General features: G+C 52.3%; 1 protein-coding gene and 1 long non-coding RNA gene across 2 annotated transcripts; both read left to right on the forward strand.

The window, feature by feature from the left end:
* Positions 1–31,984: 31,984 nt before the first annotated feature.
* Positions 31,985–32,362, forward strand: KCNE2 (potassium voltage-gated channel subfamily E regulatory subunit 2; the record flags this gene model as incomplete). The annotated part of the gene is made up of 1 exon (XM_082278798.1): positions 31,985–32,362. The coding sequence occupies one exon, from the start codon at positions 31,985–31,987 to the stop codon at positions 32,360–32,362; it is 378 nt and encodes a 125-aa protein (XP_082134924.1).
* Positions 32,363–34,049: 1,687 nt separating this feature from the next.
* On the forward strand, positions 34,050–38,675 carry LOC309570941. The gene is made up of 3 exons (XR_014226274.1): positions 34,050–34,115; positions 35,228–35,289; positions 38,598–38,675. It is a non-coding gene; the product is annotated as an uncharacterized lncRNA (long non-coding RNA).
* Positions 38,676–70,620: the final 31,945 nt, after the last annotated feature.

A 70,620-nucleotide genomic window follows, 5' to 3' on the forward strand; every position in this document is an offset into this window, starting at 1 on the left:
TATATGGGAAGAGCAGGAAGCTCTTGTTGAGGCACCTCTGCCATGACTCAGAGCTCTGAGGTTCCTCTGCCAGGAAAGGTCCTGGGCAATGTGAGATCTCAGTCAGGGACAGTTTTATGGAAGTATTGATACAGTGGGAACAGCTGGGATGGACAAAAGCGTGGCCAGGTCTCCCTGTACCTACTACAAATCCAGAAATCCTAACAGACGTAGAAAGTCCTGAAAATATCCTAAAAATACCCTGAACCCAGGCAGAATTTTGAGGCAGAAGAGCTTTGTTTCCAGAAAATCCAAGCACATGGGAACAGTCACCTTTCCTATAGAGACATGGCTGTTCCATGGAAGTCTGAGCTTATGGATCCTCCTTTCTCATGGATTTGTATCTGGAGGCTGACTTTGGTACACAGTGCCAGGAGCCAGGGAATGGCTTCCCAGTGCCAGAGGGCAGGGCTGGATGAGATCTTGGGCAGGAATTGTTCCCTGGGAGGGTGGGCAGGCCCTGGCACAGGGTGCCCAGAGCAGCTGGGGCTGCCCCTGGATCCCTGGCAGTGCCCAAGGCCAGGCTGGACATTGGGGCTGGGAGCAGCCTGGGACAGTGGCAGTGGGACGGGGTGGGATTGGGTGGGCTTTAAGGTCCATCCCAACCCAAACCAGTCTGGGATTATTTGTTTTCAGACTCCCCTTTCCTTGTTCTCTCCCACAGCAGCTGTGAGCTCTGCCTGCTGCCAGCTCTGCTCTGCAGGATTTTCTCCTGAAGTCCTGAAATCCTGAAACCCTGCCATCCCTGTTTTGCATCCGTTTATTGCCTCCCATCACTGTCCATAAAATCTCTGGAGCAGAGCTGAGTTTTTTGCTGTTCCCACCATGAGATGGAGTTTCTCAGGCAACAGGGTTTGACAGGAAGTAATGACATCCCATGGGTGACAGTGAGAACAAATCCAGGCATCTCCCAGCGGGGAACGATGCAGCAGGATGGGATTCTAATTATCCTGCAAGGTCAAGAGAACCAGGAGATCAAGGAATCACAGAAGGAATTGGGGAAGGGACCTTAAAGCCCATCCAGTGCCACCCCTGTCATGGGCAGGGACACCTTCCACTGTCCCAGGCTGCTCCAAGCGGGCCTGGGACACTGCCAGGGATGGAACAACCTGGGATAGTGGAAGGTGTCCCAGCCCATGGCAGGGGGTGGAATGGGATGATCTTTAATCCAAACCCATACCAGTCTGGGCTTCCATGATCCACTCTCCCTCAGTTTGTTGTTCCTTTGGCTCATTCTGCGGGTGATGGACACTGAGGAACAGACTCATTCCAAGGCTGTGGCCATCCTTTCCAGGCTGGAACAGCTCCTGGAAGAGCTGCACTGCAGAGCCTGCTTGTCCTGCTTGAAAACCAGACTGAACCTGAATATCTGCAGCACTGCTTCAATTCCTGCCCTGTCAGAGCCCTGACAAATGTCCCTCTGCAGTGACAAATTCCAGGAGAGGCTGGAGCGGGATCGATGCTGATTTATCACACTCCACGCTGTCCTTGCCAGCAGTGATGACTCTCTGCAGATGGAGAGGGAAGAAAAGACTGGGATGGTTCCTGAGCTGTATCCAAGGAGGAAAAGGAGCCATTGTTTGAGTGCAGCTGCGTCACTGGGCTCCTGTCAGGAGTGGGCAGTGGCCTCTGGCAAGGCCCTGAGTGGCTTGGCTGCTCCATGAACTGTGGAAAACAGGGAGAGAAGCTTTGGGATTGAGGGAAATGTAAGGGATGAGTGGCTGTTATCCACAGCTCCTACTCCTCAGAGTCTGCAGTGAAAAAACCAAGGGTAATAAAGCTGTGGAGCTGGCAGGGGGTGCTTTAGATGGGGTTCGGCTCAAACATTTCTTCCTTTCAAGCTGTTTTCTTGTTTAAAACTGGTTCTAATGTGTGGTTTTAGCAGGTATTTGTGACAAGCAGAGAACTCTGCACAGGCACCACTTGGGAATCTCAAGATCACCTCAGAAGGGTGTGTGGATTTTCCCTGGAAACACACGGAGGTTCTTTTGCAGGAACTCTGTTTATTCAAACAGAAAACGTGTCTAAGAATCACGGAATGGTTTGGATTGGAAGGGATCTTAAAGCTCATCCCATTCCCACCCCTGCCATGGGCAGGGACACCTTCCACTGTCCCAGGCTGCTCCCAGCCCCAATGTCCAGCCTGGCCTTGGGCACTGCCAGGGATCCAGGGACAGCCCCAGCTGCTCTGGGCAGAGCAATTTTTGGCTGCCACTGAAGTTACCCAGGATTTTCAGATCATTCAGACACTGGACAGCCCTAAATCACCTGGAAAACTGTGACCTGTGTACAGTTATTCACTAAAATGGCCTGGAGCATGCCTGGACTTAGGAAGTCCATAACCAGGCCTCAGTGGTCTATACTGGCTCTACTGGAGCAGCTCAGGTTCACACTGGGTAGAGATGTGGCTGTGAAGATCCCATGATTTTTAATTTTTTCCCCATTTAGGGACAAGATTCCAAGGAGCTGGTGCTCATCCCCTGCTCTCAGCTCATGACTAAAGCCTGGGTCTGCTGCAGCCTCAACGATTTTCCTTCTTTTCTGATCTTTTTCTCTGGAACCCAGAGGGGAAAATCCAGCACACACGAAGCAGGAGCTCCCTGCTGTAACCCCATGAATGTTTCATGGCGATGAGCTAGCTTTGTTCCCTGTGGATGCAGAGCATTCCTGGAGGGACAATGAACATTTCACCTGGAAGAGCAGCTGGTTTGAGCCTTCCAGGGCCAGAAGTGAAGTGTGGCATCCATAAAATCCTTCATTCACGGCAGCAAAGAGCTGAATTCCCAGGGCCCAAATACTTGCCTGCTCCAAAGGTAAATCCTGCCACCAGAAGAGGGAATGAATGCAGGAGTGAAGGTTTGGTAGGAAAACAATGGGAGGAACTGAACACTCAAAAAACAATGAGTGGGCTTTAAGGAAGGGGTATTGGAGGGTGAAAATTCCTGCTAATGAGCAGCTCTCCTTGGGAGGATCCAACACCCAGCAGAAATATGCAGGGATAAGTGGGAACAAGACTGCTCATGTAGGGAAAACAAAATTATCCTGTCCCAGGCTGTAACGAAATCCCAAGTACCTTGGAGCTGATGCAAAAACTTCCACTGATTCCGGATGAGGCTTGGATGGGACCCACAGCAAGGGAACATTACAGGGAATCCAGATCCGAGCAGTGGGATCATCACTGTGTTCAATGAAGTGGTTGGGAAAGGGTTTCACCTTGGGAAGGCTCTTCATGGAAAAGATTTCATCCTTATTGGACTCGTGGGAACCATCATTCCTACAGACAGAACCCCAAACACAATTCCCTGCTTCCCCTGAGACGGGAAAACCACGGGATCTCCAAGGTGGGAAGAGACCCTCAAGATCATCCAGTGACCTGGATTAAAAGTGGGATGGGATGAGGGGAAGTGAGGAAGGTGAGGGAGACCTAGAGGTGTGAAAGGGGATAGAGGGAAGAGTGGTGAGCCAAGGAGCTGGAGATCCCAGGGAAAAACACCAGAGGATTGAGGAGGGGCACTTGGAAATGATTTTGAAGGGGGAGAGAAGCTAAAACATTGGAGAATGTTGGGAATCTGGGAGAGCTTCCTATGATTATCCTCTAAAAAGGGCAGGGTACTGGTGGCTTTCTGTGCTTGATTTTTAGAGGGAAATCTGAATTTATTTCTCAGCATTCTCCTCTGTCCCCTCGGGCCAGAATCCCTCTGTAAAGCACCCCCAAAACATTGCCTGAAAGGAAAACAAAACCTGAGGGATTTTTGTTGACTTATGCTGGGCTACCTTTTCTTCCAGGAAGAGCCTGAAGCTGTTCCCAGTGAAGCCAGTGGAAAAATTCCCACTGCCATTAACTGAGGGACTGGAACTTCTCCACAGGTGAAGGCAGAGGCGTTGCTCCTTCTGGGATTCCTGGAACCCAGGAGATCAAGTGCTGCCTCTTAATCAGTGACCTCCCATCTCCAGCATCCTACAGAATCCAGAATTTTCCCCTGTGCCAGCTGTGGCAGCCATTCCATGGATTTCCTTCTGGTGTTGCCCGCCCCTTTCTCTGGCATGAGGATCCCCTGCTGTTTGACCAGAATTCACTCATTTGGGATCACCCCACAAATTTTCCCCTTGTTGAGGCTCTACCTGCTCCCTACCCTGGGATTCCTTTCCCTGAAGCCTGTGGGATATGGATGAGGTCCTTAAAGGAGGAACAAAGATGTCCCTGCGTTGTTGGGAGGGGGATGTTTGGGTTTGCTGCTGGTTTTGCATTTCCCCTTGAAGGCTTCAGGTTTGTGCCTGCCTTGGGGGAGAGGCTTGCGATGAAACCTCATCCAAAACGTGCCTTTTCCAGTTCTATTAAAGAAAAAAAAATAACATGGGGGAATTTTCTAGATTCCACCCAACCCATAATAACTTTTGAAAAGTTAATTTGCTGCAGCTGCTTTAGAACCCCTCCTAAGGCCACAACTCCACATGATTACACAACCACAGCAGCTTTTATGGCTGAGTGCAAACACTACCCTGGTTTTGTTGTTCTACAAAAGCCAATGTTTGGTTTAAAGATTCCCTTGGATTTTTAATCCACTTTGCTTGGGAATCTCACTCACCACCAGGATTTTTAGAGCCTTCACTTGCTTTTGGGCCTCCTGTTTGCCACATCTCTGAGGGGTTTGCTGCACACTGGGGCCAAATTATCAGTCCAGCAGGAGCAGGGCAGGGATTGTCCCTCTGTGCTGGGCACTGAGAGGCCCCTCGAGGGCTGTGCCCAGTTCTGGCTCCTGCAGGAGAGCCCTGGAGGGGCTGGAGCGTGTCCAGGGCAGGGAAGGGAGCTGGGAAGGGGCTGGAGCCCCAGGAGCGGCTGAGGGAGCTGGAAAGGGGCTCAGGCTGGAGCAAAGGAGGCTCAGGGGGGACCTTGTGGCTCTGCACAAGTCCCTGACAGGAGGGGGCAGCCGGGGGGGTCGGGCTCTGCTGGCAGGGAACAGGGACAGGAGGAGAGGGAACGGCCTCAGGCTGGGCCAGGGCAGGCTCAGGGTGGACAGCAGCAGGAATTTCCCCATGGAAAGGGAGCTCAGGCCTTGTAAAGAGCTGCCCAGGGAGGTTTGGAGTGCCCATGCCTGGAGGTGTCCCAGGAAGGGCTGGAGGTGGCACTCAGTGCTCTGGGCTGGGGACAAGGTGGGCATCGGGCACAGCTGGGCCTCCATGGGCTGGGAGGGCTTTTCCAGCCTCAGGGATTCCATGATATTGGATAAAACCCCATCATCTGCCTGCTGGGGTGTGGAACACCTCACTGGTGTCTCCTGTTGGGGTCCCCCACACAGGCCTAGCCTGGGACTAAGCTCAGCCCCCCATTCCTGTCCCTGCTGTCCCCTCCCGTGTTGGACACAAACCCGGCCAGCCCCTGGCTGTGCTAAGAAAAGTTCTGCCTCTGCACAGAGCCAGCTTTGCCCGAGGACTCTGTCAGCCAAAATCACAAGGATATTTCTATTTAAATCCCATCCAGTGAGGGCACATCGGGAATATTTTTACCCTGGTAGCACACACGCCACTACCAATAAGGGGGGATTGTTGTTATGAGCTGGCTGTTAAAATCCAGCCTGGACTAAAAATTGTCATAGAAAGTCCCAGCCTAGGACATATCTGTTTGTTTGGACAGGTTATTTAAGACAAGGAGTGAAAATAATGAGTGGGTGTGGGCTCCTACCTTGCATTTTTTCTGTTTAAAAAGGTCTTCCATGGTATTTTCTGGTGATTGGGTCCTGACAGAATTGCAGAGGGAATTAAAAACTTAGCAGGCCAATTCTGGGATTCTTTTTTGAGGGAAAAAAATTCTTCAGGATGAGAACAACTGCCCAGCAAGTCTGGAGTGCTTCCCCACTAAGAATGCAACAGGAATATTCAGCGATTGTGGAATAAACAGGAGTAGAATTTATTATTTTTGTGTTTCTCTGGGATTAGAGTCTTTCCACCCTTAACATTCTGAGCCTCTGGAAGGCCTGAAGAGATGGAATTGTGCTTCTGGAGCTTCTTCATCCATAGGTGGAAGTGATTGGCTCAGGGAGATGAGTCCCCACCTGATGATTCCTGTGAACTAAACACACCTAAATCCACATATGAACAACTGGCCTGGCATCCAGTGCTCTCCAGGAATTCCACAGAGCTGCAGGACCTGAGACATATGGACCAAAGATTTATCAAAAGCCCCTGGATGTCAAAAACCAGGCTCCTAAATCCATGCTTGGCCAAACAAACAAACAAACAAGCACCTGATTCGGAGCAGCAGCGGCTTGGCCCCAGGTCCGAGGGCTTTGGCTGACGTGACTTGTCCAAAGCCACACAGGAAATCTGCTGCGATTCCAGGAATAGAGCACAGATCCCAGCTTCAACCACAGGCTGCCTCTGTTTTCTTTGTCAGCCCTCATTCCCACAAGGAAGCTAAAGCCAGGATCTCACTGCAGCCACAGCCAGAGGTGCCCACTGGGAATGGAGCTAAAGAAATTCCTTGTTCTTGGAGTCTGGGGAGTTGTGTGGAGACCCTGGGGCTCCTCAGGACACCCAGGCTTAGACACCAGAGCTCAAGGACACTGTGCCCAGGAAAAAAGCTGGAGAAAAGCTGGGAAAAGGGTGGGTTGGAAGAGCTGCTGTAGGCACAGAGAGGCAGGACAGGATCTTTAATTTCCTTCACAAGCTGCTTGTGGGGTAGCCAGCAGGGCAGATGCTCTGCCCACGGGTGATCATGGAATCTTTAACTGGTTTGGGTTGGGAGGGACCTTAAAGCTCATCCACAGCCAGGGACACCTTCCACTATCCCAGGTTGCTCCAAGCTGGCCTTGGACACTCCCAGGGATGGGGAGTCCACAAGCTTTCAGAGCAAGCTGGGCCTCACAGAATTCCCTCCTGATATCCCATCTAACCCTGCCTCTTCCAGTTGGAAGCCGTTCCCCCTCATCCTGTTTCTCTCCGAGAGCTCGAAGGGGTTTATACACAATTCTTGTGCAGGTGAGGAGGTGCTGAGGAAACAAAAAGCATTGAGGCAGAGTTTTTGTGAAGGAAATGTTGAGTTTCTCCTCAGGGTTTGTGCATTTGCCATCGTGCAGGGCCCGCCAGTGGGTTCCAAATGCCATTGGATGGAATTCCTGAATCAAAAAGATCACAAAAGGTCTGTGTGGAGTCAGAGAAGCAGAAGTAAAAACTCCCTGAACACTGCACTCACACTGTTATTGCTGAAGCAGCCCGGACAATTCCAAATTACAAAGCAGGAAATGTTTGGATGTTCATTTCCAGATCTCTCCTATCGAGGCAAACCACACATTCCTCTTTGGCAGATGCCAAATGTGAGGATTAAAAGGAAATGTTCCTGGAGTTATCTGAGTTTGAGGAGCACTGGAGTGATTTTCTGAATTGTTTGGGTTGTTCTGTTCTAATCTGAACAGATTTTCTCCTGTCTTAAAAGGAAATACACGAAACTCTGGCCTGAGAGCAACCACAGAAGATTTCAGGCTGTGCAACAGGAAGGGGGTGGGAATTGGGAATTGTCAGTGACAAGTGGGGTCTACTGGAAGTCCCATCTTGGATTCAACAATAGGATCGGTGTCTTGATCCTTGCAGTTAAGAAATGTGGATTTCCACATAGGCCCCATCTTGCATGAATTACTGCAGATCTGACAAGTCTGAATTATTGGGCTCCTCCTGGGAGGTTTTTCAAGCCAATTGTAACAACAGCTGATGGGAACCAGCTGCTCCAGCAGAATGAGGAACCAGATCCTTGGCATTTGATGAATTAATAAACCCAGGCACAATACAAATGTCAGCGACAGCCAGTGATTCTCCAGGAGAATGGGGAGCAAAAGGAAAAGAGCAGGAATCCAAGTGCAGCAGCTGTTTGGCCAACAGGTAGGGGGGAACTATTTCTTCATGGCAAAAGCTTGGAAAGCTTTGCCATGATTCCCAAAAAAAAAAAAAAATGGAGGTCCATGCAACTAGATAATACCAGGAGTGCAGGGCTTGAATGAATTTCTGGCTGTTCATTTGAGGAAAAGCCAGGGAGAGAGAGAGAGGGATTGCACATCAATTGTCTGTAAACGCAGGGACAGCGCCTGTGTGATGGGAATGCGGCTGTAGGGACAGAAATCCTTTCACTGTCACAGCTCCAGTTCCAGAGGCAAGAGGAGGGATCTGAGTCCTAATAAACACCTGAAAAAAAGGGCAGAACAACTGCAGCCCTGACCTTGATTGTGTCAGGGTTTTACACTTGGATTGAGCAGAAGTTCCCATGGAGAAGGATCTCTGTACAGGGGACAGCCTGAGGGACTGAATCATGGAATCATGGAATGGGTTGGGTTGAAAGGGACCTTAAAACTCATCCCATCCCACCCCTGCCCTGGCAGGGACACCTCCCACTGTGCCAGGCTGCTCCAAGCCCCAATGTCCAGCCTGGCCTTGGGCACTGCCAGGGATCCAGGGGCAGCCCCAGCTGCTCTGGGCACCCTGTGCCAGGGCCTGCCCACCCTGCCAGGGAACAATTCCTGCCCAATCTCCCATCCAGCCCTGCCCTCTGGCACTGGGAAGCCATTCCCTGGCTCCTGGCCCTCCATGCCTTGGGAATTGTCTCTCTCCAGCTTTCCTGCAGCTCCTTCAGGCCCTGCAAGGCCACCCTGAGCTCAGCCCAAAGCTTCTCCTCTCCAGGCTGAACAATCCCAGCTCTCGCAGCCTTTCCTCCCAGCAGAGCTGCTCCATCCCTCTGCTCATCCTGCTGCCTCCTCTGGCCTCTCTCCAGCAGCTCCACGTCCTCCCTGTGCTGGTCCCAGGGCTGGGGCAGCTCTGCAGGTGGGCTCTCACCTGGGCACAGGGGCACAGGGGCACAGGGGCACAATCCCAATCCCTTTCCTGCTGCCCAGGGGATGATCAAGGCCAGGTTGGACATTGGGGCTTGGAGCAGCCTGGGACAGTGGGAGGTGTCTCTGCCATGGCAGGGGTGGCACTGGATGGGCTTTAAGGTTCCTCCAACCCAACCCATTGCAGGATTCTGGGATTCTGAGCTGCTGCTGTTCAGGAAGTTGGTCTGGGATTTGCTGTGTAATTCCCTGACAAGGCAGCTCAGTGTTCAGACATGGTGGAAAGGGAAAAAGCCAGGGAGCAATGATTAGAGAGGAACTAAACCCCCCAAAAATGAATTTGGCCTCTGTTCAAACCCATTATGTGCAACCAGAAGAAAAGAGAAGGGAGGGAAATAAAGCTGATGAGAAATGTAGGAAGGATTAATAGATTGGAAAAGAGATGAATGGGAATATAGATCCATAAAATCCTGAGGAATAAGGAACAGGGAAGGATTACTCATCATTCCTGGTAATAAAACAAGAAAGGAGAAGCTCTAATCAAAGTATCAGGCTCAGTTTTAGAACAGACCAAAGGAAGAACTTTTTAATTCCAGGTGTAATTAAGTTGTGAAAGCCTCGATCCCAACATACTGAGGAGGCCAAAGGTTTCAGTCCGTTGGGAGACAGTTTGGACAAATCCAGGTAGGATCAGTTTGTCTGGAGCTGATAAACTCTGGCCACAGCCTCCAGCCCAACTGGGAAATCCTGGAGTGCCAGGAATGCAGGAGGGGTGAACCCCATCCTGTGCCCTTCCACTCTTCCCATGGATGGACCACTGGATGCTCCATTCCAGGAAAATAAATCCATTCTGTTGGAATTCAGTTCCAGGTAAAGAGAGATTTCAAAGGTGGTTTTCCTCCCCCAGCTCTCACAGACCCCTTGGACCTCATCCATAAATTAAAGCTCAGCACAACTGAAGCGGGAAACTCCTGACAGTTCCAGGAGCTGCAGTTGTTGGCATCTCGCCACTCCTGGTGGAATTCCTGCTCCCTGCCTCCTTCTGGGAAGGGATGGAATAATTTGGGCATCCCAAAAAGGAGCTGCCAGTCCCAATCCACATTTCCAGCTCCTTGAATGGGGATTCTTTCCCAAGGTTGTCCTCAGGTGGTGGATTTGGTTTTCCACGTTCTGGAGAACAGGAGGCTCCAGGAGAATTCCCTGAGGCCTTCCTGTGCCTTCAGGGAGTTAAAAAAGGAGGGAGAGGGAGTTTTTATCCCTGCAAATAGTGACAGGAGCCAGGGAATGGCTTCCCAGTGCCAGAGGGCAGGGCTGGATGGGAGATTGGGCAGGAATTGTTCCCTGGCAGGGTGGGCAGGCCCTGGCACAGGGTGCCCAGAGCAGCTGGGGCTGCCCCTGGATCCCTGGCAGTGCCCAAGGCCAGGCTGGACATTGGGGCTTGGAGCAGCCTGGGACAGTGGGAGGTGTCCCTGCCATGGCAGGGGTGGGAATGGGATGATCCTTAAGCTCCTTCCAATCCAAACCACTGTGGAATTCTACAGTTCCATGGTTTGACTGATGATATTGGAGAGTTCCTTCAAACAGAGGTTTTTTCCATGGAACACAAAGGTTTTGCACAAAATTCATTTGGGGGAAAAATGTGCTTTAAATTTTTAACGGGATTTAGCAGAGTTGCATCCTTTAAACTTCCCTGGAAAAACTTTCCCCCACCAAATGGAATTGCCCTGTTGTGATGCATTTGCTGGGATTTGGCTGTGGCACTGTCCAATTCCCAGTGTGGATTTATCCAGGATATCAAACACGAGTTAACCCTGGAGCCTGATCTCAGCTAACTACAAACATTCCGCTGAAATATCCACAAAATTTTTTCTCCACAGGAAAAAAATCCCAATAAATTCTCAGCTGGTCAAAAGATGTCCAGAAATGCTGCATCAAGGTATTGTTTGAAACCCTAAATATTCCATTTTCATGAAGAAAGTCAATCAAGGATTTTCCAGGGGGAACTCTGCTAAGCTGGGTGGCTGCTTTACTATGGAATAGTCAAATATTCCAGGCCTTGAGCCTTTCCTAAAGTTATTTAAACAGATTAAAGTCAGATAAGGGAAGCTATTAATTTTTCAGTCATATGATCTTATATTTATTCCCATAATCAAATCTCATTCCCACCCCCTCAGTTCCACAAGATAAATGTGGATTCAGACTCTGCCTCCAGTTCAAAAGAGAAATTAAATTACAATAAGTTCACTTTATATGGAATTGCTTCATCAGGAGGCAGAGTTCCTCTAATCATATTTAAATATAGGCACTGGAAGCCAAACACTGACCTGAGGTTAAAGGAATATTATGGGTGATTTAACAGGAACCCATTTATAGAGCACAAAAAGAATTTTAAATCACGTTGGGGTAAATTGAGACGATCCCAAATGCAGCAATGAACTTCCACAGCCACTGCTGTGTCTTGGAAATGGGATTATTTTAAAATATTACTGGCCCAGCTGTGGAAGTGTAAAAAAAATGGTGGGAAAGGAGCAGGGAAATTGTGAATTTTGGCTCCAGGGCAGTTGAGATTGACACAAGGTAAATAAAGTGTGTTCATGGCTCCCAGGATTTTCTCCACTTTTCCTCATCACCAGCACAGCTGGAACTCTGTGGCTGGGAGAAGAGCAGCAGGGAAGGGGCTGGAGCGTGTCCAGGGCAGGGAAGGGAGCTGGGAAGGGGCTGGAGCCCCAGGAGCGGCTGAGGGAGCTGGGAAAGGGGCTCAGGCTGGAGCAAAGGAGGCTCAGGGGGGACCTTGTGGCTCTGCACAAGTCCCTGACAGGAGGGGGCAGCCGGGGGGTCGGGCTCTGCTGCCAGGGAACAGGGACAGGAGGAGAGGGAACGGCCTCAGGCTGGGCCAGGGCAGGCTCAGGGTGGACAGCAGCAGGAATTTCCCCATGGAAAGGGAGCTCAGGCCTTGGCAGGGGCTGCCCAGGGAGGTTATGGAGTGCCCATCCCTGGAGGTGTCCCAGGAAGGGCTGGAGGTGGCACTCAGTGCTCTGGGCTGGGGACAAGGTGGGCATGGGGCACAGCTGGGCCTGGCTGGGCTGGGAGGGCTTTTCCAGCCTCAGGGATCCTGGGATTCTGAGATGAAGCAGCATTTTTGCCACTGCCTGTGGATTTCTGCAGCCTCCCTGTCCCCCTCAGTGCAGGAGTGCACAGGGAAGGACAAACTAAGAAATTGCAGGGTTTAAAAAAACCCGAAATCAAGCAGCCAGGGAACAAGGAGGGAGTGCAGGAAAGGTGGGATGGGAAGTGCTCACTCTTCCTCAACCAACACCTTTTTTTTGGAAGTGCCACCTCCACGAGTCTCCTCAGGGACCTCAGCTCAGACGTCCTGGAGCCTTTCTCTGAAACCTTCCAGCCTGGCCTCAGCAGGGTCATTTCACCTCACCCTGGCACTCTCAGCATTCCCTAGGGAATATCTCGAGGCTACACAGCCACAAATCCTAGAGAAACAATATTTAAGTTTTCGAAGACAATTGCCCTGTTTTTAAGCCCGACCACTGGCTTGGCCCAGGGTATGGATTCTGTGCCTGGCCATCTGCAATTTGCACCAGATGCGAAGGAAAAACATTCCCTACACATCCCCCAAAGTGCCCGAATTCCTTCTCCTTTGTGTTCACTTAACCTCAGCTTCCATCCCACATAACTCCCCTCACCTCAACTATGTTCTGTGGAATAACATTGAATTCTGGTCAGCTCATTGTTGGCTTTGTTTGCCCTCGGTGTGTGACAGCCTTGGCTGGGGACACTGTGGAGAAGGAACCCAAGATGGGAATCCAATCCTTTGCCTACTACTGTAGGAATAGTTTCCATTCTGGGCCCTGTTTTTCACACTCTCCTAACTTTCCAAAACACTCACCTTTGCACATGGAGATTTCCATGGGTGGTGCTTGCCTGGAGGTGAAATTTCCCTGGGTGAGTGAAAGTTGGAGCAAAGACGGCGCTTTTTTCTTTATGGGAGAGTGGAAAAACCCCACTTTTGTTTTTCCAGATTGAGGGGAAAACTGTGTAACCACATTTCTAAGGAGGGCAAATCTGCTGAGGGTCGGGATTTGACAGCACAGCCAAAGCTGTTGGAGCCATCCCTGTGTCCACAAGGGACAATTCGTGTCCAACAGCCAAGCAAGCAGTCACCCCAACTCATTCCTGGCCCTTTTTCCATGTGTAAGCACAAACCCAGGAGCTGGGTTATCCCCAAGGGTTTGGAAAAGATGAAGTTAAATTTCCAATCATTTATTGGAATGTGTCTCGTGTGTCAGGGAGCTGTTTGTCCAGTTAAACCAGGAGAACTGAGTGGGATTAAAAGAGCTGGAATCTTCCCGGTGCCATTCTTTTTCCTGCTTAAAACATCTCCCTGATGTCTGAAGGGCTTGGAGCTGGAATAGCAGCTGAGGAATCCTACACGGAGCCTGGCTTAGAGGGATAATTATCATGGGACTACATCCTGCTAGGGAATCATGGAATCCCTGACTGGTTTGGGTGGGAACAGACCTTAAAGATCATCCCATTCCATGGGCAGGGACACCTCCCACTGTCCCAGGCTGCTCCAAGCCCCAGTGTCCAACCTGGCCTGGAACACTTCCATGCTTGTACTGCTGAGAAGACACTTCTGGGTCACCTTCATTAATGAACAATAATTAGCAACTCATCAGGAATGAATAGCAGTGGAAGTGGTGGGAAGTCGTAGCTCCACAGGAAGTTGTCACTCCATGGGTGACACGGGACAGGGAGGAGTCCCAGAGCCACTGCCCCAGTGAGGGTGGGCGATTCCAGCAGCAATTCCAGAGCAGGAGCAGTGGATGGACAACCAGGGATCCCTGTCTGCCTGTGCTGCACCTGGAGCTGCTCTGGGGAAGGAGCAGAGCACCCCATCCATCTCCCTGGAGGAAATTCCATAGGTATGGCCGTTCTCCCACAAATCCCTGCAGCATTTCAGTCCAGTTCAAGCCTGGACTTCTCTGGAGCACGAGGCCAGACCAGACAACTCCTGAGGGCACCTCCAGCCTGGCTTTCCTGTGATCCCAGACCACATGCCAGGGCAGCTGCTGGGTGGTTTTGCCACGTGTCCCCTGTGGCAGTGCCATCAGGGAGCTCGGCAGGGCTGTGCACTGCATGGATCATTCCCTGTTCCCATGGCCCAGGACGTGGGAAGGCATCTCCCCCTTTCTGGATGAGTGTTGCCCGACGGTGCTCCCCAAATTTGTCACTCACAGAAGGTTTGGCTGTACCTGGGCCTCTCAGGACACCACTCTCCCTGTCCCTCCTGGAAGGTCCCCACCTGCCACCCCTGCCTGGTGTTTGCTGTCCTGCTGTTGACACGAGGTATCAGCCCCACACTGGGATTATCTGCACTGCCATCGTTATCAGCTCTGTGGGACCACCCAAGTGACCATGGGGAGTCCAGCCCCATCCCGAGCTCCTGCCAAATGTGTCCTGAGTGCCTGGGAGAGATCACAGGATCATGGAATATCCTGAGTTGGAAAGGACCCACAGGGATCACCCAGTCCCCCCCCGGCCCTGCCCAGCCCCCCCAGCAATCCCAGCCTGGGCATCCCTGGCAGCGCTGTCCAAACGCTCCTGGAGCTCTGGCAGCCTCGGGGCCGTGCCCATTCCCTGGGGAGCCTGGGCAGTGCCCAGCAGCCTCTGGGGGAAGAACCTTTCCCTAAAATCCAACCTAACCCTGCCCTGGCCCAGCTCCAGCCACTCCCTGGCTGCTGTCAGGTCACAGGGAGCAGAGATTGGAGTTACCCCTCCTTTTCCCCTCACATGGAAGTTGTACCTGCAGTGAGTCTCCCGTCAGTCTCCTCTTCCCCACTGAACACCCCAAGTGGGGCATTTCCTCACCACCCTGCCCCAGGGGGGAGCAGCTGATCCTGCAGTGATGGGATAGGGTGGGAATGCTGTATCCATGGGGTGAGACAGCAGGGACAGAGGTGAGGGCTGTCCTGCAGGTCAGCGAGTGCAGAGCGAGGCACGCGTGGTCAAAACCCTTTGTGGCTGACAAGTGTAATCCTGTGGTCAAGGACCAGCAGTCAGCACTGGCCTCACACAGAGGAGCTTCTGGCAAGGAATCATTCCTGGAAGTCAGCTCACATCTCATTCCACATCTGGAACCAAGGGCAACATGCAATCCCAGAGGTCACTCACATTCCCTGTGCCCAGGGAGAAGGGTCACGGCACTGGCAGGAAGCTGGGGGGGCCATCACATGCTGGCCTGACCTTTTCCTTCTCCAGGCTGCAAGGCACAGCTCAGATCCCTGTGCCAGCTGCTCATGGCAGCAGCTCTAGGATAAGGGGGATTTGCTCTTCTGCTTCCCAAACTCTGTGGTGACAGAGGCTGGAAAAAAGGGGGTTCACGGCACCTCTCCCCAAAGATGACAAAAATCAAGAGGATCAAAAAAAAGTAGAATTTAAACCACCCCAGGGCCCTCAATTCCCTGCTGGCCCCATGGCAAGGAGCTCTGTGACACTGAGGGTCCCATGGCAGCTCCTCCCGAGGGCCAGCTCCAATCTCTGCTCCCTGGGACCTCACAGCACCCGGGGAGCGGCTGGAGCTGGGCCAGGGCAGGGTTAGGTTGGATTTTAGGGAAAGGTTCTTCCCCCAGAGGCTGCTGGGCACTGCCCAGGCTCCCCAGGGAATGGGCACGGCCCTGAGGCTGCCAGAGCTCCAGGAGCGTTTGGACAGCGCTGCCAGGGATGCCCAGGCTGGGATTGTTGAAGTGCCCTGATCAAAGCAGGAACAGGCAGATCTGTAGGGCAGTGGTGTGACCTGAAAGAAAAAATCCCATTGGATTTGGTAGCTGGAGCCCACTCCTCACCTTCTACCAGGAGGGATCTCAGTGCTGCTGCTCAGGGCCCGGCAGTGACATCTGTGTGATATCTGTGCCCCAGCTCTGTCTGCTCAGTGTCACTGCTGGAGGCACCCCCTGACCTCAGCAGTGCTGGCTCCACCTCATTTACCCCATGGCCTCCCTCACACGGTTCCCAGGATCCCTGAGGCTGGAAAAGCCCTCCCAGCCCAGCCAGGCCCAGCTGTGCCCCATGCCCACCTTGTGCCCAGCCCAGAGCACTGAGTGCCACCTCCAGCCCTTCCTGGGACACCTCCAGGGATGGGCACTCCAAACCTCCCTGGGCAGCTCTTTCCAAGGCCTGAGCTCCCTTTCCATGGGGAAATTCCTGCTGCTGTCCACCCTGAGCCTGCCCTGGCCCAGCCTGAGGCCGTTCCCTCTCCTCCTGTCCCTGTTCCCTGGCAGCAGAGCCCGACCCCCCCGGCTGCCCCCTCCTGTCAGGGACTTGTGCAGAGCCACAAGGTCCCCCCTGAGCCTCCTTTGCTCCAGCCTGAGCCCCTTTCCCAGCTCCCTCAGGAGGGTTTTCCTGTCCCTGGGCTTCCTGACACTCCTCACAGCTGAGGCAGAAATCTCTCTCCCCATCTCAAATGGTTGCTCTTCCTCCTGGTCTTGAAGGAATCCCTTCATTTTTCCCTTTTTTCCTCCAATCTGCCTTTCCTCCAGTTTGGCCAGAGACCTCCCTGTATCCCACAGCTGCTGCAGCTCCTCTACACGAAATATCCCTGCAGGCACCCCCGCCAGGGATGGGGCAGCCACAGCTTCTCTGGGCACCCCGTGCCAGCACCTCCCCACCCTCACAGGGAACAATTTCTCCCTAATTTCAAACCTAACCCTGCTCTGGTTTTGGGACGTGTCAGGGCCCAGCATGAAACTCATCATGCAAATGAGGCCGGCTCCCGGTGTTATTCCTCGGTAATGAGCAGCAGACCTTGAGCTGTGACCTTTCCCTGTTGTTGGGTTTTCTCTGCTGCTCGCTTTGTTGGGGATTTTTTACGACTCCGTCCTCGCCTCACCAGGCCCGGCCCGGGTGGATGGGGCAGAGCTGAAGGTCAGGATCCTTTTCCTGCCAGCTCTGCCCATGGAAGCCGTGGCTGGAGCAGCGCTGGAGGGGGGTGTATTTATGGCCACGCAGATGAGCTCGCAGTTGGACGCGTTCCTGCTGGCAGGAGCGGGGATGGAGGGATGGAGCACAGCTCTGTGGGGACACGCTGTGGTGGCTCCCGAAAACGCCAGCCGGGCTGGAGCAGCCCAATCCTGCTTTTCCTTGGCTGGGGGAAGGCAGGGAGCAGGAGCAGGTGAGGAACCCGAGGTGCCAACTCAAGAGGGGCAGCACGGGCCAGGTTTTGGGCGGCCAAATTCCAGCGCCAGCCGGTTTGAAACGAGGAGAATGCTGATTCCAGTTCTGCACTTGGAATCCTGGTAACTCAGCTGGATTCAGAGCAAGGGCCAAGTGTATCCCAGCTGATGTAAATCAGGAGCCAGCCGAGCTCCGGGATTGCCTCTGGAGTAACCCCAGGTGTGGGGAAGGATCCCTCTGTGAGCACTGGCTGAACTGGGGGAGTTATTCCCATGCAAGGAGCTCCCTCCATCCCCTGCAGTATTCCCGGCAGGCTTGTCCAGCTCCAGCTGCCCTTCCCGGGGAGATTCTTCAACTCCTTCAAAAGGAGGCTCAGGGGGGACCTTGTGGCTCTGCACAAGTCCCTGACAGGAGGGGGCAGCCGGGGGGGTCGGGCTCTGCTGCCAGGGAACAGGGACAGGAGGAGAGGGAACGGCCTCAGGCTGGGCCAGGGCAGGCTCAGGGTGGACAGCAGCAGGAATTTCCCCATGGAAAGGGAGCTCAGGCCTTGGCAGGAGCTGCCCAGGGAGGTTTGGAGTGCCCATCCCTGGAGGTGTCCCAGGAAGGGCTGGAGGTGGCACTCAGTGCTCTGGGCTGGGGACAAGGTGGGCATGGGGCACAGCTGGGCCTGGCTGGGCTGGGAGGGCTTTTCCAGCCTCAGGGATTCTGGGATTCTCCTATGTCTCCCTCTCCAGCCCCTTCCCCAGCTCCATTGCCCATTGTGGGAGTTTCAGTCTCATGGGACAAACCACCCAAATTCTCAGAGCTGCTTTGGTTCCTCAGTCCCATTGATTTAAATACGGATAACACACATGGAAGGTTTACACTTTCCTTTGTTTTCCTGAAAGAGACTCAGCAAATCCATGTTTTCCTTCGAACGGATGGAATCCATGGTGGTCCTGCCACCAGAAAACACAGTCACAGCCCTCCTGAGCTGGCAGAGCTGTGCCAGCAGCCAGGCTCCATCCCCATGTCCTTGAGAAATGTCCTGACCCTTCCTTAGCTTCCCACCATCCATGGATGCTGCGGGATATGGCTCGTGCTGTTCCTCCTGCTGGGATCAGGCTCCTTTCAAAGTTCCAGCTTGTCACAGAAAATCTCACACCACACCCAGCATGTGTGGAATCTTCTGGATTGTTTGGCAAAGCTGGATTTTCAGCAAATACCTCCTAAAAACCTGTAGGGTTTAAAAAGCACCAAGGTCATCAAAAGAGCAAAGAGTGGTCACTGTCAGGCTGGTGTTGGGGGTCATTGAATCATGGAATGATGGAATGGTTTGGGTTGGAAAGACCTTAAAAATCATCCAGTGCCACCCCTGCCATGGCAGGGACACCTCCCACTGTGCCAGGCTGCTCCAAGCCCCAATGTCCAGCCTGGCCTTGGGCACTGCCAGGGATCCAGGGGCAGCCCCAGCTGCTCTGGGCACCCTGTGCCAGGGCCTGCCCACCCTCCCAGGGAACAATTCCTGCCCAAGATCCCATCTAGTTCCGTTCTCTATCAGTTTAAAATCATTGTCCCACGTCAAAGGACAGGTTAAAGCACCTGGTTACACCTTAGAGAATTCCAGACAGGAATGTATCCATCATTCCAGCCAAATAATCAAAATGCCTGTAATCTGTGGGGTCAGAGCATCATTTCTTCATGGCCTGTTTGGTTTCTAGTTTATTTTTCTAGGTTTTTTATTTTATTTTATTTTATACTTTTATTGGTTTATAGTTTTTTCAGATAGATGTGGAAAAACCCAGTAGGATCCCATGTTGGGTCACCAGAGACTGTTGACATGAACTTTTTTTACTGGAATGATGTCCAAAGGGAAAGATAAACATTTTGCTTCTTTAATTGTTCCTTCAAATAGGAAATGGGATTGAGAGCAGTGATTCCAGCTGGAGCTGGGACCTGCATCCTCTGGGGTGCTCCAAGAGAAAAACCAAGGGATGTCCCCGCTGTCCTGTTTATGGAAAAATGTGGCTCTGGATGAGATGAAATCCCCTCCTGCTTCCCTGGTAAAAGTACCCCAGATGTTTTTATCTCTAATCAGGCTCCCTCTCATTTATCAGGATGTTTAGGCAGAGCTCAAACAAACAGCTCAGTGCTGGGCCAGGCACAGGCTGAGCCATTTGGAGCCTTTGGAGTAAGGAATGGGAACAAATCTCCTCCCCACAGGTTTGGGCTTCTGATAAGTGGGACACAACTGACACATCCCCAACCCACTCCTGACCACTTGTGTTTTTAATTCTGGTATTCTCAGCAGTATGGGGAATATTTATCAGAACTGAAACCTGAATAAAGCACAAAATATGAAGTTTTAGGGAGCAGTTTTAAGAGAAATTCTGGGTTTGAGGAGAGGTTTGAGACCTCCCTTCTGGGATTAAATGATTCCAGGTGAGCCCTGAGCTGTGGGAATTGTGTTTGTGTTTCGATGATGCAGAATTTGATCCTTCTGGGTGTGGGCTGGCAAAACCAACCCCCAAAGGTGGGGATCCCTCCAGTTCAAGGCTCTTTTTCTTCAGCCAACCCATCCAGATCATTCCACAGTTTGGAATTGGGATGTTTGGGGTTGTTCTGGAGGAACCTTTCCATTTGGGATCAGCGCTCGTGGCACAGCACTGAAATCCCAGCTCAAATGGGAATGGATCAATATGAGGAACACCCAGAGCTGAAGTTCAGCTCCTCCCACAGATGAATTTGTGGGATGCAGCGCTTGAATCCAGGTGTGGATTTGTATTTGAGGGAACTGTGGTCAGGAAGGTCAGCTCTGTACCCTCGTCAAGCAAAGCTCCTGAATTCCATCCCCAAAGAGATGAGTGCTGGCTTTTCCCTTGGGATATCTTTCGGGATAACCTCAGTGGAGACACACACGTGCAAAACCAGGAGTCTATCCCGTGGAATGCACTGATTCCAAGCTCCACAGGGACAGCAAGCTGAAGGTCACTGGAGCAGATGAGGAGCAAACAAACACCCACTTGACTCCAGAGTCTTGGATGTTTGTGGGACCAAATCCTGACTTTCAGCTGGAATCTGGTGTCTGTTATAACCAATTTGCATCAGGAACCTTGTGCTGGCTTTTTCTGCCACAAACAGCAGCAAATTCCTGAAAATCAAGCTGCAGGATCACCCCCGTGGGTTGGACACTGCACACAATCCCAGACTTACACACACCCCAAGGTTTGCAGACATTCCGTGAAAAATCTGATTTATTTTTAAAATGAACACGAATTTTGATGGAAATGATAATTCCTTATCTTTGTTCCATCCTCAGCGAAAGGCAGAGCCAGAAATACTCGACTCATGGTTCTTAAATGTGCCACTGGAACCAAAAAAAAGCAGGATCAAAATGACTTTGGTGGGATAAATGCATAAGCCATGCTTTTCTGGCCACCACACTCACAGTACTGTAGCAATTCCAAGGTGAATCAACACTTCCTGGCTTTTTCCTGGAGCTGTTTCTGGAGCCTTCCATGGAGATGCCAGGATGTGTTTCTAGAGAGCTGGACATGAGCAGCTCCAGCAGGGTAATTATCCAGAGGGAATCCAATTAAAAGATTACTGTTCTCCAGCCAGGGTGCTCTAGAGATGCACAGAATTATCTGTTGAAATCCCTCAGGCAGCTTACCCGGAATAACCTTCTCCTGGATCCACAGGAATAACCTTCTCCTGGATCCACTCCAGCTTCCAGGGGAGGCTCCGGCTCAGGAAATCATCTCAGTGCAGAGCAGAGCTCCAGCTTCAGCTCCAAGTCAGGCCCGGACGTAAGAGGCACTTCCCAGCAGGATGAACGGAATTGCACCATCCCTGCCTCCCTAAACAGAGATGAACAGCAACGGGAAGGTTCCAGCGGATTTCAGGAGGCTGGGAGGAGGCTGCTGCCATCTCCATGGGTTTGCTGCACTTTGTAGAATCCTGGAATGGTTTGGGTTGGAGGGACCTCAAAGCCCACCCAGTGCCACCCCTGCCATGGCAGGGACACCTCCCACTGTGCCAGGCTGCTCCAAGCCCCAATGTCCAGCCTGGCCTTGGGCACTGCCAGGGATCCAGGGGCAGCCCCAGCTGCTCTGGGCACCCTGTGCCAGGGCCTGCCCACCCTGCCAGGGAACAATTCCTGCCCAAGCTCCCATCCAGCCCTGCCTTCCTTCAGCTTCAAACCATCCCCCCCGGTGCTGTCACTCCGTGCCCTCCTTGACCATGGGAACACCCAGAGTTTTGGAGTGCAGAATATCTCCCAAATTCCACAGCTCCTCATCCTGGCAGCCATCCCAGAGAGGGGGATGACCATGTGTGACCCAGCGGACCAGCATGAGGATTTTCTCTGGCTTCCAGCACCTTCCTGAGGGACCTGGTGCTGGATAGGGGATATTGGGAAGCCAGCCTGGCTCAGAGCAGGCTCAGTGTAGGATCCAGAGCATTCCCTGGGGTGCCAGGTCTCCAGGGTGCCACCAGACCCCCACCCTGGAGCTCAGGGCAGGGCTGGCCTCTGCCTGCCCCTCCAGAGGCGAGGATTTTCTGCTGGAAGCAGGAGCTGGGTTGCAAGAGCCGTTTGCGCAATGGGATTGCAAATGGGCCCGAGGTCAAGGCAGGGGGAGGAAACAAGAAGCAAGGAATGTTCCCTGCTCATGCAACACATCCCAGGTTTCATGGGCAGGGATTTCTTAACTCCTGTGCTGACACCCTTGCTTGCCTTCCTTGGGTTGGAAATGATCACTCAGCCTTGCTTTTAACCATGTGGGAAGCCCCACACAGCCCCAAGTGTCCGGGGTTTTTTGTGCAGCCTCGGGATGAGCTTTGGCCTCGATGACCTCCAGGGGTGGTTGTGTGTCAAACAGAGGCTTTTCCTGCCAAAATGAGCAGCAGTGGAAATGGAACCTTCTCCAACAGTCAGGCTCAGAAGATGCCACTGCAGGAGGTCGTGTGGGGTGGCTGCTCTGGTTTCCTGGGTCATTGCAATGTCCTGACCTGGCCTTTGCTTCCCCTCTGACTGGGCAGCACCCACTGGGTCCTCAATGCCAGGACTCCATCACAGTCCCAGGGATGGAATGAGCCTCTCTGGGCTGTATCAAGTGAAAAATAACCAGCACTTCTTCAGTAGTCAACTATGGGAGCAGCAAACCCAAAATAAGCAGCAGTTCTAGGCCTGACTTGATATTTCTGCCAAAGTCTAAGCTCATCACAGATTGTACCCAGTGGCCAGGTGCTCATCCCAGAATTCTGGCAGGATTTGTTGCTGCTGTTCTTCCTGTGGCACAAACACAGCCTGGACTTCACCTCACCTGGACCATCCCGGAGTCCCAGAATTATTATGGCTGGAAGGGACCTCTGGAGATCACCCAGTCCAACCCTCCTGCCCATTTCCTACCTGGAGCAGGTGACACAGGAACATATCCAGGTGGGGTTGGGATGTCTCCAGGGAGGGAGAATCCATCACCTCCCTGGGCAGCTGTTCCAGGGCTCCATGGAAAGACATTTTCCTCAGGTTGAGGTGGAATTCCAACCCATTTCTCCTCCCTGACTCTTTAATAATAAGAATAATCATTACAAATAGAAGGGATTAAGAGACATAAACTTGTGACTTCCTGTGTCTGGCCTGGTTTGCAGCCTGGTCTAGGGGATGTTCCCTTCCCACAGCAGTGGGAACAAGATGAGAATACCAGGAAAAGTTTCCAACAGAACAAGGCTCAGGAGTGTCCTGTATTCAGAGCCCAGGAGGGCTGGAATTTAATCCTGACTTCAGCCCTCTGTCTGCTAAACAGCCTTGTTTTCAAATGTGGCTGGAGGCACATGCATGCTAAGGAGTCAGGGAAGAGGTGGAATTCTTCTGCCTGTGGGGATCAGGCCACTTGTTTTCCTGAGGAATTATGGAAACAGATCCTTCACTCCTCCGTCCGCTTCTCAGGAATAATTCTGTAATTCCATGGACATGTGAGTTACCAACTCCACACTCCATGGAAGTGGGTATTGATGGGAACTTAGCTCCGGTTCAGGCTCTCCAGGTGCTGTTCCATCCCAATTCCCCATGGAATTCCATGGACTTCACTTGAGCCAGGAGAGCAGAACCAGTTGGGTTTTGATCCATGCCAGAGGGACTGGAACCAAAGGTGGCCCAAGTATCCCTGCACCTCTATCCTGATCCACCTCCCAGCTGCCGTCAAACCCACTCTGGAACATCCATGGAATACACCAACATCATGGAATACACCAACACCCATGGAATACACCAATGTCCACGGAATACACCAACACCCATGGAATACACCAACATCACGGAATACAGCATCCATGGAATACACCAACATCTGTGGAATACACCATCCATGGAATACACCAATGTCCATGGAAGACACCAACACCCATGGAATACACCAATGTCCATGGAAGACACCAGTGTCCATGGAATACACCATCCATGGAATACACCAGCATCCATGGAATACACCAACATCACGGAATACACCAACACCCATGGACTACACTAACACCCATGGAATACACCAACATCCATGGAATACACCAACATCCACAGAATACACTAAAACCCATGGAATACACCAATGTCCATGGAATACACCAACACCCATGGAATACACCAACATGAGGATGTCCCTCCTGGCTCAGCCACCAGTCCAAGAGGGACACCCTGGCACACAAAGCACCCTGAGGGGGACAGGTTGTGATTTCTCTTGTGAGCCCTGAAGAACCTTCTAGAAAGGCTCTGGCTGCTCCCCTGCCCTCCCCTTTTATTCCCTTTGTCCCATCTGAAGCTCCATGGAGTCCCAGCACCTTTGTCCCCAGAGGGGAAAGTCTGACAGGAGCACCCAGGTGACCTTTGCATCCTTCCTTGGTCTCCTCTGCTGCCCATGGACAGCTTGATCCCCACATGCATTTTTTTCCTTTTCCCACCCTCCTCTTTCCTGCCTCTCCCTCCCCTTTCCCAGACAGGGTGGGGAGGTTTTAGGTGAAGAAATCCGTCAAGGGGATGGACAAACCTGAGGGATTAAGGAAGGACACACAGGTGGGGCAGGCATGTGGGCACGCCTCCCCAGCCTAATCCTCTGCTGGGACTGGACACGCTGTCCTTAAACCCTCTGGATGCATTTTCCCTCTCTGAATCAACCTCATTTGGAATGTTTGCCTCCAGTGTCCTGTGGCACAAAGGTCCCACAGCTTAGCAGAGTGTGGAGGGAGAAGGGGATAATGTGAATCAGGAGATTCAGGATTTGGATCCAGCTCCCAGGCCACTGTGGTGAGGAGATGAAAGGAGAAGGAGTGAGACTGGAAACCAGGAGTGCTGCTGTGGGAATTCAGCCCTGTCAGAGCTGTGAGCTGTCCCTGCCCACGGGAGCTGTGGCAATCAGTGACCTCTGGCAGGGCCCTGCTCTCCTGCCAAACCCAGGGCCTGCTGCTGCAGCTGCTGCTCTGCCTCCCTCTGCTTTGGGAGGACAGGACTGGGCAGGAAAATGGGGATTCAGCAGGGCTGCCCCTCCCAGGTGCCATTCCCTGGAAACCCCAGGCTCTGGAGGGGTTGGTTGTGACAAGTGGCAGGTGGGATTTGATGACTGTGACCACTGCACACCTGGGCTGCAGGTTCTCGGAACTGCTTCCCATTGCAATCCCAAATAAAACCTGAGGTCTGCTTGAGGCCAAACCACAAACCTTTGGCTCTCTGGTACCACCCACAGCCTCGCTCACCTGTCTCTGGAGTCTTGTGTGGAAGTGGAGAGAACCTGGAATCACAGAATGATTCTTTTCCAGCCTGGAAAAGACCTGTAAGATCATGGAATCCGACCTGTAGCAGAGCACTGCTAAATCCTCCACAAAGCCAAATTCCAAAGTGCCACATCTACATGGCTCTGAAATCCCTCCAGGGATCCCTCCCTGGGCAGCTCTTTCCAAGGCCTGAGCTCCCTTTCCATGGGGAAATTCCTGCTGCTGTCCACCCTGAGCCTGCCCTGGCCCAGCCTGAGGCCGTTCCCTCTCCTCCTGTCCCTGTTCCCTGGCAGCAGAGCCCGACCCCCCCGGCTGCCCCCTCCTGTCAGGGACTTGTGCAGAGCCACAAGGTCCCCCCTGAGCCTCCTTTGCTCCAGCCTGAGCCCCTTTCCCAGCTCCCTCAGCCGCTCCTGGGGCTCCAGCCCCTTCCCAGCTCCCTTCCCTGCCCTGGACACGCTCCAGCCTCTCCAGGGCTCTCCTGCAGGGCCCAACGTGATTCTTTGGTGAGGCTTCAGCTCCACAGGTTGCGTTTGTCAGAGCAAATGCCAGGACAACAAAAAACCCATTTGAATGTGATGGATCAGGACCCAATTTTATCTCCAGGACTCAGAGTGGGGCTGTCAAGTGTGTAAAGATCGGAGCAGAGGGTTCAGCTCGCAGGCTGGGACATGAGGGACAGTGGGGCCTCCACACCACCACTGCTGCTGGTTCCATCCCCTGATGGCAGAGGAGCTCTGGATTCTGGTTTTTCAGCCCATGGAAGCAGAGGGGAGGTGGGGACAGACAGGGCCTTGCTATGTGACTGCCCCAGCTGACATTTATATTTCCCATATACCTCAGAGACCATTCCAGTGCCTAAAGGGGCTACAAGAACCATGTAGAGGGACTTTGGGCAAGGAATGGAGTGACAGGACAAAGGGCAATGGATTCAAACTGACAGAGTAGGTTTAGACTGGATATTGGGAAGGAATTGTTCCCTGGCAGGGTGGGCAGGCCCTGGCACAGGGTGCCCAGAGCAGCTGGGGCTGCCCCTGGATCCCTGGCAGTGCCCAAGGCCAGGCTGGACATTGGGGTTTGGAGCAGCCTGGGACAGTGGGAGGTGTCCCTGCCATGGCAGGGGTGGCACTGGGTGGGCTTTGAGGTCCTCCCAGCCCAAACCATTAAAAAAACCAACCAACCAGTTAAACAAACCGAAAAACTCCACAACCCCAAGCCATTGCTGCTGTCAGTCATTAACTTTGCCTTTCGTGACATTTCAAGCAGACCTTCCCCTCAGGTACCCACAGGCTGCTGCAGTTCAGCTGCAGCACCAATTTTTTCATTACAGCTGAAAGAATGGGAAAACCCCCAATATTTCAAAGGGATCAGTGTGGGCACCTCAGGTTTCTCTTCCCCTCTGAGGGACGCACACACCCGAGCATTTCAGGTGTCACATCTGCTCTTCCCAGCCAGAAATATCCGTGTTTGCTTTTTCATTTCAATGCTCTGTGCAGCCAACACCCTCATTTATCCCCTGAAGCTTTTGCAACAGCAACACATAAAACCATAGCAACAAAGCTGGGCACTGCAGCCTCCTCCTGCCTCGCATTTCTCCATCCCTGCAGCCTGCGCTGAGGCAGCAGAGCTTTTCTCAGCAGGACCTTGTTGCTCTCCACCACCCCCTGACAGGAGGGGGCAGCCAGGTCTCTTCTGTGTCCCAAGGGAAAGGAGGAGAGGAAATGGCCTCAAATGGCACCAGGGGAGGCTCAGGTTGGAGATTGGAAACAATTTTTCCCTGCCAGAGTGGTGAGGCCTTGGGATGAGGTGCCCAGGGAGTGCTGGAGTCACTGTCTCTGGGAGTGCTCAGGAGGAGTCTGGATGTGGCCCTTGGGGACAGGCTTTGGGGTGAGGGTGGCACTGGATGGTGCTGAAGGGCTCTTCCCACCTTGATTATTCTGGGAATCTGTGAAAATGGGATTTTTTTTTTTTAAGCCACAAAGGACAATCCCAGGTGTCCCTCTCCACCAGGAATTAAGGACAGTGCACCCCATGTAGGGCTCTGATCTTCAGCCATGGAGTTACTGGAGTATTTAGAGACAGTTTTTTACCAGATATGAATATTTTGGGGGCAGCCTGTCAGGATCCCTCTGGAAAGCAGCAACATTCCAGCAGATCAGCTGTTCCTCTGATCCTACGGGAAAAGACGGGGCTCAAACAAACCCCAAGTGTTACAACAGGCTATCAAAGCATATAACACACAATGAAGTCTCAGGATCTCTCAGAAAACCAAAATACCCCCGTGGTTGAACCACTCGGCAGTCAAAGACCCCAAAAGATGGAAGAACAGTTCCATAAGAAAGAAACAATTCCAATGGATTTCCTCAGCTAAAAAAGAAAACCCAACCTGGACAGGGCAAGGCATAAAACCGCCAGCTGTGCTTCAAAACATCCCCTTGGGAGGAAATGTTGTGCAGATCCTAAATCCATCACCTGGGAAAGAAAATAACCCCCATCCTGCATGGGGGGAGTGCAGAGAGCAAATGAATCCATAAGGATTTGCTTGGAGGAAAGGGAAACAGAGGGAGAAGAGTTAAATGGTGGAGAGGTAGGAAAAAAGCTTAAATCTTATTCTGACCCAAAGGAAGGAGCAGGTCAGAGACAGAAGCACAGCTGCAAGCCAAAAAATAAAGAGGCAGAATCTTTAATTATCAACAAAGGAGCAGGAAAATGTCCCAAGACAAAATTGGATGATAAAGGAAAGTCAACATAAAGAAACAGTTTTAACTGAATTAATTGATGTAGTTTTGAGTAAGCCTAAGAGGAATGGTTTCAACAGGCACAGAGGAAACCATAAAATCCTACTGGCCTTGAGAGGATTTTTTGGATTAGAGGGTGATCAACTGACAGAGGACTTGGCCCAGGGACAGACAGAACTGTCCCATTCACTGATGGTCATTTAAACACGTGCAAATTCCAGAAGGAATCCAGGAGAGCTCTGAAGGAGATGAAACCTGGGGAAATTAATGAAATTCTATCAGCACTCTGAGTATCAGAGTTGCAGTAGTGCCTCTCAGTAGTTGAATGCTGAGTTAAGTCTGTGCATCCCAAGGTTTGAGGTGGGAAAGGTCCAGTGAGTGCTGCAATATTGGGATTTAACAGAACAGAAGGAATTCCAAAGGTAACTTACACAGGGAGGTGTGAAAGGATCCTCACACCTCTCCACCAACCACACTGAGCAGCTCCAGTCTTTTGTTTCTAAGAATTCACCCTATAGAATTCATGATCCTAAGAGAATTAACCCTATAAATCAGGAATCATGTATGGTTAATTCCCTTATTTTAGAGAAAATGAAGGGGAAATACTGCAAAAGTTTTGAATGCTGATTGAAAACAAAGTGCAAAGTTTGTTTATTGCAGATGATGCAGGGAAACAATGGAAGATTGGGAAAAAAAGGGATCAAGTGCACTGAAAATGTCTCTGAAGGGAAATGTCTGAGGGAGAAAGATCATTATTAATAACAATCTTCTGTTATTCGGAAGAATCACAGAATCTTTTGAGTTGGAAAAGGCCTCCAAATCATCCCGGGGCCAGGGACAGCACCCAGGGAGCGGCTGGAGCTGGGCCAGGGCAGGGTTAGGTTGGATTTTAGGGAAAGGTTCTTCCCCCAGAGGCTGCTGGGCACTGCCCAGGCTCCCCAGGGAATGGGCACGGCCCCGAGGCTGCCAGAGCTCCAGGAGCGTTTGGACAGCGCTGCCAGGGATGCCCAGGCTGGGATTGCTGGGGGGGCTGGGCAGGGCCAGGGGTGGGACTGGCTGATCCCTGTGGGTCCCTTCCAGCTCTGGAATTCCATTATTCTGTGATTCCATAAGATCAGGAGCATTTTGCTTGGCACTAGTCTCCATTCCAGACTAATATTAAGGTTTCCACCTTTCCCACCCAAGAAAGGGCTCCTCCTCCTGTTTAATCATTCCCACCCTGGCTGTCCTTGACCACCTCATTGCTCTCCAGACTAAGCAAACCCTGAGCAAAGCGACCTTCAGGGGGGACACGCAGCAGACTGGGATTATTCAGGAAATCTTTGGCTCCATTGGGAACAGGTCTGGCCAGGAACAGCTGGTAGAAGAGAGGGGTTGAGGAAGGGATACATTTCACCATGTTGTTGGCAGTTATTCCAGAACTTGGGAACTTCCAGGCTCTTCTCTTATTTCCACAGCCAGACAAAAGAGCTCCAGGTGATTTTATCCAGCTGGGAGCAGCCAGGGAATGTCTGTGCACAGTGCAGTGAGGTCCCTCTGGGGTTCCTCAGAGCAAACCGAAGCTGTGCCAGCTCCCTGGACTTCCAGAGGCAAAGCCAAAGGAACCTGCCAGGAAAAGTGTGGGATCAGGAGGAAATGCTGCCAGCAGCTCATCCCTGTGCTGGGAGGTTTCACACTCAGAACATGTCCAGGAGCAAGGAGAGCAGGAACCATGCCAATGGCAGGAGCAGCAGGGCTTCCTCAGGGATCAGCACTTTTCCACCCCAGGAGCACATCTCCCTCCCTCTGGTGTGTGCTGTGGATTCAGGGTCACTCCCCGCTGCCTTAACGTCCCTCAAAGGCGACATTTCTTAGGCAGGACCGGCTGTAAAATGAAAATGTGTTTTTTACAGCAGCTCTGTCCCAGCCTGAGTGCTTGGGGAGCACCTCAATCCCACCAGAACCCCCCTCCTTGGATGTCCCCACCAGAGCAGGAGCAGCTGCTGATGCTCCTGACGTGGTCTCGTTTCACTGAGCAAATTCCTGCTCTCTCAGGTGCCTCAGAGCCTCTCACTGAGGTGTCAGTGTGTGCTGCTTGCCAGGAGGAAAGTCAACACTCATTTATTCTCCTTTTCTTTCTGTTTTGCTTTGGGTTTTTGGGTTTTTTTTAGTAACTTTTTGTCTTTTCCTGCTGCAGCTCATGAGTGAGGTGCTCACAGAGCAGAGCTCCGAGAGGCTGCTCCTGGCTGGCTGGGAGGATTTCCTTCTCCCAGCAAGGGCTTGGAAGTGTTGCTCACTTGATCCTGATCCTGGGGGGAGAAAAAGAAAGGAAGGTCAAACTTTGGGCATCGAGCTCACCTCTTGTGCCCTGATCAGCAAAGGAAATTATTAATATTATTGTTATTATTACTATTATTATTATTATTGCTGTTGAGATTGGTTAATTCATAGAAACATGGGATGGTTTGGGTTGGAAGGGACCTTAAAGATCCTCTCATTCCACTGTCTCAGGTTGCTCCAAGCCCCATCCAACCTGGCCTTGGACACTTCCAGAGATCCAGGGGCAGCCACAGCTTCTCTGGGCTGTGCCAGGGCCTCCTCACCCTCCCAGGGGAGAATTTTTCTCTAATAATTATTATTATTATTCTACAGAGCTCATCCTTGCTCCTCTAACTCGTCAAAAATGAAGCTGCATCCCTGTTTATCCCCAGGAAAGCTCTTTTCCAGTATCTCAAATTGCAGCAATCAGCACAAAGGCCCATTCCCAGATCCGACAGGATGACTGATGCAAGCTGTCAGCCAATATTTGACTTTCCAGGTGAGATTAGATTTAGCTTTTAATTTAATATAAACATAAAGTGTGCAGTGCGAGGCACTTATTTCACAGGCAACTGCTCCCAGCCTTGTACAGGCTGGAGGCTCCTTAAAGACATCCCTGCTCTTTTTGGGAGTTTCATCCCATTATCCAGTGGAGTTTGAAAAGCCTGAGTGTTCTGAATCTCCTTAGGGAAGGACACAGCAAAGGTAAGTCGCTGTTAGCAAGTCTTTATTCCAGCTTGAAAAAGCAGCACAGTTTTTGATGTAAATCGAGGAAAAAGCAGATTTTACAGACAGTAAAGGCAATTTGTATTTATAGTTTCTCATTTCCTTTCATTAATTACCCTTATCCCTTTATTTGAGCATGTGTGAGGGGCGTAACTGCAGAGGGATCCAGCTGCACATGTGCCTGAATCTGTGTTGAATTCCTGAATTCCTGAATTGAAACATGTCCCAAATTTTTTATCAGCAATGAAATTTCACTGCCCCTTCCCCTTGGATGCAGTGAACTCCTTGTTCTTGAGGATTGCACTGGGAACAAAGAGCATTTCTGGGAAGATTTCCACAGGTTTTAGGGCTTGGTTGGCCTGGAGAACAGAAGGAATTGCCCACATTAAAGTGGGACAGCCTGGGTGGGAATGGGATCTGGTGGGAATGGGATCTGGTGGGAATGGGATCTGGTGGGAAGGAATGCTGGAGGGGGATTCTCCTGTGGGATACACACCTGGTTCATGGGGTCTGAGCAGCACTGGGGGCTGAATTTTGGGATAAATGGGATCAAACATGGCTTTGCAGCACCAGGCAGTGTCTCTGCCCCTTTGGGGACTGTCTCAAATGCTCACTGAGGCCACTCCAGGGATGGGGCTCAGCCTCCATGTCCCTCCCATGTCTTTGTCTTCTCCTCAGGAGAAATCCTCCTTCCCTTGGAGTTTTGCCTCTGTAGGGAAGGGACAGGGCCTCATCCCTTGGGACAGGGGCCATGGGGGCCTTCACCAAAGCTGCCCACACACCAAAGGGACCTGTGGGCACCAGGATGAGCAGAGGGATGGAGCAGCTCTGCTGGGAGGAAAGGCTGCGAGAGCTGGGATTGTTCAGCCTGGAGAGGAGAAGCTTTGGGCTGAGCTCAGGGTGGCCTTGCAGGGCCTGAAGGAGCTGCAGGAAAGCTGGAGAGAGACAATTCCCAAGGCATGGAGGGCCAGGAGCCAGGGAATGGCTTCCCAGTGCCAGAGGGCAGGGCTGGATGGGAGATTGGGCAGGAATTGTTCCCTGGCAGGGTGGGCAGGCCCTGGCACAGGGTGCCCAGAGCAGCTGGGGCTGCCCCTGGATCCCTGGCAGTGCCCAAGGCCAGGCTGGACATTGGGGCTTGGAGCAGCCTGGCACAGTGGGAGGTGTCCCTGCCCATGGCATGGATGGGCTTTAAGGTGCCTCCCAGCCCAAACCATTCCATGATTCTGAGCAGGATCTTTTTGGGTCTCTGAGCAGGACTTTTTTGGGTCTCTGAACATATGGAACCACTCAGAGATGGGGATTCTCAGCTGAGCTAAAATTGCACCTTCAAGTGGCAGAGGGTGACTGTTATTAGACAACTGCCATGACACTGACAAAATACTCCAACTCTTTTAATACAGACATCTGATTAAAAAGAGTATTTTGTTGTCTTTAGCAGCACAATTTGCAAGGATGGCAAAGATGCAAAACTTCACTTGGGCAGTGGAAGATATTTTCAAGGAAACCTTCCTCAATTACATGAATGGCTGGAGGAGAAACATGACAGAAGCAGCGAATAAACTGCAGGCAGAGGTGGCTGCTGAAAACTTTGACTACGTTATCCTTTACCTGATGGTGATGATTGGGATGTTCTCCTTCATCATTGTGGCCATCCTGGTGAGCACTGTGAAATCCAAGAGGAGGGAGCACTCCAACGATCCCTACCACCAGTACATCGTGGAGGACTGGGGAGAGAAGTACAAAAACCAGGTTCTCAATCCAGAAGATCTCAAGTGTGTGGTCCATGAAAACCTGGGGGCAAGGGATAAAACGAGCCTGGAATCACCTTGACTTTCTGGAAGCACCAGCAGTGAGGGAATCACAAAGTCACCCAGAGGGAACTCACCGGAATTCCAAAGAGCTGTGGAAGTGGTGATTAAATTAACACACAGGGCAGTGGATAATGGAGTCCTGAGGAAATCAGTGTTCTGGTTCCCATGAGGATCTTGGGAAACTCCAAGAGAAATCTATGATTGTGCTTTCCCCTCGGGAAAATAAAGCCAAGAGAATGGTAACTTGATTATTTGAGCATTTTTAAAATCCACAAGCAGATCTGGATGTTCCCACCTCAGAATAACTGTGAATTGGTGGTCAAAAGTGCTGATTCAGGTCCAAACTGTGTGACTTAAGCCCACCTTAAAAATAACTTGAAATTGTCCAGTAAAACCTCCAATGTCCAAGGATTGACTGAGCAATCAGTTAGGGAATGAATTGCAGGAGGGAACCTGCACACATTCACTCCACACTCCTTTTTAATGACCTGATTCCCATTTTCACTCGTGCTAAATAATAAATGACAAAGGGCTTCTTTTCTTTGGGAGCCTTTGGCTTGTTTTGGAGATGGGTCTTGAGATTTGAGCTGATGCCATCACGCTCCAGATGTGCTGGAGGTGCAAAAGAGGCACAAGCAACAGGCTGAGAAGGAGTTTTCCTCTACTCTGCTATAGGGAGACCCCACCTGTAGAGCTGCCTCTGGATCAACACCAGAAAAAGCTGGAGCTGCTGGAGAGAGTCCAAAGGAGGCCACAGAGCTCCTCCAAGGGCTGGAGCCCCTCTGCTCTGGAGCCAGGCTGGGAGAGCTGGGGGTGCTCACCTGGGGAAGAGAAACTCCAGGGAGAGCTCAGAGCCCCTTGCAGGGCCTAAAGGGGCTCCAGGAGAGCTGCAGAGGGACTGGGGACAAGGCATGGAGGGCCAGGACCCACGGAATGGCCTTAAGCTGAAGCAGGGCAAGTTTATATCAGATGTTGGGAAGAAATTCTTTAGTATGAGGGTGGTGAGGGCCTGGCACAGGTTGCCCAGACAGGCTGTGGACTCTCCATTCCTGGAAATCTTGAAGGCCAGACACCTCCCACTGTCCCAGGCTGCTCCAAGCCCCAATGTCCAGCCTGGCCTTGGGCACTGCCAGGGATCCAGGGGCAGCCCCAGCTGCTCTGGGCACCCTGTGCCAGGGCCTGCCCACCCTGCCAGGGAACATTTCCTGCCCAATCTCCCATCCAGCCCTGCCCTCTGGCACTGGGAAGCCATTCCCTGGCTCCTGGCCCTCCATGCCTTGTCCCCAGTCCCTCTGCAGCTCTCCTGGAGCCCCTTTAGGCCCTGCAAGGGGCTCTGAGCTCTCCCTGGATCCTTCTCCTCTCCAGGTGAGCACCCCCAGCTCTCCCAGCCTGGCTCCCTCTGCTCATCCTGCTGCCTCCTCTGGCCTCTCTCCAGCAGCTCCACGTCCTCCCTGTGCTGGTCCCAGGGCTGGGGCAGCTCTGCAGGTGGGCTCTCACCTGGGCACAGGGGCACAGAAGCACCATCCCAATCCCTTCCCCGCTGCCCACGCTGGGGCCCAGCCCAGGGCACGGGAGGGGTGTGGGAGCTCCCCGCGGTCCCTACGGGAGCTGCTTTACCGCAGAACCGTTCATTTGGGGGAAGAACAGCGAGGCCCTCCCAGCCTCCAGCGCCGCACCGAGCGGGCGGAGCGGCCCCGGCCGGGCCCGGCGCTGCCGCTGCCGGGAGCTCAGCCCGGGAGCGCCGCCCCCGCCCGCCATGGCCGCGCCCTGAGGTAGGACCCGCCCGGGCCCCTTCCCCTCACGGCCCCGCGGAGCTCCGGGGACACACCGGGACCCTGGGACCCCGGCCCGCATCGCCGCCGGCCCCGAGCGCTCCGCTCCCCGCAGCCTCGCCGCTCTCCCGTGCCGGGCCTGCTGCCCGCCCTGCCCGGCCTCCTGCGCGGCCTGCCCCGCTGTCCTGCCTCTGCCCCTGCTCCACCCCCGCTCCTTGCTCTGCAGGCCTCGTCCTTGCTCTCCAACCCTCCTTCCGTGCTCCCCACCCCCTCTTCCTTCTCTCCAATGCCCCGCTTTCCTTGATCTCCAGCCCCTCTGTTTGCTCTCCACCCGCCCTTGCTCTCCAGTCTCCCCACCGTTGTTCTCCAGCCCCCTTACTTGATATCCACCTCTCCCTCCTTGTTCACCAGCTCCCCTTCCTTGTTCTCCATCACCTTCCTTCCTCTCCAGGCCCCCCATTCTTGTTCTCCACTCCCCTCCTTTCTCTCCAGCCCCCTCTCCTTGTTCTCGAGGCATCGCCCCCCTTGCTCTCCAGCACCCGTTTCTTGTTCTCCAGCCACCCCTCTTTGCTCTCTATCCCCTTTCCTTGCTCTCCACCCCCCACTTGCCCTGCTTTCCACCCTCCCTCCTTGTTCCCAGTCCCCCTTCCTTGTTCTCCAGCCCAGGACAGAGCTGGGCTGGGATGAGGCAGCCCCAGCTGCTCTGGGCACTCTGTGCCAGGGCCTCCCCACCCACACAGGGAACAATTCCTTCTCAATATCCCATCTATCCCTGCCCTCTCGCAGTTTAAAACTATTGCCCCTTGTCCTAGCAGTCTCTGCCCATATAAAAAAGTCCCTCTCACTCCTTTTTATGAGCCCCTTTAGGCACTGGAAGGGACTCTAAGGTCTCCCTGGAATTGTCCCTTTTCCAGGCTGGACAATCCCAGTCCTCCCAGCCCGTCTCCAGAGCAGAGGAGCTCCAGCCCCGGGATCACCTTTGTGATCCCTGATGATGCCCAGGGATCCACAGTGGAGCAGTCTGATGTGGCCCTGGCATTTCTGGGTTTGGTTTGATTTTAATCCAGCCAATGTGATTGGAACATCGCATCTGCTCTGTTCCTGTTTTCCAGAGTTTGGAGCATGTGAGAAGCTGCCAGAGGAATCACTCATATTTTAATTTCTGCTTCATCAGGTACAAAGATCTCGGTTTTTGTAATTGTTGTGATGTTGCTTGAGTTGGAACCTTGAGTTCCAAAATCAGAATCAGGTTTGGGTTGGAAAGGACCTTAAAGACCATCTCATTCCAAGCCCTGCCATGGGCAGGGACACTTCCAGGTTGCTCAGAACCCCATCCAGCCTGGCCTTGGTGAGTGAAACCCCTTTTCTAGCCCAGAAATGTCACGTTTAAGTGCACTCTGATAATTCAGTAGCTCGGTGCTTCCCAAGGCCTCGTGGCTGAAGCTGTTCAGCAATCCCCAAAGGGGTATCTCCAGCCCCATTTTGTGGGAATGATGGAGCTCTGGGCAGGCAGGGTGAGATGTGCAGAGGGTTTGGATGCTGTGGATGTTGTGTGGTGCCTCGGGGCTGTCCGTGCTCTGCAGACAATGCCCTGAGAGCCTGGGCTGGGCTGTGGTTCCTGCAGAGGGCTGGAGCTGTAATCCAGGGGCTGAGATTCAATTCCATGCTCCACCACAGGCCTCCCACGTGCCTGGGGCCCAGCTTTGGGGCTGTGTTGCACAAGGCAGAGCTGGGCAGGGATCCTGGGGCTGGAACCAGGACTAATCCCAAAATCTGGGATGTAGTGCAGCCCTCCCTAAGGGACACAACCCTCTGGAATGAGCTGTGGCCTCTGTGCCTGCTCTGCTCCCTGAGGATCCCAGAGCATTTGGAGTTCACAGGGCATTGCTGGCACAGCCCTGAGGTGTGATCTGGACAGACCCTCTCCTCTTTCCCATCTGCAGGAGTCGGATCTGCTTCACCAAACAGAATTCCCTGGGACAATGCAGCACAGAATCTCAGAATGGTTTGGGTTGGAGGGACCTCAAAGCCCATCCAGCCCCACCCCTGCCATGGGCAGGGACACCTCCCACTGTCCCAGGCTGCTCCAAGCTGCCCTTGGACACTTCCAGGGCTGGAGCAGCCACAGTGGGATGGATCAGCTCATGCCCACAGCAGCCTCACAGGGCAGCCAGCTCCCATTTGTTGTGGAATAAAACTCCAGAGGAGACCTGGGAGTGACCAGCCTGGGAGCTGCAATCCCAGGGAATCCATGTGAGGCTGATGCCATTTCATCCCAGCTTGTGGAGCATCTGTCAGGGAATATCTGCGAGAGCCTGCTGCTCCTGTCCCTGCTCATGTGGCTGCACACGAGAGCTCCTTGCACGTGAGGGAGGGAGCAGTGCCCTTCTGAGGGGCCCGGGCTGTGGCCCCGTGTTTGCCAAGGCAGCCTGCATTTTCCTGGGGAACGAACAATGCCTGCCTGTGGATGTGTTCCCGGCTCCTATCTGTGCCTTATCGCCTCGGGAAAGGCAAACACAGAATTCCAGCTGTTTATTTGCCTGCAGGCTTTTAAGATATCCCAACCTTGAAAAAGCAGTGTCGGAGATTTTTGCTCTTTCACTGATGACCTCAGTGCTCATAAATGGTGTTTTTCAAATGTGAAAGGAATCCTGGAATCCTGGAATGGGTTGGATTGGAAGAGATTTAAAAGCCCATCCAGCCTCCATGGGCAGGGATGCCTTCCACTGTGCCAGGCTGCTCCAAGCCCCAATGTCCAGCCTGGCCTTGGGCACTGCCAGGGATCCAGGGCCAGCCACAGCCGCTCTGGGCAAAGTCCTCTCCTCTTCCCACTTTCTTCTCCCTGCCCTGTGCTGCAGCCTCACCTTCTTTTTTCAATTCTGAGGTTTCAGCTGGATTTAATAAAGACTGGGATCAAATGGAGACTGGAAAAGCCAAGAGATAAGATGGGGAGAAGTGCTTGGCCACTGGAGGCTGGTGGGATGTGGGAATGCAGCCTGGAGGGAGCAGTGACATTCCCACTCAGTCCCAACTGCATGAGATGCCATGGGGACAGAGCATCACAGGTGTCAGCTCTCACAGGAAACATTTGGGGATTGCAAGAAACACAGAAAGAGACTTTGGACAAGGGATGGAGGGACACCACAAGGGGGAATGGCCTCAAGCTGAAGAAGGACAGGGTTAGATGGGAGATTGGGCAGGAATTGTTCCCTGGGAGCGTGGGCAGGCCCTGGCACAGGGTGCCCAGAGCAGCTGGGGCTGCCCCTGGATCCCTGGCAGTGTCCCAAGGCCAGGCTGGACACTGGGGCTGGGAGCAGCCTGGCACAGTGGGAGGTGTCCCTGCCATGGCAGGGGTGGGATGGGATCATCTCTTAAGTTCCTTCCAACCCAAACCATTCCAGGATTCTATGAAGTGAAAATACCCAGTTTTGGACATTGACTCATTAGCTCACAACCACCCTGACATTTTCTCAGCAGGATAAGGAGCTGCACAATCAGGATCAGCACAGAAATAGTGACTGATTAACAAGAATTTGGTGGTGGTGGCCACTCCACAGCTTTGGTACAGCTGGATCTCAGTCAGAGAGATCTCTGGAGGTGTGGGAATGTTTCCAGAGAAGTCTCAGCAAGGTGAGAGGGAAAAGGAGAGGAGAGGATGCCTTGGCTGGAGAAATTAGAACATCTACCTGAAGCTGAGCAGGGCAGGAGCTGCAAGAACATTTAATTCTGAAGGAAGCTCAGCAGCAGCTCTCGTGGTGTGGTGCTGATTTATTCAGCCCAGCTCTGCACTGTGCTGGAGTGTTCCCTCCTCCTTTTGCACTCTTGTTCCATGGACAGGAAAGGCCTCCAGTGGTTAATTTGGATTCCAGCAGCTGAAGAGGTGGAGCAGAGAGCCGAGGGCAGTGCTGTGTGTGCTGCAGCCTCGAGCATCCCCTCAGGCTTTTCATCCCAGGAATTCAGCTCTGGAATGGCTGGTGACCACTCAGGGCTCCAGGGAGTGCTTGGTTTGCTAACTTCTGTATTTATAAACTGTTAGTGTGGGAGAATTCAATGCATCAGTCACGGAAGACTGATAAATTAGAGGATTAATTAGACATTCAGGCTCCAAACAGAGCAGGTGGGCTTAGAAACTCTCAGAGAAACCCCAAGGCAGCTCCTGTGGGGTTCTGTGTCTCTCAGGTCCCAGTACAGCCAGGCAGGGCGAGCAAACCCAGGTCCAGCTTCCAAAGGCAGCCGTGTTTTCCATGTTTTCCATGGGGCAGCTGCCAGGATGTGGAATCCCAGCCCCAGCAGCTGCCTGGGCCTGTCAAAGCCCTGTCCTGCTGCTGCCACTCAGCCCCAAAAGGCCCTGGAGGTCACTGGGGAGACGCTGCAGATGAGCCCGTCAGAGGGGCCGGGTGCGCTCATTAGCAGCTCGCCTAATTATCTTCTCATTTCCATTTCTCCAAGAGTTCATTCTGCTTTGTTTTCCATTTCTCCAAGATGCTCCTGCCCTGCCCTGTGCCTCCAGGAGTGTGATCCCCCCCGCCCAGTCCTGGGGCACCCCGCAGCCGAGATGGTCGCCTTTAACTGGAAGGTGAGGCTGGTGCACATTCCCAAAGCAGGGATTGCTGCTCTTCCCATGTGGGATGTGTTGGGTGGGTTCTGATGATTCCTTTCCCAGGGGAGGGGTGTTTAACCAGCACACTCTCAGGGACAGGACAGTGGTTGTTGTCCTTCCTTGCCAGACGTGCTTGCCCCAGGATTTCCTGTTGGGGCCTCACACTTCAGACCTGAGCTCACCAGAGCTCTGATCATCCCTGCTCCTCCTGCCTTTCCTCTTTCCAGGATTTTCTCTGGTTGCTCTTCCCTTAGCTGCTTTTTTTACTGGAGGGGAGTTTTCTCCACTGTATCTTTGGGGTTTTGGGGCCGTGAAAGCTCTGCAGGGTCGTGTGTGAGGCACCACAATGTTGGAGCAGGTGCCTCCTGCATGGAGCTGTTGGAGCCAGTCCATGGAGGCACCAGGACGAGCAGAGGGATGGAGCAGCTCTGCTGGGAGGAAAGACTGCGAGAGCTGGGATTGTTCAGCCTGGAGAGGAGAAGCTTTGGGCTGAGCTCAGGGTGGCCTTGCAGGGCCTGAAGGAGCTGCAGGAAACCTGGAGAGAGACAATTCCCAAGGCATGGAGGGCCAGGAGCCAGGGAATGGCTTCCCAGTGCCAGAGGGCAGGGCTGGATGGGAGATTGGGCAGGAATTGTTCCCTGGCAGGGTGGGCAGGCCCTGGCACAGGGTGCCCAGAGCAGCTGGGGCTGCCCCTGGATCCCTGGCAGTGCCCAAGGCCAGGCTGGACATTGGGGCTTGGAGCAGCCTGGCACAGTGGGAGGTGTCCCTGCCTGTGGTGCTGGATGAGCTTTGAAATCCCTTCCAATCCAAACCATTCCACAACTCTATAATTAACAATTTTAACACATTAAATCAATAATCACCAACTGCCCCCAGCCCTGCCTTCCCTGCCCTGGTGCTGCAGAGCCTTTGGTTCAGAGCTGTTGCCACTGAGACAGCGGGGATATTGACAGAGCCTGGTGTTGTTTTTCCAAACTCCCTGCTGGTGAATGGACACAAGGCTTGGCCTAAACTCAGAGCTCAGATGTGTTCTGACAGCTTTGGGAGATGCTGGGAGGCTGAGGGGACAGGGAGAATCCCAAGTTTGCAGAGTTATCACAGAATCCTGCTGGGAAGGGACCCGTAGGATCACCCGGTCCAAGCCCTGGCCCTGCACAGACCCTCCAACAATCCCACCCACCCCTGGGGAGCCTGCTCAGTGCCCCACCACCCATTTCCATTTGATTTTCCTCTCCATGTGCACCAAGTTCATGTTTTTATAGCCTTGAAACACTGTGCAATTCCAGGCCTTCAAAACTGGTGCAGCAATCCTTGGAAGCTGAGGATTTTTTACTTTTCTCCCAGTTTAAAAGCATTTTTCTAAACCTTCCATATCTGAGCAGGTTCAGTACAAAATTGCTATAGATTAAGATTTCCAGGAGTGTTTTTGGGGATCCCATCTGAGAGCTGATCCCCAGGGATCCATCATCTGTGAGGATTGTTCAGCAGCATTTCCACTTCCACAATTTCCCTAAAATACTCAGCTCTTCCCTTTTTTCAGCTCCAGGTGGTGCCAATATTGCTGTAAAAGGAGCAAAAGGGGTTCAGGACTTGAGGGAAGAGGATTTTTCTTTGGCTTTGTTGCTCTTCCTGCTTTAGTTTCCCACAGAAATAAAAAGCACGGAGAGAGAGAGGAGCGTTACCGTTGGAATGGAAGATGCAGAACACCCCTATAAATTCATTTTTAATTGTCCATAATTAGATTAAATAGATTCTTTGGCATTCCAGGCTCTGGAGAACTTCCCACTGCTGATGTACATTTTGGCAGCTAAAACGTTGATCCTTTGCTTGGCCTTTGCTGGAGTCAAAATGTACCAGAGCAAGAAAATCGAGGAGAAACTGAAGAGGGAACGGGAGGAGAAACTGAAAGCAGAAGCAGAGAAGAAGGATGAGTGAAGAGTCCCTCAGGTAATGGGATGGATCCCACATCCTGGGCTTTGAGAATGACATTATTAATCCCCCTGGGAATGGTTTGGAATGTGCATTTTGAGCCAGCAGCAGGAGCTGAGCTCTTGGAATATTTGGGATGTTTCATTCCCCCTCATGCTTTGTGGGAATTGCATGAACCAGTGCCCTGTTTGAGGATATTTTAGCACAATATTCCTTCTCTGTTCTTTATCTCCCTAGATTTTTATCTGTGATGCACAAAGAGGGGGATAAATTGGGAATAACTGCAGGGGAGCAGCCAGGCAGGATGCTGCAATCAGAACTCTGGGCCTTCAGGCACATCATAAAGAGAGAAAATAATCAGCCCTTCTGGATGAGTGAAGTCATTGACAGGATGGGGGTGGTTTAGCTGGAAAGGGCAAATTCCACACGTGGGATTCCCAAAGGGACAGGTTGTGCCATGGAACATGCACCATGTAGAATTCCCTGAGAAAAATGCACATTTTTCTGCTTGAAAGAGCAAAACAAACATTCCAAAATGCCTTACATTTGGGGTTTTCATCCTGAAATTCCTGAGTTGCTCCCCTCTGTTCCCAAAGTTGAAGCAATCCCTGCTTTCTTGGAGCAAATCCATGAGCAGAATGAGTCCTGCCTGGTGCTTGGGTTCTATTCCCTGCCTTGCTTGTCATTTTTGTAGCAGTTTGCTTCCCTTCTCCCTGTTCTGCAGCAAAATGGGAATTCTATTCCTGCCTGCCCTTTGGAAGCTCAGTAGGAGTTTGATGGAATGTTGCTCTTTATTCAAATCAAAATCTGATTTCCCTTCCTGAGGTCATCCCCCTCCCATCTAAAGACACTTTCAGTTCTTCAGATCTTTTCTAGATTTGATTTCAAACTCCTTTATTCCCTGCAGCAAGGATTGGGAATTGTGCCTAGAAATGAGGAATAACCATGGGAACAAAGTTTTTTCTATTTGCACAGAAAAAAAAAAACTCCAACAAAACCAAAGGAGTTTTTCAGTCTCCTGTTTCCAGCAGGTTCAGGACTTGGCTTGGGGCAGATTTGGCCACTTCCCTGGAAAAGGAAAGGTTGGAAAAGGGCTTGGAGCAGCCTGGGATGGTGGAAGTGTCCCTGCCCACGGCAGGGGTGGGATGGGATGAGCTTTAAGGTCCTTCTAACCTAAACCTGTCTGGGATTCTGGGATTCTGTGCAGTGTTATCCCAGGGAATTCTGTTTGGCAAACCCCACAGCTCCAGGGATTTCTGCACCAGGATTATCCCACAAAACCTCTGTGCCCAGCAGGTGACATCACCCTTGGTGAACAACTGGCATTAAAACCTCTCTGATTCCACAGAAATCCCTGCCCTTCCTAAATTCTGTGATTAAGAGGGAGGAATTCCCCCATGGAGGTGGGAGCAGCTCCAAGGGTGCCCCGTGGGCAGTGGAGCTGCTGTGCTGCCAGCCTCTGGTGCCTGCTGTTCTCACTGCTCTCTCCCCACCCTGCAGATTCCTGACACTTGGCAGCTGCCATTGGATTCCTCTCCCAGGAGGATGAAGCCTTCCTGGAAAAGCAGGATGTGTAACCTCGGAGTAACACTGACATGATCTCCATTTTTGTGTGTACAACAGAGCGTCTGAGCCTCTATTTATGCAATAAAAAAGCCTTTGGTAAAAAATCAACTTGGGGGCTGCTTCCTCGAAGGATTGGAGCTGCAGGGGAAGCACTTGGGGAAGATCAGCTGCAAGGAGGTGGCTGGGATGGAAGAGGAGAAGACTCTGGAGGGTGAAATTGAGGAGAAAAATGCTCTGGATCCATCCTGGGAGGCTCCGAAGTTCATGGAGAGGCAGAAGGAAGTGGGGAGGGCTCAGTGCAGCTTCTGCAGAGCAGCTGCTTCCTGCAAGGGTCACTCGTGGGGCCTACATGGAATCCAGATGGACAAACCCTGGGGAGGAGCTTTTCCAGGCACTTCGTGCATCCAGGACTTCCTTGGATCCATGGAAATCATGGCATCACCTTTATGGAAGTGTCGAGGAAGGAAGTTTATCCTGAGAACTCTCTTTGGTTCCCTGTTTTCTGCTCAGGCATGGAATCCTGGAATGGTTTGGGCTGCAAGAGACCTAAAATCACCTTGTTCCAATCCCGGCCATGGGCAGGGACACCTCCCACTGTGCCAGGCTGCTCCCAGCCCCAATGTCCAGCCTGGCCTTGGGCACTGCCAGGGATCCAGGGGCAGCCCCAGCTGCTCTGGGCACCCTGTGCCAGGGCCTGCCCACCCTGCCAGGGAACAATTCCTGCCCAATCTCCCATCCAGCCCTGCCTTCCTCCTGCTTGAGGCCATTCCCAAGCTTCAGCGTAGCATCAGAGCTCAGCTGTCCCCAGAGCCTGGCATGGGGGACATCCAGTCATTTCCAGGATAAGAATCGGTCTTGTCCAGTCTTATCCCTTCCCAAACTGAACCAATCCCTGTTCCCTGATATTCCAGGTGGGAGTTTGACCTGTGCTGTCTCAGGTTCCAGGTGATTTTACCTTTGGGAATCCCGTGTGCCACAGCTTGAACAAGAAAAATCTGACACTGGGGGGAGACAGCAGCTCAGCTTTGCTGCAGTGGCTCCTTCAGAAACTAGCTGGGGACCTCGAATTCTGAGAGAATCCCAGAATTCCAGAATCCCTGAGGCTGGAAAAGCCCTCCCAGCCCACGGAGTCCAGGCTGTGCCCGATGCCCACCTTGTCACCAGCCCAGAGCACTGAGACCTTCCTTGGACACAGAAGGGTTTTATGATTAAAAACACATTTAAAAGAGGAAAATAGAATTCAATTCAATTCAATTTCTGAGGAAGAAGAGGCAGCAAGGATAGAGAGCCCTGGAGTGCTCAGTGTGTCCCAGAATCAAGGTGGGAAGAGCCCTTCAGGATCATCCAGTCCTACCTCACCCCAGCAGCATCACCCCAAACCCTGTCCCCCAAGGGCCACATCCAGCAGCTTCAACACCAAGGGATCTACACAGGAACCTCTTGGAAATATTCCCATCCCAAAAAATGAGCCAGGTCACTCTGGTGCCTACAGAATACAGGGTCTGTCCTCCTCCCCTGTTCCATAAAATTCCTCTTTTCCAAAGCACTGTTCAGGTTAGGGTTAGGGTTCTCCCTTGCACAGGTCTCTCCGTTTCTGATATTGTCGTCACCAGTGCCAAGTGCTGAAGACAGAAAAGGCTTAAAATTAAAAACTGCCTTTTAAATTTCCAGTGTTTGCACCTTTAGGGTTCCTTTTATTCACATGAAGGGTGAGTGGGTTTAAACAAAAGCTGAAATCCTTGTGGAGTGATCAGGAAAGGAGCTGGTGGGATTTTAAGGGGAAAAAACCTAAACTCTCCCAGGTTCTCAGGTGACTCAAGTGGCTGCTGGAACAGGGAGCTCGGGGCTGTGGGGTTTCTGTGCTCCTTAAAGCGAAAAATAAACCTTCAACAGGACAGTTTTGTCATTAGGCTTTGGCTGAGATGAGCTCAGCTTCATTTTAGTACCACTGGACGCTTTTAGTCTGAGACTTCTGCCAGAATCACCCCAGACTGGGGCTGGAGGGAGCATCCCGAGGGCCTCACATCCAAACAGGGATTCCAACATTTCCTTCTCTGCTTTTCTTCTTGGGGCTCAGCAATTCCACCTGCTTTTTTCTGCTCTGAAAATGTCCTGTGTGGGGGAGAATCCTTCATAATTCCCTGGGATCCCAGCTCCAGCCTTGGCAGGATTGCTTCCAAGGATGCAGCAACTTGTTGCTTCCTCTAATTATAGCATATATGATATAGTTAATTAGTTAATGTTTATTAACTATTATTAACCTCAGCCTTCAAGGCTTGTGGGGAGCTGATGGACCTCACATGAGGGAGTTGGAATATCCTGAGCTGGAAGGGACCCACAGGATCACTGACCCAGCCCCTGGCCCTGCCCAGACCCCCCAACAATCCCAGCCTGGGCATCCCTGGCAGCGCTGTCCAAATGCTCCTGGAGCTCTGGCAGCCTCGGGGCCGTGCCCATTCCCTGGGGAGCCTGGGCAGTGCCCAGCAGCCTCTGGGGGAAGAACCTTTCCCTAAAATCCAACCTAACCCTGCCCTGGCCCAGCTCCAGCCGCTCCCTGGCTGCTGTCCCTGGCCCAGGAGCAGAGATCGGAGCTGTCCCTGCGCTGCCCCTCGGGAGGAGCTGCAGCCCCTGAGGAGTCTCCCTCAGCCTTCTCCAGCTGGACATTCCAAGTGCCCTCAGCTGCTCCTTGTGTGGCCCTTCCAGACCCTTCCCCATCCTTTGGACATCTCTCTCACGTTGCAGCACCACATGGAAAACAACCCAGTGTCCAACCCAGGAGTGTGTGGGGATGGCTCAGGTAAAATTTCCAAAACCTGAGTTGATGTTTTCCCCCTGGATTTGCTCCAAGGGCCATTTTTGGCTGTGAGTGACCGGGGACCAAGAGCTGGCACAACCCAAGTCACTCCCCAGTTTGGCTCTGGCTTTGAAGCTGGTTTGTCTTGGCTGCTGGAGCAATTCCAGAGTGTCTGGGCTCAGCTGGACCTCGCCTGGCACACGTGTGGAGCAGTCTGGAATAATCCCAGCACCAGCTGATAACAGGAATTCCTGGCAGCTGCCACGAGTTATCCCATACAAATGGGCTCCTTCCTGTGGAGGGAAAGTTTGTTTGGGCACAGATGAGTGATTCAGCTTTTATCCGTGTGTATTTCCATATGGCAGCCATTCCTGCTGGATCAGAGAGAGCTCCTGGAGGTGTCCATGTATCCCAGCATCCCTGCAAGGCTGTCCCAGACTGTCCCAAGGCTGGGATGTGGCTGTCACATGGAGGAGGATGGATGTGGCTGCTTCCTGTTGATCCCTAGGAGCACAGATGGGTGACTCTCCTTCTTGATTATCCTTTTTTTATCACCTGGACTTCCTCCTGCTGCTTGGCTTTGCTCCCCAGTGCCTCAGCTTCTAATGGTGTGGCCCTTTCCCAGTCCTCCCGCTCTTTTTATCTGCTCTGACTCATTTCTCTGGCCTAAACTCAGGCTCATTTCCCAGCCTGGTGCTCCTCAGTGATGTGGGGAGGCTCAGAGCCAAGCACCAACAAATGGCAGCTCCTGACAGCGGGGTTTGAGTCAAAGAAATGAGTCTGGGCCTTGTGTTTGTGCTCTAAACCAGCTCTGTTATTTTGCTTTTCTCACCCAGACCATCATTAGTGTGTTCCCTCCTCTTCCCATGCCTCTTCCTCTCCCACCTGGGCCTTGCAGGAAGGAATTCCAAGGAATAAGCTCACAGGGACAGAGGATGAGCTTTGAGTGATGTCTCCTGGCTTTCCACTCCTGGCCACCCTTCTCCCATTCTCAGTGGTCCCCACTTTGCCTGCTCACTCACTAAAGCCCTCATCCCAGAATCCCAAATCATCCAGCTTGGGAGAGCCCTCCAGGACCATCCAGTCCCACCATAATCACCCCTAAATTATGTCCCCAAGTGCTTTTGGCCCTGGGTTGCAAAAAGCTGTCAGGACTGAGGCCTGGAAAATGGGGGAAAATGTTCCCATCTAAAAATGTCTTGTGTCACCCATTACAGACCTGCTCCAAGAGCTGGAGGAAAAAGAAATGTTTGTGGGGTTTTTTTCCATGAAGATGAGGCTTAGAAAGGCATTTAGAACTCATTAGTCAGTGAAACAGCATGGAAATTCAGGTGATTTGCATTCCAGCTGGAGCAGAGGGATGTCTGTGACAGCTTCTCCCCCAACATTTGCATCTGACTCTGCCTCTTGTCCTTATGCAAAGATCCTTTAATCATTTTTCCCACATTTTAGAGAAAAATCTCCACACACACACACAGAGATTGCTAAGTGAGACCAGAGCTTGGCTTTGCTCTCCTGCAATGGTCAAGTGCCCTGAGCCTCCCTCCAAGAGCTCCTGCTGGCAAAGCCAATACAACAATAGGGATTTAAACACTGCTGAGGAGCTGGGATGTTTTTTCAAGGGCTCTTGACTAAGGTGCTGCTGTTGGGTAACATCCTCCCATTAACTCGAGTCAGATGTTCAAGGAATTGCTTGTCATCCCAAATTACCAGTTGAGTCACAACTGCATGAGCCACAATATTTTTCTTCCCCACGAAGGGTTACAGGGTTTTGTGGCAAACATGGGCTGTAATTACCCCATACAGCAGCAGAGGGGGAGTGGAGGAAACACAAGGACTCATCTTGGAGGGGTTTCTGTAACATCCCAAAGTTCCTTGGGATTCAGACTCAGCTCTTTTCCCTGCCCACGGGTTTCCATGCTCATTAAAAGGGATTGGGGAGAAAAGTTTTGCCAGGCCTCAACCTCCCAGAGGGAAAAGAGAAGAGGTTTCACAAAGCTTTCCCAGCTCTTTCCAGGAAAAGGAGACAGTTCTGGTTTTCCCTTTGTTTGCTGGGAAACTGGCAGCAAACACTTCCTCTTTCCTAATGCTTGTTTCCATGAAATCCTTCCTGGGGGCTTCCCCCTCGTCTTCCCAAAGAATAATACAAACCAGGAAACACAATTCCTGGGACACAAACTGCCTCCTTTGGATACTTCCTTGCTGCTAAAATGGGTGGGGAGCAGGTGATTGGAGTTGTCCAGCCTGGAGAAGAGAAGGTTCTGGGGAGATTTTAGAGCCTTCCCAGGGCCTAAAGGGTCTCCAGGAGAGCTGCAGAGGGGCTGGGGACAAGGCATGGAGGGCCAGGAGCCAGGGAATGGCTTCCCAGTGCCAGAGGGCAGGGCTGGATGGGAGATTGGGCAGGAATTGTTCCCTGGCAGGGTGGGCAGGCCCTGGCACAGGGTGCCCAGAGCAGCTGGGGCTGCCCCTGGATCCCTGGCAGTGTCCAAGGCCAGGCTGGACATTGGGGCTGGGAGCAGCCTGGCACAGTGGGAGGGGGATGGAACCAGATGAGTTTTCAGGTCCTTCCAACCCAAACCGTTCCATGATTCCATGACCCTGTGATCCCATTCCTGGTCCCATGGACTGTGCTGTGTCAGGGATGGCAGGACACACTTTTCCATGGAACAAGGGTGGAAACACTGCCTGGAACCCGCAGCTCTTGAGCCCTGGAACCAAATCCCAGGGAGGCAGCAGAGCCAGGACTCTGAGCCTTTCAGGTCTGGGCTTGTTCTCCTTCCTATGAATCCAGACACAACAGTGGAGCCCTGGGATTTGTGCTGGTCTGACTGGAGCTGTTCCTTGTCCCCAGTCCCTGGGAGGTGTCAGCAGGGCAGGGCAGCAGCCACTGGGCCATGGGGTGAGCAGCAGCTGTGTCTCAAGAAAAGCTGAGCGCTGTGCAATCCCTGCCTTTCCCCGGGGGAGAGAGGCACCAGAACTATTCCTTTCCTCATTCAGGTTTCACACCGCTCCAAATCCATCAGCATGGCCTGGGAGCCTGGGAGGAGCGGCTGAGGGAGCTGGGAAAGGGGCTCAGCCTGGAGCAGAGGAGGCTCAGGGGGGACCTCACTGCTCCCCACAAGTCCCTGCCAGGAGGGGCAGTGAGGGGGGTCGGGCTCTGCTGCCGTGTGCCAAGGGAAAGGAGGAGAGGAAATGGCCTCAAATAGCACCAGGGCAGGCTCAGGTTGGAGATTGGAAACAATTTTTCCCTGCCAGAGTGGTGAGGCCTTGGGATGAGGTGCCCAGGGAGTGCTGGAGTCACTGTCTCTGGGAGTGCTCAGGAGGAGTCTGGATGTGGCCCTTGGGGACAGGCTTTGGGGTGCTGCTGGTGCTGCTGGGGTGGCACTGGGTGATCCTGAAGGGCTTTTCCAGCCTTGATTCTTCTGGGATATTAGGGGAGCAATTTCTGCCTCAAGACAATGTGGAATTATGGTCAGGGTTAAGATACCAGGACCATAAAATCACTCCTGCCCCTCCCCAGTCTCTCCCTTTCCCTTCCCTCCTCTTTTCCTCCATTCCCCATTCCCTGCTGCCTCCCTCATGTAAAACATGAGCAGATGTTTTTGCTGACGAATCTGAAGCTGAGAAAAGCTGGCTTATTTTTCTTTTCCTATTCACATCTCAGCTCTGGAGAATTAAATCTGTGGATTCTTCTGAAGGTCCCTTGTTTCACATCTCTCTCTGACACAAAAATTCCCATTTCAATGATTTCCAGACACAGGAGGAGCACAGCACAGGTTTGTCTCTTCGGTGAATCATAACTTCTTTCTTTTATGTTTTTATGGCCTTAATTCTCTCAGAAATCCACAAGGAACACAATAATAATGTAAATTGGGAGCCACTTCCAAAAAAAAAAAAAAAAAAGGAGGAAAATGTTCAATGAATTTGGGAAAACTGTTACAAAACACCACTTTGCATCGCTGACCATGGGAAATCACCAAATTTCACTAATTAATGGCATGGGGAAGAAAAATCTGCCCTGATGAGGTGCCAGATTTTATCCTGAGAGGCTGAATTTAATGCCTTAAAGCCTGAACCAACCACGAATTGGTGGGAACTTCCCTTTCAGGGAGATTTCTCCTGCCTGTCCCTGAGGAGTTCCTTGCAGAGCGGTGGCAGTGAAGTGCTTGGTGTTGGGAGCCACTGAGCTGGCACCAGGTTTTAGGGGGGAAAATCTGAATTTCCCATTTCCACCAGATTTTAATGTGGCTGCAGTGGGAAAGGCACCTGGAATCCTTCAGATTTATTCAATTCCCTGCTCAGGAGCAGATCCCCCTTGGAGTCAAAGACAGACTTGACCTATAGAATTCATTTTCCGGCCCTGTCTTTGTTGAAATTTGGGGGATTTACGTCCAAGGCATGGTCTCCTGACTCCCTATAACAGAGGAATTTGCAAGAGGTGGTGAAACTGGATTTTTGGCCCATTTTTGTGTAAATTATCTGTCCCTGATCCAAGCAGGGCACAGATGCACCTGGTCGTGGGATACACCTGAAACGAAACATTCGGATTTCAAATTCTCTCTTTTATTAGTGTTCCTTTAATATATGCTTTTATCCTTAATAAAGGATACCAGGAGCAGAACGTGACAGGGATAATCCTGCTGGAATTACCGATTTTCCAAAGGGCACATTTAAAGGCCTGATGATGGCCCGAGGTCCCCCAAAAAACTCATTCATGGATCTCACTATTGAAGAACCGGATGTAAAGTGTGGGAAGAAAAGCCTGGAGGGAATTATTCCCTAATTCTTTTGGTGCCTAATTCTCTTGGCACTCACTGGAAGTGCAAATCCTATTCTCTGTTCCCTAATTTGAAGGTGGTGCTTCACAGACTCACAGGATGGGTTGGGCTGGGACATGTGGCGCCAGCTGCCTGCTCCAGCATCATCCCAGAGCCCAGGGCCCAGGAGTGTGGATATTCTGGAATATCCCCAGGAGGAGGCTCCAGCCCCTCTCTGGGCTCTGTTCCAGCCCGGGCCCTGCCCAGGGCAGCAGTTCTGCCTCCTGTGCAGGGCAATTGCCGGGCTCAGGCCCTGCCCGTGGCTCTGGGGCCACTGCTGGGCCCCGGAGCAGAGCCCGGGCCCTGCCCTGAGCCCTCCCTGCAGCCAGGGACACCCAGGGCTGAGGGCCCCTCTCAGCTGGGGCTCCTCTCGAGGCTGAGCAGCCCCGGCTCCCTCAGCCTGTGCTGGGCACGGAGCTGCTCCAGGCCCTTCCTCAGCTGCGCAGCCTCCGCCGGCCCCGCTCCAGGAGCTCCCTGGCCCTGCTGGGCTGAGGAGCCAGAGCTGGGCACGGCACCCCAGAGGTGCCCCCAGGGCTGGGCACAGGGGCAGGATCCCTCCCTGACCTGGTTGTTTCCTTGTTTAATTATTTAATTTATTTATTTCATCCTGTGCCAGTCAGAACGTGCCATTCTCGAGACAGACACAAAAAGGCTCCGTGACTTTTGTCACTCTTGCCTTTAGCTCCCTCCTGACTGTGAGTGGGCACCAAGGGGAAACCGGTGAGGGAAGAGCTGTGGGAACAGCCAGGCGGTGTCCTGGGGTTCAGGAATGAAGCGGGGCTTCCCCTCTCCTTCCCTGTTCCCTCCCTTCTCCCTGAGCTGTTCCAGGCTGAGGATGGTGTTCCTGAGGCCTTGGGGACAGGAAAGGTCTGTCACTGCAGTGTCCCAGGGTGAGGCTGCCAGGTGGCATCGCCGCAGCTCTGGCTGTCCCTGGCTCCTTCAACCCCCCAGTCAGACCGTCCTGGTGAGGGCAGAGAAGGGGCAGCACTAATGGCTCCCTGTGCCAGGGACAGGAACCTGGCTGGGGCTGGGCCAGGGCAGGGTTAGGTTGGATTTTAGGGAAAGGTTCTTCCCCCAGAGGCTGCTGGGCACTGCCCAGGCTCCCCAGGGAATGGGCACGGCCCCGAGGCTGCCAGAGCTCCAGGAGCGTTTGGACAGCGCTGCCAGGGATGCCCAGGCTGGGATTGCTGGGGGGTCCGTGCAGGACCTGGGGTGGGACTGGATCAGCCTGGTGGGTCCCTTCCAGCTCAGGATATTCCAGGATTCTGTGATCTGGCCATGGAATCCCAGTGGCACTGAGCAGCAGATTCTCCTCTGTCCCAGTCCTGTAGAAGTGACACAAACCAACCTAACCACCAAATTTCCCACTTACCCCTGAACAATGTCCCTATTAAAGGAGCAATTAGGGTGGCAATTATCACTTACACCCCAATTACCCAGCTCAGGGCTCATTATGTCATTACCTTCCCAGTCATCACATTTGAGATTCAAGCTAAAAATCATCACAAACCCTTTATTTTAAAATGCCAACTAAAACCATCATGAAATACAGAACATAATGAAATACACAGCAACAGTAGGATTTTTTTACTGCTGTATTACATTACAGCTAAAATTAAGTTTGAAATTTAATATTCTATTTTAATCTAAATTAAAAGTTTTGTAGGTTTTTTTTTTTCCAAAACCAACTCTCTACAGGGAATTTGGTTCTCTCCCAGTCTTACGCAAAGTGACAAAGATTAGGATTCCTTTTCTAACCAATACCACCCCCAATTTAAATAGTCTCTTTTCCCTCCTGCTGGCTGATGAATTCCTGAGCATGAGCTGAAGTCCCACACCAAAGTTGTATTTTTGGTATCAAAAAACCTTTCCAAAAGTGGGTAATTTTAGCTCTGCTGGAACCAAGAGAGAAAAACTTGCCCAAATCAAAGATGGCCTCAAGATGGAAACAGAAAAAGGAGGCGAATTTAGAAAATAAATTCAGACAATAATTAAATTAAGAGCCCTAAACTCCTCAGAACAGACTCAGTACAAGAGCTGGTGGTTTCCTGCTAAAGCAGGGAGAGACTTTGTGAAAACTGATGGAAACTTGGGGTTCAGCATTAGGAATTCTCAGCCAAGGCTGAGTTTATCACACTCCCCCTGGCTGGCAGCACACTCATGGCTTCTGCCTCATCCCAGCCACTGTTTCAGGTGGAATTACTGAACATTCCCTGCCTGGACTCCGTAGGATCAGGATTTCTTTAGGAGTTGGAGCTTTTATCAGCATGGTTGAAATGTTGTAGGTACAGCTGCGTCTCCCTGGGTGAGGAGGGAAAAGCCAGAAGGGAAAGCTCCAAGGGGCTGGGACAGAGTGGTTGGGAATGGGACAAAGCCACCAGATCCTGAGTGGTCAGGGTTTGATTTTCCCTCTCTTTTTGGGACATGGAGCCCCCAGTGCAGAGGGAAGGACTCACCTCACCCACCTGCAGGAGCTGGTGAAGGTGTGAGCAGGAATGGGCTCATTCCCAAGGGAATGTCAGAGTTCTGTCATCTACCAGCAGGGAATTTGGTTTTGGAAGCTCACTTTGACCTTCCCTGTGGAATTCAAACTCCAGCCTGGCACGTCCTTGCAGCAGCCACTGGTGCAGGAGGTGAAATCCCTGCCCAGAACCGGGAGCAGGCGATGGATGCCTCAAACCTGGATCTCACCATGGAATGAGGCACCTCCAAAACCTGGATCTCACCGTGGAATGAGGCACCTCCAAAACCTGGATCTCACCGTGGAATGAGGCACCACCAACTCTGCTTCCTGATGCTGTTTCCATGGAAAACTGGGTGTGCAAAGCAGGAATTGTCAGAGCTGCTGGAAGTCAGGCTGGAATCTCCTCTTGGTGGTGGCACAGCAGAAATTGGATCCAACTTTGGATGGTGCCACCTGTCCCGTTCTGGAAAACATCCCCACTGGGGAGAGGGAGCAAACCTGGAAGCTCAAATGTTGTTTCTACCTTTAAACACCTCCCACTTCCCAGCTGAGCAGCAGCAATGGGAATGTGGCTGCCGGGAGCTGGAATTGCAGATCCTGGCTCCGACTGAGCCAACACAGCAGGGAAGCCAAAGGAACAGGATCCAAAACCAACTCCAATCCCTAACTGGTCTCTGCTGGAGCCAGTGGCTGGGAATATGCACCTGTCCAAAAAAGGAGAGGTCTCTGCAGTAAAGATGAAACTCTGGAATTCCAAGGACAAGTGTGGAAAGCCAAGAGAGTGGTTTGGATTTCAGCTTGGATATCATCTGGAAGTGGCAGCCTTGGAACAATTCTGAGGAGATCAGGCTCTGGAAACTCCCTTTGAGGATGTGGCCCACATGGAATAAATCAATTCCAGCCAGTTGGATTGGCCAGAACAGTGGCAAAATCCCATAATAACAACACTTTATCACGGCAGGAAAGGATACAGGAAAAACAGGGAGAGAAAAACATCACAGTAGCAAAACGTGAAGTTCCAGACAGTAAAACTCTGTGGAAGGAGAATTAGGGAATAATGCTTCCTATACAATTGTTGGGAATTCTTTTCCTGTCAGTAACAACGAGCAAACACACAAAGGAACCTAAAGGAGGCCGAGTGGAGCCCCCAACATTCACCCCCCAAACTCACCATTTTATAGGATTTCATAGGATTTTTACTCCTATAACCAAATGCCTCAAAGTTCTCACAGTATCTGCCCCACCAGTCTCCAACCATTTGGGTTTGCAGACTCCAGAGCTTTTCCCAATGAATTCTTGGACCAAGTGTAGCAAGCTGGAACCCTCTACCAGCATTTGCCTCTCCAAATCTCCCATCCTGGATTCCTGGGCTCTGCAGGGCATGGACTGAGCACTCCTGAGCCCTGTGGGGGCCTGCAAAAGACACCCCAAAACTGCAACTCCCCCCTTTGTTCCTGTAACCACCTGGGGAAGCAGCAACAGCTCCGTGGGATTCCATGAGGAGAGGGGTGGCACTAAACCCCAAAGGAATTGTTTGGGATTGTTGGCACAGCTGAGAACTGTCAGCCCTGAGGCTACCCAAGGCAGGGACATCAGGAGCATGGAATGGGTTGGATTGGAAGGACTTAAAGATCCCATCCCACGCCCTGCCACGGCAGGGACACCTCCCACTGTCCCAGGCTGCTCCAAGCCCCAATGTCCAGCCTGGCCTTGGGCACTGCCAGGGATCCAGGGGCAGCCCCAGCTGCTCTGGGCACCCTGTGCCAGGGCCTGCCCACCCTGCCAGGGAACAATTCCTGCCTAATCTCCCATCCAGCCCTGCCCTCCTCCAGCTTCAGGCCATTCCCTGTGTCCTGTCTCCAAGGCCTTGGGAATGGGATGTCCTGACTCTCCTCATTTTCCAGGTTTAGGGGAGCCAAGTGTGGAAGAGCTGCTGAGAAATGCACGACCTCTGTCCAAAACCTGCTGCAGACCAAGCAAGTCCAACGTGTGCCTCCAGATCCTTGAAATGACCTTCACTCCTTGTGGAATGGCTGGACACAGATCACCAGCCCTTTCCCATCATTTGAGGCTGGACATGTAGGCTGCAGTGCCTGTTTCTGCTGGCACAGTCACAGCCAGGGCTCACTGGCACCCAAATATATTAGGGAATAAAGAATACCAGGAAGCAGGCACAGACACATTGTCCCAGCTGGACACGTCCTGACCCTGCTGGAAGCAACGGCAAAGGAAAGGTGATCCCTCCTCCCGAGAGCCAAGCCATGCAAACACGATAGGAACAGCCATGGAAGAGCAGCCCAGCAGGGAATTCATCTCCAGCCTCCCATCCAAAGGCCTGGAGCTGGAATAACACTGGTTTCACTCCGGTGCCTTCACAGCTGCATGTGGGAAGCCTCCACAAGAGCTGTGCCCGTCCTGGCACGGCTCCTTGTGAAGGAAAATCATCCCTGGGTGGGCTGAACAGAAGGAAGATGAAACAAAACCATTTTCACACATCCCTGAGGGCCGAGTTTGTGCTCAGCCTCTCAGTGCTGGGGTGGTTTTTGCCGTCCTGCCGCTGCAGCTCCAGGAAGGCAGCGCTGTTGATGATCACAAAGGTGTCCTTGCTCTCAGTTCCGGGCAGCTCCCGCTGGCTCCGGGGCGGGCCCAGCTTCCCAGAGTACAGATAATCCATGTAGTTCTCGGGCTTGCTGGAAACGATGTTGCTGAGCATCATGACAAAGAGGAGGAAGCCAAAGAAGCCGACGATGATGAGGATGTAAAACGAGGCCATGATTTCCTCCTGCAGCTCCAGGGCGGGGTTGCTGTAGTTGTTGAACCGAAGGGCTTTTTTCTGTTCCACGAACATGTGCAGTAAATTGGGCAGCAGCGAGCTGCTGTTGGTGCGGTTGCTCAAAGCCATCGCAGCTTCCACTCCAGATGCCCAATCTAAACAAAACAAAGCAAAAAAGAACCGATTCGCTGAGCCCAGGGCCTTCACACCATTCCCTGTCCTCCACTCTGCGATTCCTGCACTTGGAATGTCCAGCTGGAAGAGCCCCAGGTCAGAGCTCACCTGAGCTGCAGCTCCTCAGAGGGCCAGCTCCAATCTCTGCTCCCTGTGACCTGACAGCAGCCAGGGAGTGGCTGGAGCTGGGCCAGGGCAGGGTTAGGTTGGATTTTAGGGAAAGGTTCTTCCCCCAGAGGCTGCTGGGCACTGCCCAGGCTCCCCAGGGAATGGGCACGGCCCCGAGGCTGCCAGAGCTCCAGGAGCGTTTGGACAGCGCTGCCAGGGATGCCCAGGCTGGGATTGCTGGGGGGTCCGTGCAGGGCCAGGGGTGGGACTGGGTGATCCCTGTGGGTCCCTTCCAACACAGGATATTCCAGGATTCCATCCTCCAGCTGCACACCAGACAGGCAGAGATCCACAGTTGAAGCCAGTGGCAAGTTAGGGCAGGAATTCAGAGACTCCAAAGCTGTGCTGTCTGCATGGAACACGGGCACACACAGCTCCCCCAGGCTGGTTTTGTTCTGCTGCTGATGCAGCATCAAAGTCAGAACTCGGGAATAACACTGCCAGTTCCGGGGATTATCTCAATGGAAATGGGATGAAAGGTAACATCACCAAGAGGAGAGGAAATCAGTACTGGGAATGTCACAGATCCATGGAATGGTTTGGGCTGGAAGGGACCTTAGACCCCATCCAGTGCCACCCCTGCCATGGGCAGGGACACCTCCCACTGTCCCAGGCTGCTCCAAGCCCCAATGTCCAGCCTGGCCTTGGGCACTGCCAGGGATCCAGGGGCAGCCCCAGCTGCTCTGGGCAAACCATTGCCTTTAAGCAAACCTCAAAATCCTGCCATTCTGAAAAATCTAAAGATGAGAACATTTTTGCCTTGTCTCCCAATCCCACACCCAAGAATAAGCTTTGGACAGCAACCATTTTCCAATTTTGACAGAAATCCATGGATCATTTTTAGCTCTCTGAAAGGCCTTTGAGAAGAATGTGATAATCTTAGAAAAGCTTTGTGCCAATCTGCCCATGAAGGCTGGAAATAGAGGCCAAGAGTTTCATCCCAAACATGCAATTTTTGCTCATTTAAATCATTCCCTTTCCTGGAGGGGAGGCCCTGGCACAGGGTGCCCAGAGCAGCTGGGGCTGCCCCTGGATCCCTGGCAGTGCCCAAGGCCAGGCTGGACATTGGGGCTTGGAGCAGCCTGGCACAGTGGGAGGTGTCCCTGCCATGGCAGGGGTGGCACTGGATGGGCTTTGAGGTCCCTTCCAGCCCAAACCATTCCATGATTCCTTGTTGCAGTTTTCCTTGGTTTTCAGCCTGTTTTGGTTAACCAGTGTAGCTCATCTGTTCCAAAGGGTCTTTAAAAATGAGGAAACAGCCTCACCTGCTGCAGCCAGAGCTCAGTACAACACCTGAGGGGTTGGCTCTGCCTTAAATTTCCTACAAGAACCTATTTAAAAAGTGAGTTTAAAAATTTTACAAGTGGATTTTAAAAAGTGGGTTACAAAAGTGGGTTTACATTTAAACTTAAAATTAATGTGAATAAGAGAGTTTTTTAAAAACCTGAAAAAATATGGAGACTAAAGAGCAGATCTTCCTGCCAGTGTCCCCTGAGATATCTGGATGGTTATCCTTGGAAAAGAGAGCACCTGACCCCCAGGTCAGACCAGTTGGCAGCTTCCTTCCCTTTCTCATCCTTCTGGCAGGAATTGTTTTATCCTCCCTCCTCGTGCCTGGCACGGGGATGCTCGGCACTCCTGACTCAGGGAATTGAGGCATTTCCTCCCTGCTGCCCTGGCATGAGCCCATCCCCAGACCCCTGGAGTGCCCCCCCGGCTGGCTGGGATGGCCTGAACATCCTGGATGATTAAGGATGGCCATTCCTGGGGAGGTCTCCTCTCCTTGCACCCATTCCCTGTTAATGGGCGTGTTTATCCTGCCAGGCTCTGACTGCTCCGCCTGGAATCTCGCAATGCCCAAATAACTGCGGCAGGGCTGTGGGAGCCCAGTGTGGAGTCTGGGGGATCCAGGGGCCGAGGGTTGTGGAGATTTACAGGCAAAACACAGGAGCTGGTGATGTTCCAGGGGAATCCAAGGAATTCCAGCAGCTCTGGGTGTGTGGGATCACGCGGCTCAGGTGGAGCTTTGAGCTAAACGGGATTTTTTTGTCTATAAAGGAGAACAGAAAGGCAAAATCCCTTCCAGATTCCAAGTACAGCACCCATGGATTGTAAAACTTTTCCCTCTGCCCCAGCCCAATCTGGCTACTCAAAATTAGTGAATAATTTGGAAGGGACCTTAAAGATAACACCATTCCCACCCCTGCCATGGGCAGGGACACCTCCCACTGTGCCAGGCTGCTCCAGCCCCAATGTCCAGCCTGGCCTTGGGCACTGCCAGGGATCCAGGGGCAGCCCCAGCTGCTCTGGGAATTCCATCCCAGCACTTCCCCTCCTTCCCAGGGAACAATTCCTTCTCCATATCCCATCCATCCCTGCCCTCTGGCACTGGGAGCCGTTCCCCCTCTCCCGTCCCCACATGCTCCTGTAAATATTCCCTCCCCAGGGATTTGTCTGCACTGGAAATCCGGGATCCCAGCTGTGCTCAGGAGTGAAACCTGTCCAGGTTCCCCTGTGAGAGGGCACAGAGCGATGAACAGCGTTTATTCCTTGGCCGAACCCCAGGTGAAGGTTTTATCCTGGAAAAGATTGTCTGCAAATCCGTGGGTTTTCCTATAAGATTTTCTCAGCTGTTGTCCCAAACCCACCTTTCCTCTCTCTGCCCCTCCAGGCTGTTCTGCTCCACGGGATTTGTGGGCGGTGCCGAGAGGAGCACAGGGCACCAAAACCCAGGAGTAAAGCCCCGCTCCTTCCTCCTCTTGATAGGTGCAATTCCAAACTCCCTGCAGTCCTACCTCAACAAAACCCCAACAGCCCCTCGCTCTGCCCACCCCCAATCCACCCCTACCCAAAATTCTCTTTATTTGCTGCCAGAGAAAGCTGAGACTGAGCTTTGGATGTTCCCATCCGTGGTTTTTATGGACAGTGCCCACCACTGCCTGCGATAGGGGAAGGCGTCCCTGCCCGTGGCAGGAGTGGGAATGGGATGATCCTGAAGGTTCTTTCCAACCCAAACCTTCTGGAATTCTATGGATTCTCCAACTCCTGGAGTGGGGCTGGTCCTGGAACAAGGTGTACGAATTTTGGGGGCTTTAAAATTGAATATAAAAGGCCAGAATTTTGACTTTCAGGTCCTCAGACTTTGCTTTCTAAGGAAATCAATGTTTTCTGCTCAGTGAAATGTTGGACAGGCACTTCAAATCCCGATATTAAAAAAAAAAGTCAGTATTAAAAGAAGTCCTGATATTAAAAAAAGTCCCGATATTAAAAAACCACCTCAACATAAAAAACCAGCTTCAATATATTAAAAAATCTCAGTATAGAGAAAAACCACCTCAATATAAAAAAATTCCAATACATATAAAACAATCTCAATATATTAAAAAAAACACCTCAATATATCAAAAAAAAATCTCAATATATCAAAAAAAAAATCTCAATATATCAAAAAAAAAATCTCAATATATCAAAAAAAAAATCTCAATATATCAAAAAAAAAATCTCACCTAAATATAGTAAAAAAAATCCCAATACATATTAAAAAATCTCAATATATATTAACCTCAATATATATTAAAAAACCCACCTCAATATTAAAAAACTCGATATAAAAAAATACCAATATAAAGAATCTCAATATATTAAAAAAACTCAATATATTAAAAAAACTCAATATGAAAAAATATATATTAAAAATACATAAATATATATTATAAAATATATATATTTTAAAATATCTATATATTTTAAAATCCCTATATATATATCAAAAAACCTCAATATATCAAAAAAACCTCTATATTAAAAAAATACCAATATAAAGAATCTCAATATATTTTAAAAACCTCAATATATAAAAAAATATATAAAATATATATATTTTAAAATATCAATATATTTTTTAAAATCCCAATATATATTTTTAAAAATCTCAATATATGAAAATAAATCTTAATATATTAAAAAAATTCAATATATTTTTAAAAATCCCAATATATAAAAATAAATTTCAATATATTAAAGAAAATCCCAATATATAGTAGAAAAAATAAAATCCAGGAGCACCAAGGGACCCGTGACCTTCAGCGGGGACAATTCTCAGCCACTTCTGCAGCCACTGAATGGCAGAACCTGAGCTTTCACCCCAAAATGAGCCAAAAAAAAAAAGAAATTTAGGGTAGGATCTGCCTTTAGAGACGGCTAAGGAAGGATCTGTGGCTGCTCTTGGGCAGCTCCAGGTGCGCAGGGAAGGGGAAACAGGTTGAGTAGCAATAAATTGTGTTATTTGTCCATGTGCCAGCCACAGACAGTGCTGGGAGAGCTTGGGACCACAGAAATCAGCTTGGGAAAAGTCTGCGGGACCATCAGGTCCAGCCTTTGGGCCATCCCCACCGCGCCGGTGGAAGGCACTGGGATGTATTTTAGGGCAGTGTGGAGATCCCGGGATGCCCCAGCAGCTCTGTGCTGCTCCTTTTCCCCATTGTTGTATTAAACAGGTCCGAAATCCGATTTTTTTTTTTTCCTTTTTTTTCTATGACTGGGCTCAGCCCCTTTCCCCTCGTCCTCTCTCCACAGCCTAAGGATTGGTGTGCCCCTTTTTGTGTGGGGGCAGAGGCGTGGCCCACACAAACACTGCAGGGGTAGATTGGACAGGAGGCAGAAATCCAGCCCTGGGATGGAATTCCCAGATCCCTGGCAGTGCCCAAGGCCAGGCTGGACATCGGGGCTTGGAGCAGCCTGGGACAGTGGGAGGTGCCTCTGGATGATGTTTAAGGTCCCTTCCACCCCAACCCATTCCACAGCCACCATCTCCTGCCTCCAAAGTAGGAATGAATCCATGCACTCTGGGAGGTTTGCGTAAATTCCTGCTCCCCCCACGCACACAAACACATTAAAACACAAAAACAGGGCTACAGGTCTCTTCTATAGGCCTAATGCCATATTTAGCTATTTTTTAAAAAATATTACTGATAACCAGAATGTTAAACAGAGCTGATTTTCAGGAGGGGAAAAAAAAAAATCCAATAAATGCAACCCAAACGAATGAAAAATTGAAATTAACAATGAAAGCAGCGCCCCCGTATCATTAATAGAAGAAATTGCTGCCTCTGGGACAGCATCCCTGAGTTGTTTTACCTGCCCAGGGCTCCTCACCTGCGGCGCCCGCTCAGCCCCAGAGCAGCTCCTGTCCCCCCGGCAGCTCCGCTCCGGCTGCCCCAAGGATTTAACTATTTAAGGGGCAGAGCGGAGGAGTGGCCTCGCTGCTGCTGCTGCTGCTGGGGATAATCACAGCAGGGAGTGTCCGGGCAGGCGGGGACAGGATACCGAAACCTGGGAGGTTCCCGCTCCAGGGGCTCCGGGAAAAGGGGCAAAATGGGGAGGGTAACACGGGTGAGGACTCAGGTGTGTCAGTGGTGAGGAAAATAAACGAGGAAAGTTGTTCTGGGAGGGTGTTTGGTGTTGGATGAGAGAGGAGGTGGTGGGTCCGGGGGGGTTATTGGTTATAAACTCCCATTAATTTTTGATTGTTTTTAAACTCGGGGACTGTCAGAAGTGTCCTGGTTCCTCCTCAATGCTTTTGGATGCAGCTCGTGTCCCACCAGAGGAGCCACAGAACCATGGAATAGACTAAGGTGGGAAGGAGCCATCGGGACCATCCAGGCCAGCTCCCTTCCCTGCCCAGACCCCCAGGAACGTCCCCTGTCCCCCTGGGAGGGACGAGGCCGCACAGCTGTCCCTGCTCAGGGCACACCTCCACCCCTGCTTCACCCTTCTGGAGAAAGGACGGGGAAAGAAAGTCGCCAGGAATAGGAAAGAGGATGCTGGATGAGGCAACCTCCGTATCTGAGCTGCCATCTTCCTCCCCCAACCCCTTCCAGCCTGTTCTGCCAGCTGGGCAGGGGTGTTTGAACCCGCTCAGACACGGCCAAACAGCCGCAGTTCCACCCCTTACCAGCCAAATCCCCTCCAGGAGCAACACAAAACACCGGCCAGCCCTTGCAACATCCCTGATTTAACTGGGATCTGGAGCACAGACGGCTCCTGCCGTGAGGCTCCTCCGTGCAAGCAGCCCAGCTGAGGGAGGATGAGAGCTCAGCTGATTTTTCCTGGGAAGCAGGAGGGAGAGCTGGGCCCCACGGCAGCCAGGAGCCCCTGGGAAGCAGCAGCAGCAGTTAATTTGTGGTCAGACACATTCCTAAATCTGCCTGTGGGACTCGGCTCATTTTTTCCCCGTGTCCAATCTCCTCACACAGAGCTTTAAAAGTCTCAGCAGCTCGTGAGTGAGCTCCGCCTTTGGCTAACAAATGCAGAAGTGGAAAGAAAATCAGAAGCAGGAGCTAGTGCTTGGAGGAGAGCAGAACTGAGGGCTCCCAGGGGGAAGGAGAGACCTGGGAAACTCCCTCATTCCTGTAAAACATCACTGCTGCCAGGCCAAGGGAGCTGTGTACAGCCAAATCCCAGATTTTGGGGCAAAATGTGGTGCTGAGAGGTTTAAAGCCACCATTCCCAAGAGCCAAACCCACATGGAAAATCCACCTGGTTTCATTGGATCCCAGAATCATCAGGGCTGGCAGAGCCCTCCAGGATCACCCAGTGCCACCCCAGCAGCACCAGCAGCACCCCAAAGCCTGTCCCCAAGGGCCACATCCAGACTCCTCCTGAGCACTCCCAGAGACAGTGACTCCAGCACTCCCTGGGCACCTCATCCCAAGGCCTCACCACTCTGGCAGGGAAAAATTGTTTCCAATCTCCAACCTGAGCCTCCCCTGGTGCCATTGGAGGCCATTTCCTCTCCTCCTTTCCCTTGGCACACGGCAGCAGAGCCCGACCCCCCCTCACTGCCCCTCCTGTCAGGGACTTGTGCAGAGCCACAAGGTCCCCCCTGAGCCTCCTTTGCTCCAGCCTGAGCCCCTTTCCCAGCTCCCTCAGCCGCTCCTGGGGCTCCAGCCCCTTCCCAGCTCCATTCCCTGCCCTGGACACGCTCCAGCCCCTCAATGTCCTCTCTGAAGTGAGAGTTTCAGACTCTTCCCTGGATTTGATGGTTCTTTTTCCTTGGAAACCAAGTCCAGTGGAAATGTAGAAAGATAAACGTGGATAACAATCCCTCGGGAGTGATGACCCCTGGATCAGCTGCACCGTGTGGGGGGACAAGCGATTTTGGGGGGTTTGTTTCATTGCCAGGGACTCTGAGGGAATTTACCTGATTCTCTGGGAGAGACAGGGAGCCCATAATCCAACCTGCCCTGGAGAGCAGCTGGATTGCTAATTAATGACCGTGATTAGTGTCAGCCTCTAACTGGTGACAGGAAAAGTGCGGGAGGATGGACTCCCCCCAGTCATTCCCAGGAAAAAGGTGCAGGATTCCTCCTTGTCCTCAGCAGGGCAGCACAGCAGGGATCCCACATCCTCCAGCAGGGATCCCACATCTTTCAGAGGGGCATCCAGCTGCCATTCCCAGGGCTGAGAATGAAGGTGCTGGGGTGGGGTAAGATTTCCAGGGGGAGGGTGGGAATTCCGGGAGTGTGGATGGAGAGGGACACACAGACACAGCCACGTCCCCATAGCAATTCCCAGTGACCCCTGCTCAAAGGTGTCCCCCTCCCTCCTCCAGCCACGGCCCTGCAGTCTGGGCTTTTGAAAAAGGATGAGGGAATGGGTTTGGAGCAGGAATACCAGGGTCATAAGGAATAAACCTGGCTGTTCTTTCCAATGATGGCAAATAAACTGGGAAGTTTCCATCAGTTTTATAGGATACAGACCAGGGCACAGCTGAGGATTTATCCCCTTATTCCTGAAATTTCATTTTTGAAAAAGACAAGGCAAGGAAACAATCGAGCGAGGCTATTTTAGTCCTATTTTTGCCCAAATGTTGGATTTCAGAGCACCAAAACCCTGGCTGGGGTTTAGGAGCTGGTGGGAATTGACCTGATCTCTGTGTCCCCTCTTCCAGAGTACCTGGAAGCACAGGCAGGACATGACCAAATGCCTTTAAAATCCCACGTGCTGGAATGAGGCAGGAGTGAGGATTCATGGAGCCACGGAGGCACCCGGACAAGCCCGGATGAGCCCCAGCCTCGAGCATTTCCCAGCCCCACTTTCCTCCCAGCTTGTTTTCCATGCTGCCAGCCCCGGGACATACAAGGTGGATCGTGTCTCCAAGTGACATTTCCGGTTGAGCCAGGGCTGCTGGCCCGGAGGAAGTGGGATGCAGGAATGTCTGGATGTGACACTGCTCACGTGAGGAGCCCTCACCGGTCATTGGTCATCGGTCACCAGGGACAGCGGCCCCAGGGCCTCGGCCACAGGTGGATCCTGCACGTTATCCCTATGACTCCTCCCAAAAAATCTGGGTCATGCTCTCCTGGCAGGTGTTTGCTGCAGGAATGAACCATTCCCAAGGCTGGGATGCTGAGGGGTGCCCCTTCCCCAACATTCCTCCTGTTCCTCCTCCTCCAAAGTTTCTTGGAGGCAGAATCCTTAAGGATTCCCATGGGCAGGGACACCTTTCCCTATGCCAGGTTGCTCCAAACCCCATCCAAGCTGCCCTTGGACACTTCCAGGGGGATATTTTGAGGCTGCAGAGAGTTAGGCAAGAGCTGAAGGAGATTTGTTAGAGCCGGGAGATATTTTGCACGGAAAATCCCTTCCCAAGACCCTGCCTGGGCAGGGGAAGGATCTGCCCCGTCCTTCTCCTGCTCTCAGTGGTGGCTGAGCCATCTTGGCTTCCCAGGAGATGCCAGGTTGGACAGGGCTTGGAGCACCCTGGGATTGTGGAAGCTGTCCCTGCCCATGGCAGCAGGGTTGGAAATAAATGATCTTTAAGGTCCCTTCCAACCCAAAGCATTCCAGGATTCTGTGGATGGTCAGACCAACTCATGGATCCCATTCCCAGGTTTCTGGTCCCCAGGCCTGGCTCTCTGTGACCTGTTTGTCTCTCCACCCTCAGTGTAGGTGTGAAGAAAAGCTCTGAATCCTCCGGGATTTACACAAAACATTCCCTCAGGCCGAGCCTGCTCCAGGGCTCAGTGGGAACAGCTTGGTCCTGGCACAGCTCAGGGCTCTCTGCACTCCTTCTCAGCTGCATTTTCCTGCAGGAGCCTTGGATATTCCCAATATTCCTCCTCAGCAGTACAGGAGAACTCTGAAAACTCCTTGCACATCCCGTGAAAGAAAAGAGCTGTGTGAGCCAGAGGGTAAAAGAGATGTTATTGGACATTGTACAATGAGGGATTTGGATGATAGAAGTCCCAGGCAGTTCAGTTTGTTTCTTTCTTCCTCTTTTCCCAGCTTTTCCAGCATTTTTTTCCAGCATGATTGGCTCTGAATGCACTCAGCTTCCTCCCCGCTCCAGTATGAGACCTCCACAGCTTTTGCTGCTCTCCTGCCATTCTCAGACTCTCCCTTTGCCACAGAATTCCACTTCTGGCTGCTGCTGTGACCCCACATCACCAGGAGGCTGCCAGGACCTGTCCTGTCCTGCAGAACGTGCTCCAGCCTGCACCTCATCCCTGCCCATCCCTGATCCCTGATCCCCACCACGTGCGGGATCTGCGCAGCCGCGCCAGGGCCTGGCTCGGAGCCACATCCAGGTCCTGCCACTTGTGACTCAGCCCTGGCAGCAAAACTCTGGATATCACCCTTTAATTGTGCCTGGGGAGCAAACATGGAAAAAAAAAATAAATCCCCATTTCTGTGGCCCCGTGTTCACGTTTTGGGCTCGGCTCCAGGCACGCGAGCGCAGCAGTGTCACCGCCAGGACAGAACGAAGGCAGCTGCCACTCCCATCCTGTGCTTCACATCCTGTTTCCACCTCAGGCTGCCCATTACGGAGCCCTTGGCCAAGCCAGCATCACGTTGGGACAGCAAAGGCAGCAGGGGTGGCTGCTGGTGGCACCAGGGCCCGAGCGGTGCCATCCCCGCAGGAGCACGAGAGCCAAGCGGGGAAATGAACGTTAGAGACTGGCACGGCCTGATAAACGCTGGAAATATCCATACAAAGACCTTTTTCCCTCCTGGGTTTCACTCCTGGGCACCATCAGGGATCAGAGGAAGTGGAAGAGGAGGGCACAGAGTTGGAAAAGTTGTGTTTGCTGCCCTGTCACCACAGCTGGGACAGAGGTGCAGCTCTGGTGACGTGTTGGCCCTTCGGGGCATCATTTCTGCTCTGGTGAACTCCTCAAAATCGACCTGGAGTTCCCAAAATCACCACAAAATCCCAGAATGTTTGAGCTGCACCTTAAAGACCATCTCATCCCACGCCTTCCACAGGCAGTTGGGCATTTCTAAATCCGTAGGGATTTGGAACAGCTTGATGGGATCTGCCCAGAAAGTCCCAAAAATGGAAGCAGGAGGCATCAGCAGAGCAGGAATATTTGGGATCTGGGGAAAGATCTGGGTACAGCCACACACGGTGGCCCCAGGCCAGGCCTGGGATGGGTTGTCCCTGACACTGGAATTCCTGGGTTCCTCTTCCCCATCTCCTGAAGATTCCCAGGTAAAATGGGTTTATCTGAGCCACCTGCACTGGGATTTAATGGCTTTCCCCAGAGCAGGCACCGATGCAACTGGTGACCAACTGGGCCCCACTGGTGTGGTCCCTGCAGGAGGTACAGGCTCATCCTCCTCCTTGAATGGGAAATTTAATGGAATAAACCCACAAATACATCTGATAAACACAGCAGGTTGGGACAGCTCTTTTCTCCTTTTTGGAAAATTCCACTATTCTCTGCAAATCCCTAAAAAAATGCCTGTGGATAAATAAAGAGGAGAAGCTGGAGCAGGGAATGCACTGCCTGCCTTGGTTCCCACTGGAGGAACTTCAGGAGGGAAGAGGAAACCTGCCCAGAGCTGGAGAAAGGAAGGTTCCTTCAGAGTTCCTGGTGATTTCTCCATTTCAGTGACTTCTGGGAGTGGAAATGAGGAGCAAAATGCCCATGGAAAAATCCAGGAGAGGATTTAATGTGCACAGGTCGGGTTAAATAATTTGTTATTAAATAAAGGCTCTGTTTCCATTGCCTGTGTTGTGCACTGGGATGTGGATCAGCATCAAATCATGGAATATCCTGAGCTGGAAGGGACCCACAGGATCATTGATCCAAGCCCTGGCCCTGCACAATCCCCAGCAATCCCAGCCTGGGCATCCCTGGCAGCGCTGTCCAAACGCTCCTGGAGCTCTGGCATGAACCACTTTGTTTCTCATCTACTTAATTTATTCAAAATGCCTTTTGTTCTGTCACAATCCTTTCTCCAGGTCAGGATTTGGATGGAAAGGCAGCTGGGCTGGTGGTAAAGAGAGGGATCTCCCTTTTTTGGAGGGAAAGCCAAAAAACAGAAGGAGAACAGAGGGTGGATTTTGGGTGTCAGCCCTGCCCTGGGTAAATCCCAGAGGGTCCCTGAGTGGTGTCCATGCTGCTTTCCCTATTCCTGCACCACAGCTTTTGTACATTAAGGTGAAAAAATAAAAATCTGGGGAGGATTTGATGTTTTATCCCTCAGGGTCCGATCCAGCCCCGAGTCCCCGGGAATGGGGCTGATGGGGGTGGGGGGGGGTGTTCCAGAGGTGGAATGAGAAGGAACTGCCTGCAGGTGCAGGGTTGCTGTGAGATTCTTGTTTGCACCCTTTTCCCAGCTCCCTTTGGCATTGTTGGGTGGGAAGCAGAAAATAAAGCCTTGAGAAAATCCTGCCAGGACAAAAAGTCCTGGAAGTCCCTAAACCTGCCTGGATAAAGAGCACAGGCTGGAGGTTCATGTGCACAACAGCTGCTGAATCAACGCTCCCCTGACAAACCCCTGCTGCCACTGGAGCTGCAGGTCACAAGGAAAAAGGAAATGGAGCTCAGGAGTTGGGAACAATGGGAGAGATCCTCCTGATAGGGCCCCTCGGGCTGGGGAGAGGGGGCAGCTCCTGGGGCTGCAGGCCAGGGATGGTGTTTGCAGGGAACCTGGAGAAGGATGAGCGTGGAAGTGGTGGGAGGGAGGCAGAGGAGCCAGAGCTGGTGGGGCTGTGCCAAAGGAGCATTCCCTGGACAAAAGCTTGGGATCAATCCCTGATCCTCAGGGTTAAATCACAGAATCCCAGGCTGGCCTGGGTTGGGAGGGACCTCAAAGCCCATCCAGTGCCACCCCTGCCATGGCAGGGACACCTCCCACTGTGCCAGGCTGCTCCAAGCCCCAATGTCCAGCCTGGCCTTGGGCACTGCCAGGGATCCAGGGGCAGCCCCAGCTGCTCTGGGCACCCTGTGCCAGGGCCTGCCCACCCTGCCAGGGAACAATTCCTGCCCAATCTCCCATCCAGCCCTGCCCTCTGGCACTGGGAAGCCATTCCCTGGCTCCTGGCCCTCCATGCCTTGGGAATTGTCTCTCTCCAGCTTTCCTGCAGCTCCTTCAGGCCCTGCAAGGCCACCCTGAGCTCAGCCCAAAGCTTCTCCTCTCCAGGCTGAACAATCCCAGCTCTCGCAGCCTTTCCTCCCAGCAGAGCTGCTCCATCCCTCTGCTCATCCTGGTGCCTCCTCTGGCCTCTCTCCAGCAGCTCCACGTCCTCCCTGTGCTGGTCCCAGGGCTGGGGCAGCTCTGCAGGTGGGCTCTCACCTGGGCACAGGGGCACAGGGACACCATCCCAATCCCTTCCCTGCTGCCCACGCTGGGGCTCAGCCCAGGGCATGGGGGGCTCTGGGCTGGGGCAGGTCCAGCTCTCCCAGGGCTGCTCCATCTCCTCATCCCAGCCTGGATTGATCCCAGGGGTTGCCCTGAGTCAAGTGCAGCACTTGGCCTTGTTAAACCTCATGAGATTCCCACGGGGCACTTCTGGAGCTTGTCCAGCTCCCTCTGGATGGTACCTGAGGGCAGCTCCTGCCCCGTTCCCAGTGACCTCCCGCAGCCTCCTGTGCCAGGGTTTGTGCTGCTCCCTGCAGCCATTGCTTGAGAAAGGCTCCGTGGAGGTTCCACATGCCCAGCTGATGGCTCCAGCTGGATCAGGAGATTGGGGAGTGAGTTTGGGGCAGCGATAACAACGTGTAAAACCGAAACAGGATGCCAGAGAAATATTACATAAGATAACAGCAGTTATCAGCTGTAAAGAATGTTCTGCTCACTTCTGATTGCTCCTATCTTCTATTTTTATCAGTTTCCTCCTGCTTGTCTCTGAACAAGTTTCCAGATTTAGCAGGTCTGACCCAGCCAGCTGCAAATAAAGATAGCACTGATAACTCCAAATGACACAGGGAAACTCGCTCCAGACTCACACAGCCTTGGACTGGGAAGGATTTTCCAGCTGGACTGTTAAATCCCAGGGGTTTGATCTCCTATCCCTGCAGCTCTGAGGATTTCTGCTGGTAAAATATAAAAATCCACCTGCTGCAGGTGCAAGTTCTCCACAGGATGGGAGATAAGAGCTTGGAGTTCTCCAGGATGGGGAGGACAAAGGATGAGCCCTCGGTTTGGGCACATCAGGCTACAGAGCTGCCTCAGATCAGCACAGACTTCCTTCCCTGCCTCTGGGCTGCCTGGATAGAAACACCTGGAGTTTTTCCTTGGATATATTTCCTTCAGTGTTGCACTCACCTTTTCTTCCAGCTGGAAGTGGCACCTGCCAGTCCCAAAGCTGAGCCTGCGCCGCTCTCACAGCTCTGTGTGAGTGGATTTATGGTGGGCAGATAAAGCCAGTTTTAAACTGACAGAAGGATTGGATTCGAGATTGGGTTGGCCCAGGGATCCAGGGGCAGCCCCAGCTGCTCTGGGCACCCTGTGCCAGGGCCTGCCCACCCTCCCAGGGAACAATTCCTGCCCAATCTCCCATCCAGCCCTGCCCTCTGGCACTGGGAAGCCATTCCCTGGCTCCTGGCCCTCCATGCCTTGTCCCCAGTCCCTCTGCAGCTCTCCTGGAGCCCCTTTAGGCCCTGCAAGGGGCTCGGAGCTCTCCCTGGAGCCTTCTCTGCTCCAGTTGAACACCCCCAGGTCTCCCAGCCTGGCTCCAGAGCCCTTGGAGCATCTCCATGGCTTCCTCTGGACTCATTCCCACATTTCCATGCTTTTTCCAGGCCCACTGTCATTTTGTGGAGCTGGAGGTGCCACAAAGCCCAGGCTGCCCTCAGCAGGTGCTGCAGGGGGGGATGCTGTGCCCAGCTGGTGCCCAGAGGCTGCGCCGGCATCGCTGCTCCCAACTCCAGAGCCAAACTCGCCCCGGGGGCTGCAAACCACGGGAGTCAACTCGAGGTGAGGAATTTGCTGCTGACATTGCGATATTTGTGCAGATCCCAGCACCTGCCTGGCCCTGGTTAATCGGCTGGAGAGAGGGGACGGCTGAGTGGGTGCCCACTGGGGAGGATCTGCCCCCTTCCCTGAGCCTGTGGAACAGGTCGGGAGGAAAAAACAACATCTGAGGCCATGAGCAGTGCTGGAAATTTGCTTTATTGCTTTGTACAAGTGCAAAAACCATGGGGGGAAAGAGAACTCCATGACTGAAAGGTGCAAGGCCACAGTGGGAATCCACACTGGGCACCGAGGGGTGATGGTGGCACAGCAAAGCTGAGTTATGAGACCTCTCCCCTTTTTTAATTTCAATAAATAAAAAGGCAGAGCTGCTGGAAGAAAAAAGTGGGCTCCAATTAGTGCTGAGCATCAGCCTCCTCACAAATAAACCCCCTGGAGCTAGGAGAATGAAATGATCCCAAATCCCTGAAACACCAGGGCTGGGGGGAGAGCTGCAGGAGGGAGCCCTTGGGACAAGCTTCATTCAAAGGGTTTCATGTCATTGAAGGTTTTAATGTCATTAAATGTTTTCATGTCCTTAAATTAATTAAAGGGTTTAATGTCATTACAGGCAATTTTTGGTGCAAGTTTCAGCAAAGTCCAGGGCCTGGCTCTGCAGCTCCTCTCCCAAGGCGAGTCCTAAACAGCGAGATCCCAAAAGAGCAGTGCCCAAGCTGAGAAATCAACATTTTTCCAAAGCTGGCCTTGGGTTTCCATTCCTCCAGAGGAAAAAGGGACTGGGATAATTAAGCTGCTGGAGATTTTCCAAGCTGCCTCAGACATCTAAAACGTGGATCTTGTCCTCAGCTTGGTGGTAGGCACTGTATAAATATCTTCTAAAAAAAAGCAGCCCTGCGTTTTGCAGTGTCCTGAGTGCTCTGGGAACACAGGCACGGCTGGAATGGTACTTGGATGAAGGTGCAGTGCTAAAGAAGTGCCGGGAACAGGGCTCTGCTGGGATTGCTTCCCCATC

This window comes from Coloeus monedula (assembly GCF_965178545.1).
Source record: "Coloeus monedula genome assembly, chromosome: 3".
NCBI classification, from domain to species: domain Eukaryota; kingdom Metazoa; phylum Chordata; class Aves; order Passeriformes; family Corvidae; genus Coloeus; species Coloeus monedula.